General features: G+C 35.3%; 2 protein-coding genes across 4 annotated transcripts; one reads left to right on the top strand and one right to left on the bottom strand.

The window, feature by feature from the left end:
- Nucleotides 1-5,223: 5,223 nt before the first annotated feature.
- LOC114194222 lies at nt 5,224-11,676 on the bottom strand. Of its 2 annotated transcripts, XM_028084335.1 has the most exons (6): nt 11,477-11,676; nt 8,875-11,304; nt 8,602-8,689; nt 6,965-8,352; nt 6,405-6,627; nt 5,224-6,318 (listed from the first exon to the last, which is right to left on the bottom strand). In XM_028084335.1, the coding sequence occupies exons 2-6, from the start codon at nt 11,218-11,220 to the stop codon at nt 5,864-5,866; spliced, it is 4,500 nt and encodes a 1,499-aa protein (XP_027940136.1). In that variant the 5' UTR covers nt 11,221-11,304; nt 11,477-11,676; the 3' UTR covers nt 5,224-5,863. The 2 variants fall into 2 exon arrangements, with proteins under 2 accessions (XP_027940136.1, XP_027940135.1); XM_028084334.1 differs by having other exon boundaries at nt 6,965-8,689.
- Nucleotides 11,677-20,094: 8,418 nt separating this feature from the next.
- LOC114194467 lies at nt 20,095-61,004 on the top strand. Of its 2 annotated transcripts, XM_028084708.1 has the most exons (23): nt 20,108-22,321; nt 24,888-25,086; nt 25,184-25,243; nt 28,825-28,929; nt 29,991-30,131; nt 30,930-30,992; nt 40,528-40,758; nt 40,861-40,944; nt 42,474-42,631; nt 43,423-43,942; nt 44,922-45,092; nt 45,243-45,302; nt 45,891-46,013; nt 46,644-46,916; nt 48,302-48,367; nt 48,543-48,674; nt 48,760-49,581; nt 49,660-49,940; nt 50,114-50,373; nt 55,145-55,392; nt 55,531-55,722; nt 59,943-60,215; nt 60,524-61,004. In XM_028084708.1, exons 1-23 carry the CDS (start codon nt 20,379-20,381, stop codon nt 60,668-60,670), a joined length of 6,552 nt encoding a protein of 2,183 aa, XP_027940509.1. In that variant the 5' UTR covers nt 20,108-20,378; the 3' UTR covers nt 60,671-61,004. The 2 variants fall into 2 exon arrangements, with proteins under 2 accessions (XP_027940510.1, XP_027940509.1); XM_028084709.1 differs by lacking the exons at nt 55,145-55,392; nt 55,531-55,722; nt 59,943-60,215; nt 60,524-61,004 and having other exon boundaries at nt 20,095-22,321; nt 49,660-49,917; nt 50,114-50,178.
- The last annotated feature ends 11,085 nt before the right edge of the window (nt 61,005-72,089 follow it).

Genomic DNA, 72,089 nt, shown 5'->3' with positions numbered 1-72,089 from the left:
CTTAATAAGCTTTTCAAGACCTGATATTGCTTATGTAGTAGGTAGACTGAGTAGATACACTCAATGTCTTAATCAAGAACATTGGGATGCACTCGCGAGACTTATGAGATACTTAAGAGATTCAATGGATTATGCCATTGAATATAGTGGATTTCCCACTGTACTATAAGGGTACAATCATGCTAACTGGATCTCTGATTCAGATGAGACAAATTCCACTAGTGGTTATGTATTCACACTTGGGGGTGGTGCGATTACATGGAGATCAATCCGGCAAACAATTATTTCAAGATTAACAATGGAATCTGAGTTTGTTGCTCTCGAAATGGTTGGTAGTAAGGTTGAGTGGTTGAAAAACTTCTTAGGAAACATTCCTTTAGGAATAAAACCAACCTCGTATGTATCTATACATTGTGATTTCCAATCGGCAATAGCTATAGCGAAACAAAATCTATAATGGAAAGAATAGACATATACAATTGAGACATAATCTGATTAAGTAGATGCTAAAGAGTGGAACTATTTCCATTGATTATGTGAGTCAGAACGGAATGTATCCTTTGACCAAACCCTTGGGAAGAAATATGATTTTAGCGACATCGAGTGGAATGAGACTTAAGCCACTTGCAAACAAACAAGTGATGGCAACCCAACCTTTGTGATTGGAGATCCCATGAATAAGGTTCATAGGGTAAAAAATGTCACTTGTTAGTTCTGATAGAACTAAATTAATTTTAAATCAATTATGTTCATTCCTATGGTGCATGAAAGTGCTAGACGCTGCATTATTGAGAGGTTTAACTTTGTAAATTAAAATTTTATATGGTGTAAGAATTTTAGTTTAAACAAAGTTTTAATGATTTTCATATCCCTTAGGGGTGGTGTATGATTTGCAGCATACACTTGATGAAATCACCTAAATGAGTGTAAAGTGGAGCCGCTTGTATGAGATATTGGAATGATCTCTAGAGCACTCATGAATATCGGCCACGCGCATGGCCTAGTAAGCGCAACACAGCGTTAACAGCAAGAATTGTGCAGGGGGTGTTGTGATTGATAAACCACTAACATACATCAAGTGTCTTTGGTTCATATAGCTTGTTATACCAAGTACACAGTGTGTTAAGTTTCTCAGTCTAGGACTAGTTCATATAGCTAGCTATACCAGCTCTGACGCATTACATCTTATATGAGACCCAGGATTTTCTTCTTTCAATTTTTCTTATCTTTTACAATATGTGAGGGATTGTTATAGAACAAGCATTTATTGCAAAACATTTGAATGTTGCCTCCAACCTTTATTTCTCCGCTGTAGTTTTTATTTTGATGCAATGATGGCATCCGTTTGGATTTCACTTTAAATGCAAGATTTTTGAACGTTGGTGGACTATTGATTTCAGCCCATTCCTTCACACCTATAAATAGGTGGCTTTGGTGCTTTCCTAAACATACAACACTTCTCATTCTTTTCTCTTCTTTCAAGCTCTCTTCTCTCTCAAAATTTTTCTTCTATCTGGATTATTGGGTTACTTACTCTTTCAATAGTGTTTTTTTGCTAGTTCTGATATCCTCGAAAAATCTGGGAAGTTCCTATTGTATCCTAGGGGGCTTACGCAACATATTGTAGATAAGTCCTTAAGGACAGTGAATATAGACGCCTTAGGAAGTGCTCCATTGTTCGTGTTTTGTCAACTTCTACAACATTTTTTTCATAGTAGGAAAATATGCCTCCTTTATTACGAAAATAGGCAGACTTTAAAAAAATTACGAAAATAGGCAAATCGTATAGCCCCACATGTTTTCTTAATGAAGAAATCATCCACTCCAATGACATTCCTTGATTTCAGATGGTCAAACGGTCAAATGAAGAAATCATGTGGGAGCACACGTTTTTGGACCTGAAGTCGTGTGGGAGGAAGACTTTTTTCTTGTGTAATCGTTTACGATGTGTTGTAATCGATTGCTAACGTTTTTCGCAGCTATTGTCCAAGTATCTATATTATTGTCTTAGTGGCAAGTTTTTACCCAATTGCCTCATGGTTTTTTGAACAATGAAACAGTGATCCTCCAAATTCCAAGTTTCAGGGTTGCATCAGGTTTGGTGACATCAAAGCCAAGTGGAATGAGTTTGAGTCAAACGAATTTAGTTTCTCGTTCAACCAATCAGTCTAGGCCTAGTTTTAAAACACAAGATAGAACAGTACTTTCATCGAGTTTACATTTGTGACAAGATTAACAATAAAAGCCTCTAAATATGATGGTCCGCCTTCAATTTTTTCATACCAAGACAAAAAATTGTATGCTTTTTTTTATCAAACTTCATATATGGATAAGAAAGAGCAGGGCTGAATTAGGCAACTACCAAGAGCCAATATAAAACCTTTTTGAATCTTTTATATATGGAACAAACAAAAAATCAATTACAATTGTAGAATAACATCTAAAACCATACGAAAATAATATTTAATAGAAGATGTTGTTCAATATAAATTTATTGAAAAATTGATAGTTCATAAAATCCATTCATGACTAAAACATGTAACAAACTTACCTAGTACTAGTAAGATACGATTTAATGTTGTCGGACAGAGAAGCACACATCACTATAATCATATGAATAACAATACACTTGTTTAACAAGTCACTCACTTGTTTTGATTGATTACTAAATAGGTGTAATCGATTACAAAAACTCGGAATTACAAAATACACATTAGTAATCGATTACAACACATTGTAATTGATTACACAAGCAAAAACGTCTTTCCTTCACACGACTTCAAGATCAAAAACGTGTGCCCCCACATGATTTCTTCATTTGACCCTTTGACCATCTGAAATCAAAGAAAACGTCATAGGATGGACGATTTCTTCATAAAAAGTGTTAGAACTACACGATTTGCCTACTTTCATATTTTTTTTAAATCTGTTTATTTTCGTAATAAAAAAGACAGATTTACTTACTATGAAAAAAAAAACACAAAGACTAAGTTATTTTTACTTCGAATAATTAAAAAAGAAGTGAAATGAAAAGTTCCATCATAAAATAATTTTATTTCTAATAATAAATGTTTCTATAATGCTTAAAATATGTCAATTATTTAAAAATCTTAAGGAAATATAATATTTTTTTTAAAATTATATTGAGTAGTATAATTGTTACCCAACATAGATATTTGTTTAGATATTTGTTGACTAGTCTTATGGATTCTACTAAATATATATATATATATATATATATATATATATATATATATATATATATCAATCACTCGTATTTATTATTTTTCAATTCTCCATGAAATTGAGAACACTGTTCTTTATTGTTACTTCACACAATGAATTTAATTATTTGAAACTTTGGTCAAACAAATATGTTGTTAACTAAACAAAATTCGAATACTGAAGGTTGTATTTCCTCCATCGGTCTTCAAGTGTAAATATAGATACAATACAAGTATATTTGAACAAAATATATTTGATTGGATTTGTTTATATTTTTCAAAATCATGTATTTTCTTGTTAGGAAGATAACTCATTGAATGTCACCCCACCCCACCCCACCCCCACCCCCCCAAAAAAAAAAAAAACATTGAGATTAATACAACTTCTTAAGGAACAATTGTAGAAGTTGTTGATAAAGGTTGGTTTTTTCTTTTACTAGAATTAGATTATAACTTGCTTATTCAAGATTTTACGTATTCAAACTTGGTTCATTGGTACCTTCAAAATCGTTGGTTGAACTATATTCATTCTACAATTTCTTTCAATTTTAGACTTACTCACATTTATTGTGAAGGTAATTCCTACACAAGCTACCATTTTTTTTTTTGTGTGTACATAATCATCATTAAATTAGATTAATATGCTCATTTAAATCATGGTCAAGAAAGGGGACCAATCAATAAACAATCATTAAAAAAAAGGAAAGAACAAACAGGTATTATACACAAAAATCTAAGTTCAATTATATAATATCTCTAATATGAAATATATCATGTGCACTCACAATCTTAAGGACCATTTAAAATCTAACTTAACATAGTATGAGAAGGGTGAGAGAGGAAAAAGAAACAACATAATTATTATATGTGAGGAATTAAGAAGATAATAAGAGAATTGTCAATCTAATGAAACATGAAGATGTGTTCTGGGTTTGGTATCATCTCATTATGTTTAATCAATTAATTATATTCTTTATATTGTATTTAAACATTATAATTTTCTTATATGTTTATAATTTACTTTTAGTATATTATTTTATACTAATTATAATATTTCAAAAGATATCACAAAATTATTCTATCTTTAAAATGATTGATATATATATATATATATATATATATATATATATATATATATGAGAATATTTTCAGATAAAAATAATAATCAGTACTCACTTTTTTCTCAACATCAACTGACATCATGATTCCTCATGTAGCTCCCCATCTAATATCATCTTTTGTTCCAAACTTCAAATCACTGCAAAACATTCTTAGTTGGTCATGTCTTCAAATCCATGCTTTGGACATTTTCTAAGCAAAAATTTGAATCACTATGAGAGACTTCACAAAATGGTTCATATAGTCTTTGCCTAAACGTGGGTGGAGATATAACATTTTGCACTAATATATGTAGATGGAGGAAAGAAATTGTTAAAGAAATTTTTTTTCTTAAACAATGCTTCAGTTAATAAATCTCTGATATAGGTGAGATTGTAACTAGACTTCGACTTTCCCAGTGAGAAAAAATGGAAAAGGCCTAATATATACAACTTCACCAAGTGGAATTCCCATTGTACACATAGCCCATTGAATGTTGACAAATATATGTAAGGGTATTCATTACCTTTTCTAACAGATTGATGAGCACTAATTATGCTAAGAAAAGCATGTTTCATCTTCATTGTCTTAGTAATGGGAGGAGCAACAATGTTGGAGAAGTTTTGGATTGTTGTGTGGCATAATCTCCCAAGGTCTATCTGGTTGGATTTTTCTTTTTGCATTGTTATTTTCTTTAAGTGTAAGTTTGATGCAACTCTAGTTTTTTTTCCTTTCCTGTCTTTGCACGTTTTTCCTAGTTGTCTTTTCTATTTCCAGGTTACAAAGTAAAACTCAGTTTGTTTTGCTTTCCCATATAATGTTCTACAGTTGTAAGATTAGAAGTAATAACAAGAATTTTCAAATTTGACAATTCATAAACAAGTATACAAAGTGGCATTGTAGTTGCCGATAATGACACTAGAAAACTTGACGAGATTGTGGTATAAATAATCCTTTTGCTTAACTAGTGTACCAAGATCTTATAGTTTTCAAAACATTAAGTAGAATATAGTATATACAAGGAATTACTAATCAATTTCTATAATGGTAAACTTCTAATTGAATAATGTGTTTTCCAGTATTTATAATCACAGATTTGAGCAGTGGCAGTGGTAAAAACTGAATGGAAGGATCAATTGAGGAACACACACTACTCCACTATTATCTCAAACCTATGAAAGAAACAGTACTATTCGCAATTCAAACTGGTGTTGTATTATTGGCCGATTTCTATTTTTATCTTGAATGTTTGAAACTGAGACGAGGGAGGGAATCTGTACAAATATAGGTAGACAGTCAAAAATTCATAGACCTGTTCACCATGCAGATCAGTGCTACAGTTATTCTCTGAACTGAGCTCATCTCAAGCTGGACAAAAGTTTCTAGTAGACAGAGGGAGTTGCAGCATGCAACAACAACAGAATCTCCCCCTCACTGAACCCGATTCTCGTGAATTTGAGTTCTCTATTGAACACCCGAATAATGGAAAGAAGGCCAGAACTCTTGACCAAGTAAAACCAAAGGCCAAATGATTTGCTAGATTAGTACTCCGAAGCTTCTTTCATTTCACTAAGTGAGTCCAAAGAAGCATTCATTGCTTCTGCAATCATTAGAGCTGTAATGGCCTTGTGAATTGCTACATCTGCTTTATACAGCAATCTTTTAGCCCTATCTCTCTTCAACTTAGCCACGTGCCGTTTAAAACGAGCCTCAGCCACGGCATCTCGTAGCCTTAACTCCTCAAGGACAGAAGCATCCAACTGTTCAATCCCTTGCCTCTTAGGGCCAGCAAGCAGGTGATGCCTGTTATGAGGCGCATCATATCTAGACTGGTGAAATTTTGGGACATGATTTCTGTATTTCAAGCTGCCAGCATCACGTGGTACGAACATCCTTGGTGAGGTCAGAGGCAATGGTGATTCATCAAAAGAATCGTAATAATGGCCTTGGTATAGGAACTTTTCATCGCCAAAAGGTAAGGCATTATGTCTTCTTCCTGAGATCACAACAATTAGATGTTAAGCTGAATGTTAATATTTTGTTTAAAAAATGTAGAAACAAGCTTGTAAATCAAATACTCACGGAAGCCATCCTGATACAGATTACTGTTTGCGTGCCCAGATACTGAAATCTTCTTTTGGGATCGATGCTTCAATCCCTTGTTCACTGATTCCAGACCCCTAGGCTTCAAACAAAAAGCAAACATGGCCGGCTTCTCCAAACACGCATTGGAAGGGGTATTGTTCTTAGTCATGGCTACCTCCCACTCTCTCACTTGTTTTTGATACCTTTCCCATAGAGGGGGCTGAAAAGTACATAAAAATTCAGTGATGAAATTTCAGAAATGTTGTAAAAGTTCATTCCCTCCTAACATGTTTCATTATGTGGCAGCATTAATACAGCATAAGTGATGTTTATATTTTCTGTTAAGTTAGTACTTGTCAGAATCAAAAAACTTACCCAATATATTTTAAGTGTAAAAAAGTAATAGATCAATCCATTACAATATATATTACTCCTCTCCAACTATTATATCAGCAAAACCATCATGTCTTTCATATAAATTTATCAAACATACGGAGACATATTCCCAAAATCAAAAATAATTACAATAAACCCAAGAAACGTGATTTGAACATTACCTGAAATTGCCGTATTAAAGCCATTCCACTCTTCTTCCTTCTCTCCTGCCAACGATCATATATGATTTTGACAATACTCAAAGGCCCAACATCAACCGTGAGTTCCTCTATCTCATTACAAGTAAACTGGTCACGCTTCTTAGTATATGCCACCTTTTCAAACATGTCCATTGTCTTCTCAAACATCTCCTCTGAAATCCAACTCAAGTCACTGTTGTCTTTTACAGAGTTTTGAGCATTTGCAATCCACTGCTCATCTTCGCTATCCATGTCATACAAAACACGGGATGGATCCAGAGCCATCTCAACATCTGTTTCAACCTGTTCGAAGTACATAAAGCTCCGAACAAAGGTTGCCTCACATCCATTATCATCATTTTCTTCTATCAAACGAACACCAGGAATAGGTATATTTTTAACTGAAGCAGCACGGATGTTACGGTTGTAGCATTCCTCATGCATCTCCTTGAAAATAGCCCACTGACTCCTATCAGGAAATTCCAAGATCCAATCTTTCCCTCCTTTCCACATCATTGCATGTGTGTACCGATTTGTTGATCCAGGCTGCAGAAACTGATGTGCTTTGTATGAATACCGAGTAATTCCTAAAAGTTTCACAGAAAGTCTCCACTCATTGTGGTCAAAAAGCTCTAGTACAATATGGGCCCCAGATTCTCTCCAACCCTTATCACCAAGAGTAATCAAGACATTTGCACCACAAGATAAGCATTCAAAATTCTTCTCAGTGACCCTAGCAACATCTGATGACTTCTTCTCACTGGCCTTTCTAATTCGTTTGTGAGGAAGCCCTTTCTGATGATGGTTTCTCTGCCTTGAACTGAATTCATAACCAGCAGAAGGCACCGAGTACGATACTTGTGTGCGTGGTCTCTTAGGTCCACTGCTAAAATCATTGTAAAGTGAATCAGCCTTTCCATCAGACCACACATGAGACTGAAATCCCAATGATGAGGAACTATTCTGGTTCCGATACCAAGAACTTCTACGAGCAGCTGGATTAGAGCTTGGCATGATGCCTCCATTCCAAGAGATATCAGGAGAGTGTTCAGCATCACGTAAATCACCATCACAACCAGGATTCTCAAATTGATCAACTGCAGGAATTTGGATACTAAGATCACCAATAAAAGAATGAGAACCATCATCGTCCTTATCTTGACGAGTTAAAGAACTCAAAGGTAAAGAGCCTAACTCTTGCTCCATATGGTGTGATTGCCATTCGGGTAAGTGAGTTGTGCCAAGCCTCTCAGAATGATGGGAAATAGAAGTACCAGAACTGTTAGGACCAATGTTCTGGTACTTTTGAGAGAGAATTTGATAACTGAAGGTAGAATGATGACCTGAGTGATTACAAGACCCTCCATCACCTGCAGCACCATTTGACAAAATATCATTATCTTTCCTCGGGATAATTTCAGAATTCCTGTTTGAGCAACCATCGGTGCTGGTACATCCATTGGTTCCCAAACTAGGGTCTTCCTGATCAAATTCCGGTGCGTGATCACAAAAGCTAATATGAGTTGCAGACTGCTCCATCAGTGACTTGAGATGGAAACAAAGAAAAAATGTAGGTGCTGCAGCAAAAGAAAGAGTAAATGGAGGAAGCTTCCTCTCACCAACATCAGAATATTGATGAATATCAGCTTGAGTAGACACTTTGGAAATACCCATGATGTTAATACCTGGCCTACCCCTTCGCATGACCTGTTCATGCAGAAGTTGCATGATTGATTCACAACAAACCCAACATAAGCTAATTTGCAGTGACTTTTGGAAGATTTGACATACAATACTGAATTACAGTAACAAGCATTAAACATGACAAATAGATCTTAAAATAAGGGTTAAAGATACCCATCAAGATATATAGGAAAAAGCGGAGCAAGTACCTTGGCTGAGGAGGACCCACTGACAGAAGTTATGGACAACTCACTTGATCCATTTTGAAGTGCCTGGATGTTATCATATGTGCATTCAGAAAGAAGGAGCTTCTTACTCAGAAGGCAATGCCTCTTAAGCTTTGAATCTAAGACCGTCCACTTAGAATTCTTCACTCCAGAGAAATTATAGAACTCAAAAACAAGCGGCTTCTTATTCACATGAAGACCAGAAAACTTGAATCCAATAGATGTACATGGAAATTGCAAGTCAACATACTTCCCTCGGCAGGCAGGTTGATGAAATACCCTAAGGACAAAAAAGACAAAGGCTACAGCCATGTTCAAGCAGCCTTCAAATAATAAAAATCTCAACCCAACCACATTATCAACAAAAAGCATCTCCAAACAAACTCTAGGCCACTTGGTCATAACTGTACCATACCGGAGCAAAAAAAGCGGATAAAGCAACCACAAATTTTCAGATTCAAAATGATTATTCAACATGAAACACATTGGAAAATTTAACCCAAATCTGAACAATACTGATTCCATGTCCCAAAAAACTTTTGATACTCCTGCCTTGTAAGTGAAGCACAATGGGCCCTCAACTTCATCCATGTCATCACTTGAATTCTTCATATTCTCAACCCCAAACATATGGTCAAGGGAAACAGAATCAGATGCACTTCTAGTAGCATGCTTTTCTTCACAGATATGAGGGGGTATTAGAGCAGGCTTTCGAATCCGCCTTCTGAAATAGACAATAGGCTGTTTTACATCTTTATTGCAAGTGGCACTTTGCAATGACGACTTCATCCTAAAATCATCACTTAATTTATCCTGTGATGATAAATTATTTTCAACACCCTTCAGAAAACTCTTCGATAAGTGTCCCTTTGTTGTGACAGGTTTATCATATAAGAATGATGACATTGTACTTGGAAGTGTAACAGAAGTTTTCTGTTTCTTAATGCCTTGAAAAGAAGATACAAACCGATGAGAAGATCGAGCCAACCATGTAATTATAGGTTCTGAGTCCATACTGCTCCCACCACGGTGATCATTCTCAGTATTGCCTTCTGTTCTTTGCCTTTCTTTTCTGGATTTGCTACCCTTCTGTTCATCAGAACTTCTACGTTTTGCAAAAGCTCTTTCACCTTTTGCATTTCCTGGAACTTCACTACGAAGTAACAAGAGTTTGAATCTCTCAGTATGTAGATTAACCCATTCTACATCCCGATCATCATATTTGATATGGTAAAGCTTGTTTCCTTCATCGTAGTCATCCACAAGGCCATAATACCATCTCTGGTCTAAAGGCCAAAAAATTTTAATTCTCCGGTTCAGTACCCAGTATACATCTACATCACCTAAAAGAATTTCATAAAAATGGCGCCTCTTCCTCGAATTACCTTTGCTTTTATATTGTTTCCTAGGCCTCAAAACTCTGCCATCAGCATCAGCTGATGCAGATTCTGAACCTGATTGAAACTTCAAATCACGGTTAACAATACTTTGACTAGAAGATTGAAAAAATGACAAACCATTTGAACCTTTGGTCGAAAATCCAGTACAGCTTGGATCAAATCTTGAAGATAGCATCCTAGCTGCATTCTCCTCAAGATTTTCCTCTTCATCTTCTTGCAAATCATCAGATATTTTACAACTCAAAACCAAAGGTTCAACCTCCTTCGAAACCTTAGCTGTATCTAAAGCTGAAGTCTTCCGTTTCCTATTCTTCCTTCGTGATTTTGTCAAAGAAGAATCTCCACCATCAATATTTACAACAGAATGAGATGCACAATCCCCATTCTCCTTAAAATTTTGAACTGAATTTGAATCACTATTCCTATTTTCCTTATTAAATTCATCAAATTCTTTCTTATGCTTAGTCTTCAAAGATTCAACCCCAGTAGCCAAATCATCACTACCTAACTTTGGCACAGGATGGACATAACCACTACTACAATCGGGATGCTCCACCAAATTTGATGCTTGACCAGGCTCTGATTTTTTCTTCCGCATAAAACTCCTCTTCCTCTTGGGAATGTGAAAATCATCACCACAAACTCCAAATGAAACTGTATTTGACACACTACTATTCAATCTCTGACTGACCCCTAACTTCAACTCACTGCTACCATCACCATTTTCTAAGCTACTTAAAGAGACTTCTCTTTTAGCCTTCTTTCTAACCCTCTTCTCATCACCATCCCCACTACTACTGTTAATCCTTTTTATATTCTTCTTTGAAGTTTTTAGTGACAAATTTGATTTATATAGACTTTTAAGATCCAGAGATTTTGATTTCTTGGGAACTGTAGTGCCATTGGATTTCTCTGTTCTGCTTTCCATGGCAAATCAACATAACAAACGCCCAAACCAAAATTCCCCTAATTGTCACATGTCATCATACATATCCGGCCCTTTTCCTTGGATCTGAAACGCCAAAACCACAAAAATATCACAAAAAATCACACAACCAACACAAACCTAAATTCAATATACCAAACTCCCCCATGCATTGCGTTATTGTTTAAAAAGAAACACCCAGAAAAATCATGGAAAGTTTTGACACCGAAAAAATACAATTATCAAAAAATTTACTAACCTGACCCCGAATGCCACGAAACAATCGATTCTTCCCACAGACATAGAAGATCACCAGAGCGAATTGGCAGATTAGGGTTTGAGAATGACTTATGGATTCGAAACCCTAATAGAATCCCCGAAATTGAAATTCCCAATAATTTCGATTTTTATTTTTCTGTTTATTTTTTTCTTTTGTTTTTTAACCGCTAGGGGACTAGGGTTTCATTAGGAGGTAAAGGTTTAAATTGAAAATTCCTCCAACTTCAAATAAAAAATAAAAGTGCAAAACAATTTCAAATCGACACGTGTAACGTCATCCCACGTGTGATCGAAATCTTTTTAACTTACTACCGTTGTAGCGATCATCTGCGGCCGAGTGTATAGTAAGCAGGTGCTTATCAAATCTTTGGCTTCTGATTCATGTTTTTGGAGAAAACAAATTTAGAAACAACGGAACATTTTGAAATGTGTGGTTTGGATTTTGACCATAGTTTTTCCTAAAAATTCCGAAATGCCACAGATTTTTTGTTTTCTTTTGGACTCTACTATACAGTGTTTGCATTGTGTAACTTCTATTTCTATTGTTTCTGATCTTCAACAATTACTAACTATACTTTTATTTATAATAAATAAATATTTCTTTAACAATTAAATTTTTATAATTTGACGTGACATTATTTAAATAGTTTTAAAATACAAAAAATATTAAAATAAAAAAAATTGAAATGTGACATCTTTTAAATCATTTTAAAATATAAAAAAAATGAAAAATCATTTAAAAAATAACATTTTAAATTATAAAAAAAAATTATCAAATTTCATTATTAAAATATCGTTATACTTTATGATAAGAGAAAAAACATAAATATAGTAAGGTCCATTTATTCTGCTCCCTTATTTTAAGGGTTGTCCTAAAAAAGTTGGGTCTAAAGGCTGGTCCATAGGATAAAAGCCATTTGTGTTGCCCTAATTCACACTTCTACTCTTTTTTCAGAAACCTAGATCTGTGTCGTCTCCCTCTGTTGCCATAAAGAGCTCTACTAGTGTTACACTTTCCCGATCGAACAAAGCTCAAACCCGTTCCCATATTCTACGTAAGTATCCCTCCAACTGTGCTCATTGTTCTGCTACTGTTACGCTGGGCAACTCATCCCATGTTTCTCATTTCTTTCCAGCACCTTGAATCGCTTTTTGAGTTGACGTTCCCTGTTGTTTAGGGTCGAGATCTCGTGCTTGCCATTTTTCCAGGTAGGGAAGCTAAGACCTTGCTCATATGTCCTATTTTCCTCGTGCTTTGGCTGTCATTTCGAGTTTGTATAGTTGGTGTGATGCTATACTGGGAAACATGTATATAATGGAGTATTATGTAGGCGTGGCATGATTCATGGACCGTAGATGATGGGTTGGGTGTGAAATTGGCATGTGAACTAAATGAGTTAGTTATTGTTAAAGTGGCATGATAACGAGATGAGTTGAGATCCCATGAGCATGGATGAGTTATGATGAGCAGGAATGTGTTGGACTTGGAAACATGAAAGTTGTGGGCCTTAAAGGGTGACATAATGAATATATTCTTGCATGGCGAATACTTTTTGACTGTGTGATCATGTTTTGTCTGTGTCAGTGCATAATTCATTGGGGTCTCTAGGTGAGACTTTCAAGGTTGCGCTTCAGTGGTCGGAACGTAATTTCATGGCCCTTGTTAGTGGGTGTCCATGGTGGTGCCTCATCTGTATAACTAGGTAAGGATTCAAGGTAAGGTTGCATCCTGACACTCTAAGGAGTCAGTTAGTCTCACCTAGAGCAGACTGACTCATGTGGTGAGAGTAGTAAGAGGCCTGAAATTCTCTAATGACTAACCTTGTGGTGAGGGAAATTGATTTACTGTAACACTGTAACACATAGCTCGGGGGTGAGCAGAGGTATCTACCACAAGTGCAAGCATTCGCTGAATACGACCAAGTTATATGTATCCGGATGAGTCGAGTTGTGTCGTAGTGTATTGTCTGAGAAGTCATAACATGCTTGGTTGATATGAATGTATGATTGTGCAAATATAACTAAACTTATGGATGAAATCTTTTGTGCTCTAGCTTACCCTACTTTTATTGTTGTGTGTTATGCTGTGTGGTACTCTCTTTTGCGATGATCATCAACTTGTTGGTGTGAGCAGATGCGAGGAACACCCATGGACAATAGGGAGGTGGTGATTCCGCTGCATAGTCTGTGTGAACTGGTTCATAATTTCCTTTATGAGTTTCTTTAGGGCTATGACCCATGTATTTTGTTCGTCCTTAGATTTACATACTTTTGGTTGAACTCTTTATCGAGTTTTCTTTTGGGCATTATGGTGTGCCTTAGGTTGTAAGGAGTGAGTTTAAAACTCCCGGACTGCGCTATTACGTTATCTTTTGTGTGACGTTTCTTTTAATTTCGCTTAATAATTAAATGGGACGTTATAAATATTATTTACTTTAGCACATTATCATTGATCTCGTTGTTATTACCATTATTATCACAACCATTGTTGTAGAATATGAGACAGTATATTATGAAATATCCATTCCAAAATAGTGTTCATGCGTTTCGAAAATTTTGTTACAAAAATCACATTTCAAAAATCTCATTTCATAAATTCTACTAGGGAAATTAAGTTTTGTAAATCTTGTTTCGAAATTTCTGAAAAAAGAGAATTTCCAAAATGTATAATTCAAAAATCACTTTGCTAAAGGCTAAAATGGTCATTTTAAAAATTGAAAGAAGCACACGAAGAAATTGTATCAGAGTGCGGAAAGTAAAAGCCGGGTTTTATTATACTCACTCCGTGCCTTATTAACTTCAATTCCATAATCATAAAAGAAAAAGGTGTTTTTAAAGCATATCAAATATATCAAAACGTTTTTTAAAGAATATTTTAATAACAAAAAATATTATTCTAATACAAAATAAATATAAATTGAATAAAAATATTTTTTATAATTTTAAATCATTTATATTTATAAATGTCATATTAAAATAATATTTGATTAATAGGTATACGTAAAAGAAAGATATGATGTGTGGTAACTACCAAAAAAAATGGTATATTTTCAAAAACTTGTAAGAATTTAGACGAAGTTTATATTTAGAGTTTAATTTAATATACTTTAGTCATTTTTGTTTTGTTTTTATTAATTATAAATTTCTTGATACAAATTTATAGAAAAAAAGTAATATTTTTTTATTATAAAATGAAAAATTGTAAGGACATATTCAACTATTTAAAAGTAAAAGTAGTATAGTGATATGAAATATGAATATTTATTATTTAAGTACAAAACTTATAAATAGAAAAAACTAATTATTCAAACATCATTTCAGAAAAATCATCATCTATCAAACAAATTTGTATTTACCCCTTATATGTTTTCTTTCTATTCATCCTTTCATAAATTAAAGCTTGTCTTAGTGATTTTAATAGATACTAGAACAATATGCCTTTTCAAATTTTGTTTTAGAGGAAGATTCTTTTTGTACATTTTTTCCAGGTTAGTTTATGTTAAGAAATATATTTTAAGTCAAACTCAACTTTGCAAAGCTAACTTGTAAGTATAAAGTTTCCAACACACCTTCCTCACATCGAAGTATATACATTTCATGTATGGAATTAGACAATAAAGGTGGTCTGATAACGATCCAATAACAGGTGAAACAATAAATCCACCAAATAACAAACTTTGATAGGATAGATTCCAACTATAACTTTGATACCATGTTAAAAAGTAAACTTTAAACCCAACTCAACCTTACAAAATTGGTTTGTAAGGTGAGGTTTGCACCTACTCATATATTATAAATTGGCATTATTTATAGTCGATGTGAGACTTCTAAGCATCATTTCAAAAAAACCAACATTTATTTAACACTCTTTCTATTTACCTTATATATTTTCTCCCTAGACTTTTGTTCATCCTTTCATAGATCAAAACTTGTCTTAGTGATTATGATAAAAATAGAGCAAATGTGTCTGATAAAAATTTGTTTTAAAGGAAGTTTCTCTTTATACATTTTCTTAGGTTGGTTTTGGATGTTTTGCATGCATGTGGGGCCTACGGGTCTTATATGCAGTCCTTTTATAGTAAAGATAAATATTTGTTAGTTCATGATCATAAGGTTATATATAAATCATTGATTAAAATTTTCTATGTTCAAGTTTAGCTTTCATGTGTTATAAGAGAAGTTTGAAGTTTGAATTTAAACAAACAAGTTTTAACAATGGAAGTTATTTATGTTTTTCATGAAACCTTATGATAGATGATTTGAACGTGAAGTGCACTTGGTCAAAGATTTTGGTTTCTATGTTGGTGATTGTGTTTTGTTTGGAAAATTGTTTGAATATATGAAATTGAGTGTTTTTTGAATTTTAGTTAATAGATGAATATTTCATAAAGTTTTGAATTGGATATTATAGTTGATAAATTGATATAGTGGATAGATTATTCATCTTAAGATATAAAGTTTCTCAAATTGAGTGTCATTCAACAAAAAATTTGTTTCATTATTTTCCTTTTCACACAACAAAGACTAAGAAAATTTTTTTGAATCCAATTATATAACTTGTCAAAATGTTTTTCCATTGACACTTCTTTGGATTATGCTTTCACTTTACACTATTTTTTTATAATAAAATATTGGGTTAAGTATGTTTTTAGTCCCTAAACTTATATGTGAAATTGGAATGTTTCCCTTTAGAAAAGTTCATATAAAATTAATCCTTATACTTTAGTAATGCATGGAATACTCCTCTAGAACTAGAATAAAAAAAGGTAAAAGAAAAGAAAAATAAATAAGAAAAAAAGACCTTTTTTAAAAAAAATTACATGTGTCAATCACGTGGCATAGTCATATCTTCAAACTTTTTAATCCAGTCAGCATGCTCGTTAGACACATCACCTAAAAGTTAACATCGTTGGTTCTGGGGGACGTAGTTCATACATTACTAAAATATAAGAATGAATTTTATGAACTTTGAGAGAGAAGATTTCTAATATCATATGCACTACAAAAATTCTTGAAATTACCAATAGAATTTTACATATGGAAATAAATTCGTTGGTAAATTTGAATTACAAACAAATCTTACCGATGAATTTTAAAAGTTATATTACTAGTGGATTTTATTTATAGATTTATTTATGTCAATAAATTCATTAGTAATATAGATTTCAATTATCGATAGATTTTTTTGTCTAAAAATCCGCTGGTAATACAAATTTTAATTATCGATAGATTTTTTCGTTGATAAAATTTGTCAATAATTACATACTTTAAAATTCATTGCTAAAAAAGTGGCAAATTTTTCGCCCATATTTAACATCTTCACCTTCAACTTTTCATAATTATTTTGTTCCTTTAATTTTTGTTTTCTCACAGACAGTGTTTTCCCAAAAAATATATCTTCTACAAGAATCATAACAAAACACAAGTGAGTTTCCAAATTACTAGAGCATGTTAGTTTAGGGTCTTCGATGTGAGAGCATGGCAATGGAGGAGGACAAGATGTGGTAGTGATACCGAGAGGAGAAACGATTGGGCTAAGGTGACAGCGACACGCGATGACCCACTCCGACGAGGGTAGCGAACGTCAACGACAACAAGAGCAGTCATAACAAACTGTGGTGAGTTTAGAGGCGCTCCTGGTGGCGGATACAACGAATAGGGTTCACAATAAGGAAGACCCAACCAAGTGAGGGTCTAGCGGCAACACGGGAGAGTATTGGCGGAACTTCAGACAAAATTTAACGGGTGCCAAGATAAAGGCTTAAGTATGTTTTTATCCATAAACCTTAACGCGATATTGGAATTTGTCACTATCTGAAACTTTGATATATTTTGGTTCTTAAACTTTACAAATGAATTAATATAGTCTTTTCAATCCAATTACATTATTTTTTTATGTGTCGAACATGTTTCAAGCTAGCATTTGATTTGTTTATCTGATACGTTCCTGCTTGATGTGTTTAATGAGTTTCCTAACATATATTGAAACAGAAACGTGTCAGACAATGTAAATAACTCAAATGCTAGCATGAGACACCTGTAGAAAACTAACGTAATTAAGTTAAAAGGACTATATCCATTCATTTTTAAATTTTAAAGTATAAAATGTATTAAAGTTTCAGACACGGATGAAATGTTCAAAGACTAGAATCATACTTAAAAACGTCAAAAGTCAAAAATTAATAAAACCATTACCTTCCAAATTCAATCAAGTGTGTTCGTCCTATAACCAAGTCCAACTTTCCAGTCTTCAGCCTTCGCAACCCTCAGAAAATGCAAGAGACTAACAAAAAAAAAAAACTAAACTCCATAGGTGTGGACATATCAGGAAGAGATCCATTAGATGCAAACTCAAAAGTAAGAATACGGGAGCTTCCAATGAAGCAATATCCAAGCAACTGAACATAATTTTCATGCTTCAACATTGCATCACATGTACAAACCCAAAAAGGCTTAAATTCATGAAATATGTTCGTATGAAATAGGATAGAAAAAAAATACCTTGTCGCCACTGGATCTAGAAATGCCCCGAATGAAGATTTCAACTTCATATACATGACAACAATGATAATAGTTAATAAAATAATAAGGATTGACTTATAACTTCAAACCTCGAAAAAAAAATGTGGTGGGATTTGGATTCAATTGGCTTGGAATGAGTAAACAGTACCTTGCGACTAAGATACCCATCAAGCCAATATGTGATTGATGCAGGTCAAATATTAGTACCCAAGTCAAGAAAATATGAACCTCAAAGATTAGTACACAACCTGACCAAAATATCAAACTTTGGGATAGTTGTCAACAATTTAGAAAATCAATTACGAAAATCAATTTTGTAAGCAACCATCCAAAGCACACTTGCAACTATTTTACAAACCCATAAGTCTATCATCAATTGTTACACAAGGAAATTCAAACTTTCCATGGCAAAACAATTCCATTCACACTTCCATTAATCGATAACCATTCACAAACAAATTCAAATCACATGAACTAAATTTCTGAAAAATCACGCCTTTTAAGTATATAGAGAAAACGTAGTTGTAAATACTTGAGAACACAAGACACTTCCATATAACAATTAAAAGTAACAAATCAATATTTTAAAAGATGTGAGTATAAATTATATACCAACTAAAATTGATGATAAAAATTAAAAGCATAAAAGAAACTAAGAAAATAAAACTTCAAATGCTAAGAACATACCTTTTCACTAACACCATACCAATGTATTATTATTTGATGAATAAAAGTCCTGCACTAAAAAAAAAACTGACGAAAAGAAGCAATAATAGATTAAAACCCTAAAAAATATACTGACAAATCCTTGAATATTAATAACAACATTAACAAAAGAAAAATAAAAATGAAGGAAAATTAAAAAGAGGAAAACCCTAAAATCAAATAAAGTTAATAACTTTGGATTGGAAAGATAGAATGAAAGAGGATTTCGTAAATAAAGAATAACATTAACTATTAGAAATAAAATATTAAAAAAAATTAATTATAACAATTTAATAAATAATTTTATATAAAAAAATTCAAAAAATAAATTTTAAATAAAATACTTAATTTTTTAAGTTTGTTTAGGTCTTCCCAAATTCTTAGGTCGTCTTTTTAAAAAGGGTTAAATATGTTTTTGGTCTCTCAAATTTGAGCGAAATTTGGGTTTAGTCTCTCATCAAAACTTTTGACCAATTTAGTCTTTCATCTTCCAAAATGCGTGAATTTAGTCCTTTTAACCAAATTTTGTTAAGTTTATTTGACATTTCAAGCGCATTTCATGATAGTATTTAAATTATTTATACTGTTTGACACATTTTTGCTTCAATGTTAACTTAAATACTATCATGAAATGCGCTCGAAACGTCAGATAAACTTAACAAAATTTGGTTAAAAGGACTAAATTCACGTATTTTGAACGATGAAGGACTAAATTGGTCAAAAGTTTTGATGAGGGACTAATTCCAAATTTTGCTGAAACTTGAGGGACCAAAAACATATTTAACCCTTTTAAAAATGTATTTCAGTAACTAATAAATAACATGAACATCTAATACAATGAATAATTTTATTAAATTATTAAATATTGATTCTCAATCATATACATCCCTTGTCAATAATATGATTCATGTAAAAATAGTGGTACACATCTCACTAGGGGGGACGTGAATTTATGATTGAAAATCACCGCATATTTATTGTCTGCAATGTGAAAAAATAAGAGAAATTTTCAAAACCTACAACTATTTTCGTCTAACAAGTTTACTGTAGCAATTCAAAATGAACAAGTTTTAGTTTTCCGAAGATAAAAATCAAATAAAATACTATTTTGAATAGGAAGGTAAAATACTTACATTTTAGAGAAAACAAGGGTAAAACTCATTACAATAAAAACATAATCTAATAGGGTTTGCTACATAGTTTTGCATTAAACTAAGCTACATATTAAATTTGACACATTTTAAGAAAAAACATAAAATTTTTTGTTTAGGGGAGTTTTGAAGAGACTGAAATTGTGTTTTACTTTAAAATCTGTGAGGATCTTCACATAATTGTAGGAATTATAGCCATGTAAACTCACTTTCTTTCTTGTTCATAACAACCCGTTTGTGGGCTAAAAGTGAAACCCAATTTTCACCTTTCTACCTCCAAACAGAGCCAAACAATTTCAACCCTTCTCCCAATCGAAACCATCTAGAGAGAGTACCGTAGCCATTACCAAAACGCAACACAACACAAACCAAGATTCTCAGACTCCATACTCGCTTCGTTTTTCACACTTCCACAACGTGCCCCTCAAAATTAAACGCGCTGGTGATGAAGGGAGTCGAAATTTGTGTCCATCTTCAACGATTCTTCTGAGATGAGACCCCATAATGAGTCTGAAAAACCACACCTTGTTTCTGGGAACAAGTCTTCATGGCTCTTTGGAAAGTGGCACCAGCAAGAGGAACCCTTTTCGTTTGGAGAGAAGGAAGTTGCCGCAGAAGGGTCTTTGCAATTGCACGTGCTGCGTGTCCCCGAAACGGTGCCGTTTGGTAAGCCAAGCGTTACGGCTTTCAGCTTTTTCTGGGCAAAACGCGGGGTTATTGGGAAAAGACTTGATTTTGAGAAGTGGGTCGAGGTTAGAATGTGCCAGGGAACCTTATTTTAGGAGTGAGGCTTTGGGTAGTTATTTGACACCGTTGTGGAAGGAGGGTCTTCTTTTGATAAGGGCTTCTGTTTGCACTGCTGTTGTATCTGGAGTGTGCATGCTGGTGTGGTATGGCCAGAATAAAGCAAAGGGTTTCATTGAGGCCAATTTGTTGCCTTCTGTTTGTTCAGTAATCAGTGAGCAAATTCAGCGTGACCTTGTGTTTGGTAAGGTTCGGCGAATTTCGCCGTTGAGCATTACTTTGGAATCTTGCTCATTTGGGCCTCACAAGGAGGAGTTTTCGTGTGGCGAGGCTCCCACGGTGAAACTTCGCCTCCGCCCCTTTGTGAGTTTGAGGAGGGGAAAGTTGGTGATTGATGCGGTTTTGTCGCATCCAAGTCTCTTGGTAGCACAGAAGAAGGACTTTACTTGGTTTGGAATACCCTTCAATGAAGGAAGCAGGGACAGAAGTTTCTCGGCTGAAGAAGGCATAGATTATCGTACAAGAACAAGGAGGCTTGCACGAGAGGAAGCCTTGGCTCATTGGGAAAGAGAAAGAGATGATGCGGCTAAGGAAGCTGCTGAGGTGGGGTACTTTGTTTCTGAGAGGAGTTGTGGTGTGTCCCAAGGTGATGATGGTTTAAAGGAGATGGAAACTCGTTTCATGGAGTCAACTGCATCTGCGCCCTTTTTTTGCATGAATGATGGTAAGCACGATCATAGGTTGATGGACAAAGGTGTTAATTATGATACGAAGCATGCAGCTCTGGAAAAATCATTTGGGGTGAGACTTCCTGCATCGGGACTTCGATTTTGGTCTAGAGTAATATCCGGGCCTCGGAAGTACAAGTTTAAGAGGAAGGCTAATGGGGGTAGCATCTTTGCATCTGATGTTGCTATCAAAAAGAGAATGTTTGAACGTAGTGCAGCAGCTGCTCATGCATACTTTTGTAATCAATCACAATGGAAATTTGGGGAGCCTTTGTCGCCTTCTGAATGTTATCATTTTATGAGTCATGATATGCATTTGGTGAAAAGTGAGGTTGACAGAAATGCCAAACCTGTTGTTGGTGATGAAAAAAGAAGTGATGATAACCAAAGTGTAACACAATTAAAAGATCTGGCATTGCCTCCCTCAGTAAATGAAAATATTGGCATTCAATCGGATTACTTAAAGTTAGTTTGTGATCCAACTTTACACACAAGAGAGGGTGAATTTGAAAATTTGCAATCTAGTGATGATGTTGCAGAACCGGCAAATCCAAATGGTATAACAGAGAAAAATGAGGAGTTTGTACCATATGTTGCTGCCAATCATATGGACGATAATGACAGCTCTTCAGAGGGCCAACGAGGTTTGACATCTGAAAATTTGGGTTTTGTGAAGCCTAACTCTCAATTGGAAACCTATTTTCAAAATCCATTTGAGCTCTTGCTTGTGAAATTTGACTTAACATCAATTGTAAGAAATATGGAAGAGTTGACATCTTGGTTTCTTTCTGGTCCCGTTGCAAAGTTGAAGTCTGTTGTGGGTCTGACTGTTGAAGATATTGTTTCCGAACATGTTGATGGGATAGATTTTGTGCAGTCCGAAGCTGTTACGAAGGTTCTGCCTATTACATTGGATTCAGTTCATTTCAAAGGTGCAACACTGATGCTGCTTGCATATGGTGACAAGGAAGTTAGGTGAGAGTTGATCTTATCATTATCTCTTAATTTAAAATCAGTCTACAGCTGAAGTAATGAACACACCAGTTCATGAGTCCATGGTTTTAATATTGTGTACATCATTAGAAATGTTATGTTGGGCGTTCTTCCAGAACTGTATCATCTTGATAGTTAACTTGCTTATACTAAATAATACTTCAGTTTTTTAAGTAGTATGACAATGACAATCATAGTAGCAACATTTTTTAAGTAGCTGGACAGTATATCGAACCAGGGAAGGCATGGTTTCAAGGTTCAAAGGTTCTACTAAAGTCGAACAGGTCTCCATAAAATACTATTATTTTAATTTTTATAATATATAAATATAATATAAGAGGCAAAATTGACAAAAATAAATTAGTACACATAAATTTATAAAATTATAATTATAATTTCGCTTAAAATGGTCATAAGTCATACATATAATAAAAGTAATTCATATATGAAGGTAAACAAATCTAATACATCATATTCAAGTTCAGATCTCTTAAAAAACCAACTAAAAACTCTTAAAAGAACTAACTACAACAAAAAAGCACATACCCTTTTTAGCCAATTGGTTGAACCCTTCAACCTACCAGTTTTCCTGGGTCATGGCCAGTTTGATTGAAATCCAGTTTTTGGAAGATTTGGACCACTTCTCTGTTCTACCGGTTGAACTGGCCGGTCCTGCCCAATTTTGACAAGTATTAGTAGTGGGATCTCTATTTGGCATATTTAATTAGCCATCTTTGTTTTCAGAAATCTAGAAGAATGAAGAATTAGTGTTTTGTATTGGACAGAACATCCTTTAAGTGCTAATCATTGGATGTTCAAAGTCTCTAATACAAGTTGTTGTAGGTCTCTATTCCAGTTACTTCTGTGTTTCTTTCATGCATTTATTAATTATATAATTTTAGTTTCCTTTTACCTTCTTCTGTGTGTCAATCAAACAAGTGCATATTTCTATATTCTGAGCTATGAAGCTTGGATATGCCTCATAAATGGTGTGTCCCGTGTCCGTATCAGACACCGACACTTGTATGATACTCATACGACATACTATGTCCAATTTGAAAGACATTTTTTGTCTTTGACATGATCTTGACATGACTCCAACACTATGTTAATAACCACAAATCTAATGATTTCCTAAAAGAACAAAAGACTTGTAGACTTATTACATAAGTTTCTATTATGATGATTAAAATAAGGAACAAATCTTAAACGATCACTACTTTTTGTTTTTTGGATATTAAATAGATAGATTAGATTAATTTTTTGTGTTAGTTGACAATGTGTTAGTTGATAGTTTCAAACTAATATGTATATACACTCTGTGTCCCGTGTCCTATACTTTTTTAATTTAGCCATATCTTCCTGTTCATGTCGTATCGGTGTTCGTATCTGGGCAACATAGATTCTAAGGATGCTGAAGAATATAATATAATTTTGCTTTTTCCTATCGAGATCTATAAAATAAACATGCTGCCATTAATATGTTATCTAAAGTCTTAATATTTGTTTTTATCAATTAAGTATGGTTGATTATTGTTTTTAGCTTATTCGTTGAAGTCGAGTTTTGCCATTTTAGTTTCTTGAGCTTTGACATAATTGTAATTTGTAAAACCAATTTCTTTCTTTGGTGTATCCTTGAAACTTGAAAATTTTGGATTTAGTTTCTAAAAGAGTAAGTTTATAGTCATTTAAAAGGATTTTATTTATATTTATTTTCTGGATACAACAGAAAGTATATTTTAGATGTCTTTTTTCAATATTGAGGGATTAGATCGAAGTTCGCCTCTGTTGCAGGACCATATTTATAATCCTTATATCATTTGTTGTTTGCTTCTTTTGTAAGGTGTTGTGATTAATGTAAAAAAAATTAAAGCAATAAAAGTCATTTGTTGTTTTACATTAACTGCAATATTGTTTTATTAATTACAAAACTTCACATTTCTCAACATGTGAACATAAGAAAGCAAGATGTTTGAGACAAAATAACAATCACATCACCCAACTAATGATAAAAATTAAACGCAATGAACTTAATTGAAAAGTATAAAAATTGAGTATCCAATAGGCAAAAAAGTTTAATAGGGACTCAATTGAAAAGACATAAATTTATGAGAGATTTAAAACTTAATTAAGTCTTATTTAACATTCTATAAGAGTAATGTTAATCTTGGTTTTTTAGAAAAAAACATGTTTGTTTCGATTTGGATATTTTCAGTAGAATGTTTTAGATTATTTTGCATAAATTTGTTGTGAGATGAGTGCTTGTAACATGAATTAGACTTAAAACAGAGAGAAAAGCACAGGAGATGAGCGGAAACATGCTTGGGAGAGTCTCCCAGCTTTTCATACGTATATATCTGTGATAGAGTTGTACAAGAGTTATAATGAATTAATCAATTGTTCTAACCCAATTTCAGTCTTCAATTCATTAAATCTCAATACAATCTTTTTATAATCTCATCTCTTGTATACAATATAAATGATGCTTTTATATTGTAACCAAATAGTGATGGTCTGTGAATTGAAGATTTTATACTATTGTTTTTAGGGAGATGGAGAATGTCAATGGACATGTAAAGTTCCAAAATCACTATAGTCGCATACATGTGGATCTGAGTGGAAATTGTAATACTTGGAGATCAGATCTTATATCTGAAGATGGAGGCTGGTTGTCTGCCAATGTTTTTGTCGACACTATTGAGCAGAATTGGCATGCTAATTTAAAAATTGATAATCTTTTTGTCCCGGTAACATTTATAATAGTTAATGGTCCAACATTTCTGGATTTTCCATTTAATTTCTACAATTTGCTTATGTAGTTTGTTTGGCTTGAGTTTGATGCAGCTGTTTGAAAGGATACTTGAAATTCCAATTATTTGGTCTAAAGGGAGGGCTAGTGGCGAGGTGTTTTTCTAACTCAAGTTCATTTACCTTTCTATTCTATTTGATACTTGAGGAAGATTTTTCTTTTGAGTTAAACACTAATTTTTCTACATATCATGTTAAATATCAAAGTCAACATCTACATAGATATATTTGTTATGTATAGTACTTGTGACTAGTTTAGTGGTTATATAGACCTAACCTAGATATACATGATTAGAATGACAGCCACAATGGTTTCTCATGGATTTCACAACGTGATGGCTTATTTTTTGAAACCAACAATAGTTGCTATTAACAACATTGTCTAAAATCGTGAGTTTAATGAGGTACATTAGTTTGAATAGGCCACATTCAATTTTAGAAGAAATCTGCCTTAGATTTGCCTTGGAATTGTTATCTTACATGTTTGAATGCAACTAAAGTTCCACTATCCCAAAATTACTCTTCAGTTGTTTAAGTTCCTTTGTCTCGGATTGAACGCATACCATTCGGTAAAATTGATAGCAAATAGTCAAGGTGCAATTATTTTTACATAAGAGTGTAGTAGCCTAAGTACTACAATTCGATTGTAATTTGACCTAAGCTGAGTGTCTATTATTTGGGGACCCTATTGAGTCAGTGTTAGAATACCCAACAATTTGAGTATTTCTCTTATCATCGTAAATGAGGTCTTTTCTAGGAGCTTTTTAATATACTTTAGGATTCGTATGACTGAATCCGAACAATTGTAACAAATAGAGTTTAAAAATTGACTTACTATGCTTATTGCAAGGGTGATCGGTGGACAAGTCACAACAAGGTAATTTAGTTTACTAACTCATTTTTTGTATTATTTAGGATTAGAATATGGTTTTCCTTGGTCAAGTGCAATTTTGACACTGGGATCCATGTGTGTCCACTAGCTTAACATTTATCATCCTTGTTAACGTCAAGAGCATATTTTCTTTGAGATATGACTAAACCATCCTTGAATTGTACCACTTATATACGAAGGAAATACCTTAGATGTATAAAATATTTTTATATGGAACTCTTAATTAAAAGTCAATAGTAGTGTTATCAATATCGGATAACGGAAAATATTTGGGGCCCCAAAAATCCTTTACGAAATTATAACAGAAACCATAACGGGTTATAGTGAAAGCATTGTGGTAAAACAAATACAATATATGCGAGGCAGCTATCGACAACAAAATGGCAGTGAGTGGTGGCGAGTAGTGATATTAGTGCAAGCGGTAGTGGCACTGAAGAAGGAGAGGCATGGGTAGGGTATTAGGCTAAAATATAATGTTTTTATTGGGCTGGTTATGGCCCAATTTTTAACAAAGTTGTCATTTGGACTTTTAACCCAACAAAAAGGCAAAGAAAAGAGACAACAAATATCTTGTGCTCTCCAACTAGGGTTTTTTCCCTATGCTGTGGCCTCTGCTCGCTAGGTTTTTCTTCTCCTTTGCCATTGCCACTACAAACTAGCGTTTTCATCTCCTCCTTTTCTGCCATCTCCATTCTACGTGAGCTAACCGTGAAGCAAAATGGAGCCGCCATGGGAAACTCACATTGCCATCGCCATGTTGTGGTGGTAAGCTTCAAAATCACCACTGATTTCTGCCATGGTGCCACCATAATTGATTTTCGATAACACTAGTCAATAATAGCAGTATGCTCTATTTGCATGCCATACAAGCCCAAGGTCAAAGAACACATTATGGTTTTCAAGTTCCTTCACATTTGTAGATGGTGGAAAATCATGTAAGGCAGCACGAAGCTGCAAAGATTAGCATACATACGACCTTTGAAATGTTACGGGGGCAAGGAGTGTTAAGAGATCTTGTAGATCTTGGTACACACCTTATAGGAGTGTTAAGAGATCTTGGTACACGCCTTACAAGTCAATGGTATAAGTGGCACAAACATCCCACCAAATTGATGCGCACGTCCCTTGGGTACAAAAATTGGTTTAATTGAGGTGTGAATAGTTGATTTATTAACATTACAAAGCTGTGGCAAGCAATACAAGCCCAAGATTATAATGAAGTAGTTTTCATTTTCCTTCTTCACATATGTAGGCGGTGGAAGGAGGTCTTTAAAATCGTGTAAGCTAGCAAAATGTTGTAGGGCAAGAAGTGTTAAGAGATCTTGGCACATGCACACACATTGTGCATTATTGGTATATAGGGTACATACTTCTCACCAAATATAATGAATGCGTCTCTTGGTAACGAAAAATAGGTTTAAGTGAGGTGTGAATAGTGGATTTAATTACACGACAAAGTTGAACATTAATCTTTGTCCATTGTTCTTGATTTATGTAGGAAGGAATTGAACACTGGTAGGTAGATGGGATTTGTAGCCCAACTCACTTAACCATAACTTGATTTTCAAAGCCCAAGTGGAATAGTTAGACCTGTCTATGTTGTAAATACTAACCATATGGTCAGAAAAGATGGGAGAATCTATTCTGGAGGTTGATGTGGTATTGGAAGACTTGTTTTGTGGAAATATTAAAAAGCAAAAACCTAAGGAGAGGGAAAAGTAGATTGGACAACTAAACTCTGATGGAGCAGCTATTACAAGGGTATGAGGACAAGGGAGGCATCCTGGCGAATATTGGTTAGAGAAAAATGAGTTCGCTAGAGGTGGTGCTAGAACAGTGAATGTGAACTTGGGAGAAAGGCTGGCAAAAGAAAACATGGTTTTGAGAAAGGCTCTAGATACCATGTTCAACTCTAGGAAAGAAAAAAACATTTAGTTGAAACCTTGTGTTTCTAAGACAACGTGGGTACTATATTTATGTTGAGAAAATTGAATCAATATAATAAATAGATTAGATTTGATATAATCTAATAACAAAGATGTAATATCGTTATAAAAAAATTCTTTAAACATACATTTATAATCAAGATATTCTTGATTATATGGGATCAGTTTCTTGTTTCTATAATTATAAATAAGACAAATGGTGCATACCCACAACATTTGTTGTAATGTTCATATTTGCTTTTAGTAATTTGAAAGTCTATTTCCATGTATCTTTGACATATATTTCCATTTGTGGATATTACTTTGGATGTCTAAATAGGATCTCCTTTTCTACCTGTTTTATTGATTCAATTGTTTAATTTTAACATAGGCTTAATTATAATTTGTCTTTGAAATTGGCGATAATTCTGATTTTGGTCCCCTAAAATTAAAAAATATATATTTTAGTCTCTCAAAATAAAAAATAATTTTCGCCCCTAGACTCTAAATTTGAGGAGCTCAACTAAATTTTTAAATACTGTTTTAGTCCCTCAAATTTAGGATTAAGGGACTTAAACCGTATTTTTACTAAATTCAAGGTACTGAAACACTTTTTTTTAATCGAGGGACTGATAACTTATTTAACTCAAATTTTAGGGTCTGAAATATAAATAAACCTTTATTATTTGATGAACTAGCATTTTATTTCATAGGTACAAACAAGTCCTATAATTTTTGGTTCAGATTCTGCTGTGGAACTTTATTTGTCATGTTATCGCAAGTTCTTCACCCTTATAATTATCTATGTATGATGCTATGTTCTCTTATAGATATATATTTTTTTGTTACCTTATGTTTAGGTTCACTTGTGCATGTCCAAGGGGGAGACATTTCCAAATTTTCATGGACAACTTGATGTGATAGGGTTGGATTTCCAGCCATTGGATGCACCATCATCTTTTTCTGTACAACTTTCTATACCCTTCTCTTAGGACACTTGAAGTTTTTTCTTTTCTATATTTGGTATTCCTTATTCAATGTGATTGGGCACTGTGTTATTAGAAAGTACCACAAGTGTTGCATTTTATATTGTTGACTCAGCATATGCTTTGATGTCATATGAAAATTTTAAAATGTGCTATTTATTGGTTAAGTGCCATTAGAATACTAAGATTAGAAGAATGATATGATGGACCACATATCTATCGTGGACCATTATTTACAGCCTATAGATTAATGTAAGCTGGATAATGTTGTTAAATATATAATTAAATGGCCTATAAATAGGAAAATATGTATAGCTATTAGTAGATACACTATAGTTAACATATATAGTTTTCAAATGTGTTGTATAACTTCTTATTTTCTTTGTACAAAGGTAGATTTACCTGTAAACTATGTTACTACTGTGTCCAACTATCAGTTCTTATGACTGCTAGTAGTAAGCTACATCTATATAATGTTATACTGTGTCATCAACTGCTAGCGTATCCTTTTTTTACTTCTAGTTTTCTTTTTCTACCTAAGGTATATCTTTTCTTCTCAATTTACGTGGTTAACACTTCCTTGGTACTCATGATAATTTTTGTTTTGCTTAATATAATTTAGTAAATGATCATACTGAGTGCTTCTTTTTTATCTGGTTTTTTACAGGTTTGCAATCTTATTATTTTTTCTTCTCTTTTTTAAGAGTTATACTTTGAAATATCTTTTTGAAGGAGATTCCCTTACAGATATCATAATTCAGAAGGGGCTGGGGCTGAGTAGCTTTGCTCAGTAGTGATATTTACTTATATTTGTATTCTCACTTTTGAGAAGTGTCTTTTATCCTTTGTATTTATCTTAATGAAATAATTCTTTTACCATTATGGATTGCATTGGTATAACTTTTGATGACTTCTGTACCTTTTATAACACATGTGAAGTATTTAGGCATATTGATATGTAAACGGGCTGAGTATTTTTCATGCCATGAACTGAAATTTGTTTTCGCCCCTTTTGTTCTATTTTTTGTATGTCATTGAAGAACATATCAGGGAGTTTATGTTTTCGTGGTCAAAGAATATTTTTACACAATGCAAGTGGCTGGTTTGGCAGTGTTCCTTTAGAAGCATCAGGAGACTTTGGCATTCATCCTGAAGAAGGAGAGTTTCATCTTATGTGTCAGGTACTTTCGTCTCATGCATGCTCACAAACACAAATTGTAGCTTAGTCAAATATAATTTTTGTTTTGTATAAGAGTTCATTTGGATAAGTTGATCTTTTATTTTCTACATGTTATCCTTTGAAATAGCCAAGCATTTTTCATCGGTGATTGTACAATTCTATAATCTGCACTCATACTAGTATTATTTCCAATTGAGTTTATTTTGCCAATAATTAACTTTTTAGTTATTCTTTGATATGCACCTAACACCAAAGCTAACACAAAAGTCCTTTGGGCTTGAATTGTGGATTGAGCATAGACCCACCTCATTTTGTGCTAAAGGAATTTTGTTTTGTGTAATTATAAAAGTGGTACCCTTGACCACCTTCAGATGCTTCTATAGCATGCCACTGCCATGGAACCAACTATAGTTAAAATTTATGCATTCTCAAATTTAGTTTAGAAATTTGAAAGTATGTATTTCCAGTCCAATTCGGTAAGTCCTTCATATTCCACTCCGTTGTGGTAGTACTCACAGCATACCTAATTAGTCTTGCTGCTACTCTAGCCATAGTCCATTAAGCCCAGTGGTATCCAAAGTGTACAACTCTTGGGGAATAAGAAAATTTTGTTTGTAAATGGGAGAATTTCCAGAGTGCTCTCTGTACAGTTACACACACATACATAATGAGATATGATGAACACAATGATTCTGTATAGTGAGTTTATTTGTCATATTTATACCTTATTTAATTTGATGATAGATAGTTGTGCTTCTTTTCATCTGTTCATTAATGTTTTGTCTGGTAATATATACAGGTTCCTGGTGTTGAAGTGAATGCTTTAATGAGAACCTTTAAGATGAAACCTCTTCTCTTCCCGGTACATTTCTTTAGTTCGGTGCACTAATTTTAGTACTTTAAAGTTTTAATATGCTGGAATTGATAGAGTAAAATAAAAAATATTATTTTGGAATAATCTGCATTTGTATTCAACATTATGGCAACAAGCACTATCTACAAATTCAACAATTTATCTTGTGAAAATAGTGAAAAGTAGGTATAGGATTAACTGCCGTGTTGAAAACACACATAGGGTAATTTATTTATAATGAAGAATAGTATAGGAAAATATGGCTAACCCAATTATGATATTGTAACTAACATAAGATATTGTAACTAACAGTATCTAGTAATATCTTAACAATATCTAACATACCCCAGTAGGTGAGGTTGGCTACATGCATCATCGATGTTATTGGGCTGAATCTAAATGTTATCTGCTCTGCTTGCCAGTGGTATGCTTTCATATGTTCAAATCTTCTTGACCTAAACTTTTGTTAATCTCTTCTCAATGTCACACCAATACGTCTTTGTAAATTTATATAGATCATTATTGTCAGAAAATTTGTTTCTAGTATTATTCATAGAGGAGCTATTACCTGTTATTTGTTTCTAGTGTTATTAGAGTAAGTCTACATAATTTATTTCTTCTAACATACACCTTTAATACTCTATCATTACTCCCCCCGGCTTAACAACCTTGTCCTCTAGGTTGAAGTCAGGAAACTACGGTTGGATTGTTGTGACATCTTCCCAAGTAGCTGCTTCTACCCCTTTATCCTTCCATTGAATCAGGACCGAGGTCTTGTATCTTTTGTCCCTGGTAGAGGTCCCAATCTGCTATCCAATATCTTCTCTGGGGAACCAATTAGAGATCCTGCCCTACAATTCCTCTGGAAGGTCTTTCTCAACTTGATGGGTGCCCACTGCCTTCTTCAATTGGGAAACATGAAACACTGGGTGGATCCTGACTGTGTCTGGAAGTTGTAGTCCAAAGGCAACTGGTCCTACCTGTCTTAGCACCACAAAAGGGACTGTAATATCTAGCAGATAGCTTTGGGTGCAGCCTGGTTGGCATTGAGACCTGTCTATGGGGCGAATTTTCAGAAAAACCCAGTCCCCTACTTGGATGGAGGACTGTTTCCTGTGCTTATTCACATATTTAGACATATGCTCTTGGGCTCTTGTGAGGTGGAACTTGAGAAAGCTTCATCTCTAGTCATCAGCGAAGACAAAATTCCCCCTCACAGGATTTGTCAGGATTGCTGTTTACACTCTATAAAAGTCAAAAGATCAGCCCTTTACAACACTGCCCCCCTTTTATTTATACTCTTCCTAAAACAAGACTTTCATCCCCAACTACCCACTAACAACCTGACCTCTCTAACTGACTAATGGTCAGTCTTTTTATTTCTTCTAACATACACCTTTAATACTGTTAAGATATCTTTAATATCTTATTTTTTGTTTTTATTGTTATTATTCTTCATATGTATTTTGGGCTTAGCCCATATATTCTTTATTATAAATACAGCCCCTACGTGTATTTTCTACACAAGGGAGATTAATCTCAATCCCTACTTTCTCTATATTCAATATGGTATCTAGAGCTTAAGGATTTTTTTCCTACCTCGGTCTTTGGTCACTGCTAGCACTGTCCACTGTCGCCGGCAGCCGCCCACCGCCAGCAACTGTTGCCGGCCACCGTCACCGTCGCTGTCGCCGGAAGTTCAGTTTTGACCGGCGATCGCACGTTTGATCTCGCCTCGACCTCGACATTCCAGATCTAGGCTTCGTGTTTCCATTGGGGCACTTTTAGTTTTTCGGTTTTATTTCTCTCCTCCATGGCGTCTTCCGCTGCTGCTCCGTCCACTTCCGTCGCCTCCATGTCTGATTCGTCCATTTTTCTCCCAAATGTTAATATGCACTTGCCCATTGATAAGTTAAATGGCAAGAATTGTTCGACATGGGCGGCCGACGTTAAACTTTGGCTTGAGAGTCAGTGGTATTTTGATCATCTTACCCTTAAAGTGACTGATGTTGATACCACTGAGTTTCCTCGTTGGAAGAGAATTGATGGTCACTTATGCATGGTTCTCAAGAATACAATTCATGCTTCTTTGAAACCACTGTTTCGTGCCTACGACACCTCTTATGAAGTCTGGTAACAGGCCAAATTACTGTACACCAATGACACTCAACGTTTATATGGTGTCTGTCAAGATCTGCTTAATGTGGTTGCTTCTCGTACTCAAGACCCTGTTGCAGATTATGTTGGTAAGGTGACTGAACTTTTTCATGAATTTAATGAAGTTTTACCTCCTGCCTCTACTCCTGCTCAGGAAATCGAGCTACGATCACGCTTCTTCATGGTTGTGATGTTACACGGGCTTGTTGATAAATATTCCCATATCCCGTGATCAGATTTTCGGTTCTACTATTATACCCAATTTTACCTCTACTTGTTCCACCCTTTTGCGTGTGCCTTGTCAACCTTCCGCTGATCCACCTGTCCGTGCCAATGATTCCTTTGCTTTGGTATCTCACTGTGATGATCGTCAGCGCTCACGCAAGCCGGAGAAAGGGCGTCATAAGTGTGATCATTGTGGCAAATTCGGCCACAGAATGGATCGGTGTTATGCCTTACATGGTCGTCCTCCTCGATCTGCTGCTGTTGCACACACTGATCCTTCGTCACAACCATCTTCTGCAGATCCTCATTCATCTGTTTCTGCCACCGACCAATCTGCTCTCTTCAATGAATTTCTCAAATGGAGTGAGGATCGTAAGCTTTCTAGTTCCACAACTTCTGTTGCCCACACAGGTACATCTTTTGCTGGTCTGACTCAATCTTCGTCTGTTGGTCCTTGGGTGTTCGGCTCAGGTGCCACCGATCACATTACTGGTAACAAATCTTTGTTTTCCTCTTTGTCCTCTCCAGATAATTTACCCTCTGTTACAATGGCTAATGGGTCTCGTGTTTCAGCTCATGGTGTTGGGACTGTCGATCTTTTTCCCTTTTTATCCATTGATAATGTTCTTTATGTTTCTGGGTCTCCTTTTAACTTATTATCCATTAGTCGTCTAACTCGATCTCTTGATTGTGTTATTTCCTTTACCCAATCGTCTGTTTGTTTACAAGACCCGAGTTTAAGACAGGTGATTGGCACCGGATGTGAGTCCCATGGTCTTTATCATCTCCGCCCTTCTTCTCATGTTGGCGCAGTTATGGAGTCTCCACCTCTTCTTCATGCTCAGTTAGGCCATCCTAGTCTTGCCAAGTTGTAACACCTTGTTCCTGGCTTCTCTAAGTTGTCCAAGTTGGTGTGTGAGTCATGTCAGTTAGGCAAGCATAGTCGTAGTTCTTTTCCTCATAGTGTCGCACACAGTGCTTCGTCCCCTTTTGCCTTAGTTCACTCTGACATTTGGGGACCTAGTCGTGTTGCATCTAGTTTAGGTTTTCAATACTTTGTTACTTTTATTGATGATTATTCCCGTTGTACTTGGTTATTTTTAATGAAGAGTCGTTCTTAATTATTTCATATCTTTCAATCTTTTTTCCATGAAATTCAACTTCAATTTGGTGTTCCTATTAAAATTTTGAGAAGTGATAATGGTAGTGAATATCTTTCCAATTCTTTTAAACAATTTATGGTTTCGCGTGGCATTCTGCATCAAACTTCTTGTGCATATACACCTCAACAAAATGGGGTGGCTGAACGGAAAAATAGACACCTTATTTAAACCGCTCGCACTCTTTTAATTCATGATGAGGTTCCTCATTCTTTTTGGGGTGATGCTGTTCTTACTGCTTGTTATCTTATTAATTGCATGCCTTCTTCGGTTTTAAATAATAAAATACCTCATTCCATTTTATTTCCTCATGAACCTCTTCATCCCTTACCTCTCAAGGTTTTTGGGTCTACATGTTTTGTGCACAATTTTAGTCCTGAGCTTGATAAATTATCTCCTCGATCACACAAATGTGTTTTTTTAGGGTTTATGCGATCCCAAAAAGGATACAAGTGTTTTTTTCCTTCTCTTAACCGCTATTTTGTTTGTGTAGATGTCACCTTCAATGAGTCTTCCTTTTATTATAAAAGTTCTTCTCCTTCCATTGAGTCTCCATCTAATACCGTTGATTTTCCTAGTCCTGTCAATATTCCTATGATCTGTGATCTTCCAGGTGTGTCGTGTACGCCGTCCGTTTCTGTTCGACCACCTCTTCAGGTTTATAGTCGTCGTCCTCGTCCTCCAGAACCAACGAGTGACTCACCTCAAGTGCCAACTACTGTGTCTCCTCCGGCTCCGACAACTGAGTCTCCCTTTCCACAGAGTTACCTTCCCATCGCCATCAGAAAAGGTATCCGTTCTACACATAATCTTTCTCATTATATTGCTTTATGTTGAGAATAAAGAAAATAGGGATTGAGATTAATCTCCCTTGTGTATAAACCACACATAGGGTAATTTATTTATAATAGAGAGGTACAAGTAAAAAGACTAACTGAAAATAAGAAGATTAAATAGAAGATATTGTTTGATATTGTGGTTATCAATATCTAACAATATCTTAATAATATCAAACAATATCTAACAGTCCCCCTCAAGCTGGAGCATATAAATCGTATGTGCCAAGCTTGTTACAAATATAATCAATTCTAGGCCCTCATAAAGACTTAGTAAAAATATCTGCTAACTGATCACTTGAGTTAACAAACTCAGTTTTGATGTCTCTAGACATAACCTTTTCCCGAACGAAATGACAATTAATCTCAATGTGTTTGGTCCTCTCATAAAAGACAGGATTAGAGCTAATATGAAGAGCAACCTGATTGTTACACACAAGTGTCATTTGAGTAACATCTCCAAATTGTAACTCTTGAAGCAATTGCTTGAGCCAAACAAGTTCACAGGAAGCTAAGGCCATAGCTCTATATTCTGCTTCTGCACTGGATCTTGCTACAACACTCTGTTTCTTACTTTTCCACGAGATCAAGTTACCACCAATGGAGAGACAATACCCAGATGTAGATCTTCTATCAGAAGGAGATCCTGCTCAATCAGCATCTGAATAGCAAACAACTCTTGTATGGTTATTAGAACCATATAACAATCCTTTTCCAGGAGATTTTTTAATATACTTCAAGATGCGAATGACTGCATTCCAATGATCTTCACATGGAGAATTAAGAAATTGGCTTACCACACTGACTGCAAAGGAAATGTCAGGACGAGTTACGGTAAGATAATTCAATTTTCCAACCAATCGTCTATACTGCTCAGGATCAGATATAGGCTTCTCCTGATTTGGTAGAAGTTTAGTATTGGGATCCCTGGGTGTATCAACAGACTTTGAACTCATCAACCCAGTTTCCTCCAGAATATCCATGGCATACTTTCTCTGAGATATAACAATACCATCATTAGACTGTGCCACCTCAATACCCAAGAAATATCTGAGTTTGCCAAGATCTTTGGTCTGAAAATGGTGACAAATATGTTGTTTCAACTGAGAGATGCCATGGTTGTTACTCCCTGTAAGAACGATGTCATCAACATATACTATCAAGTAAACACATCCAACACTCGAGTGTTGATAAAAGACAGAATGATCTGCTTCACACCGAGTCATACCAAATTGCTGAACAACATTGTTAAACTTTCCAAACCAAGCCCTAGGAGATTGTTTTAGGCCATATAGGGATTTGCGAAGACGACATATCATCCCAAAAGACTCCTCCTAAGCAACAAATCCAGGAGGTCCATAACCCACAGGTCCCAAGATCGGAACCTGGCTCTGATACCATGTTAGAAGTGGGTTTAAGCCTAACTCAACCCCACAAAACCGGCTTGTAAGGTGAGGTTTGCACCTCACTTATATATTGTGAATTGGCCTTATCTCTAGTCGATGTGGGACTTCCAACACACCTCTTCATGCCGAGGTATATTCATCTCGTGCATGGGACAAGAAATTAGTGGGTGGTCCGTTAGCGGCCCGATATCGGGTAGAACAAAATGTTCAAGAAAGTTCATTAGGAGAGGCTCTAATTTGGCTCTGATACCATGTTGAGAATAAAGAAAGTAGGGATTGAGATTAATCTCCCTTGTGTATAAACCACACATAGGGTAATCTATTTATAATAGAGAGAGGTACAAGTAAAAAGACTAATTGAAAATAAGAAGATTAAATAGAAGATATTGTTTGATATTGTGATTATTAATATCTAACAATATCTTAATAATATCAAACAATATCTAACACTTTAAGTTACCATAGATTGTCTTCACCTTTTTATGTCTGTCTTTCGTCTATTTCTTCTGTGACCATCCCAAAATCTGTTCGTGATGCCTTAGCCCATCTTGGTTGGCGTCAGGCCATGCTCGATGAACTAAGTGCTCTTCATAATAGTGGAACTTGGGAGCTTGTCCCATTACTGTCTGGGAAATCTGTTTTTGGTTGCAGGTGGGTGTTTGCTATTAAAGTTGGACCTTATGGTACTATTGATTGTCTCAAAGCACGTCTTGTGGCCAAAAGTTACACCCAAATCTTTGGGTTGGATTATGGTGATACTTTTTCTCCAGTGACGAAGATGGCTTCTGTTCGTTTATTTATTGCCATGGCGGCTCTTCAAAAGTGGCCTCTTTATCAATTGGACGTTAAAAATGCTTTCCTCAATGGCGATTTGCAAGAAGAGATTTATATGGAGCAACCTCCTGGGTTTGTTGCTCAGGGGGAGTCTTCTGGGTTGGTATGTCGTCTTCGCAAATCTTTATATGTTCTAAAACAGTCTCCAAGGGCCTGGTTTGGAAAATTTAGCAATGTTGTTCAACAATTTGGTATGACTCGGTGTGAGGCAGATCATTCAGGTTTTGATCGTCACTCAAGTGCTGGATGTGTCTACTTGATAGTGTATGTTGATGATATTGTTCTTACTGGTAGTGATAACCATGGCACCTCTCAGATGAAACAACATCTTTGTGATCATTTTTTGATCAAAGATCTTGGAAAACTCAGATATTTCTTGGGTGTTGAGGTGGCGCAGTTCGACAAAGACGATATTGTTATTTCTCAACGAAAGTATGCACTGGATATTTTGGAAGAAACTGGGTTGATGAATTCAAAATCTGTTGACACACCTATGGATCCCAATACTAAACTCTCTCAAATCAGGGGAAGCCTATGTCAGATCCCGAACAATATAGAAGATTAGTTGGGAAATTGAATTATCTTACAGTGACTCATCCTGACATTTCTTTTGCAGTCACTATGGTAAGCCAATTTCTTAATTCTCCGTGCGAAGATCATTGGAATGCAGTCATTCGTATACTGAAGTATATTAAAGGATCTCCTGGTAAAGGATTGTTATATGGTTCTAATAACCATACAAGAGTTGTTTGTTATTCAGATGCTGATTGGACATGATCTCCTTCTAATAAAAGGTCTACATCCAGATATTGTGTCTCTATTGGAGGTAACTTGATATCTTGGAAAAGCAAGAAGCAAAGTGTTGTAGCAAGATCTAGTGCAGAAGTAGAATATAGAGCCATGACTTCAGTCACTTGTGAGCTTGTTTGGCTTAAGCAGTTGCTCAAAGAGTTAGAGTTTGGAGACGTTAATCAAATGACACTTATATGTGATAATCAAGCTGCTCTTCATATCAGTTCTAATCCTGTCTTTCATGAGAGGACTAAACATATTGAGATTGATTGTCATTTCATTCGAGAAAAGATTATGTCCGGAGACATCAAGACTGAATTTGTTAACTCAAGTGATCAGTTAGCAGATATTTTCACTAAGTCTTTACGGGGACCAAGAATTAGTTATATTTGGAACAAGCTTGGTACATACGATTTGTATGCACCAACTTGAGGGGAGTGTTAAGATATCTTTAATATCTTATTTTTTGTTTTTATTGTTATTATTCTTCATATGTATTTTAGGCTTAGCCCATATATTCTTTATTTTAAATATAACCCCATAACAAGCTTGGTACATACGATTTGTATGCACCAACTTGAGGGGGAGTGTTAAGATATCTTTAATATCTTATTTTTTGTTTTTATTGTTATTATTCTTCATATGTATTTTAGGCTTAGCCCATATATTCTTTATTTTAAATATAACCCCAACGTGTATTTTCTATACAAGGGAGATTAATCTCAATCCCTACTTTCTCTATATTCAATAAATACTCTATCATTACTCCCCCCGGCATAACAACCTAGTCCTCAAGGTTGAAGTCAAGAAATTGCTGTTGGATTGTTGTGACATCTTCCCAAGTAGCTGCTTCTACCCCTTTATCCTTCACTTGAGATTAAAGAGAATTTAGAGTGAATTTGAGAGAGAGTGAGTTCTCTCCTCTTAGGATTTCTTATTTATAGTAGTTTGAGATACATCAGATACAATGGATGAGAGGAAAGAAGAGAACTCTAGAAGATGCTCCAAGGAACTATGTGTAAAGCATGTTCCTAGGTACTAGGTCCAACACACAGTACAATGAGTCATATTCAAGACTGTTTATTCTAACACCTTCCACTGAAAGAAACCTAACATATCTTGTTCCTTATTGTGTGTCCACACACCCATCTTGACATTTTCACTTATACTCTGGCTTACATAGTATAGGCCTGGAAGGCAAATTGTGTCACTAGTAGTGAGGGAAGAGAAAAGATAACGATTACTAGATACATGATCAATTGCAACCTCAAGGGTGGTGATTTAATCTTAAAAGTTATATCAATTAGAGAAATGACTTAAATATGTAGCTATTGAAGCTTAGATAATCCTAACTTTACGAATTGGTTTTGGGAGTTGAAGTTACACCTTAGACCAAGCTCAGAGGGTGAACCACCTTGAAGGACTTCTATATCAATATTAATATTGCCAATGCGAAATTTAATCAGACACTCCTCAACTAGCTTCTTTACCCACATCTATCCAGAAAATTGAGAACCTTTTGCCATTTAACACTGCATTCAAGCACCAATGCAGTGACTCTAGCCCATTGAACACTACTGTACTTAACGACCTACGTCAGCATTATAAATATCATTGGTTAGGAGTTGGAACCAGCTGTGGGAACATAGTTTGAGCTGTATTATAACCAATAATTACATTAATTATGAACACAGCCAATGTGGGACTGATGAAGTTATGCTAAAAGTGGTGATACCAATGAAGGGTACTAACAATAGTTCCAGACCAGATTGCACAGGGAATTTTTCAGCCAACTGTAAAACGTGTTTGTGTGTGTTTGAGGTGGGGCGGGGAGTGGATGATGTGGGGAGATGTTATTATGTGCATGTTCTTGCAATTTTTAATTATAAATATGAAGAACCAATTTTATGCACATAACTTTTACACATTTGAAGATCCTTTATATTGTTACTATTGCATTTTCGTAAATTCAGTTCCATGTAAATGATTGGTATAACTATAAATTCACAAAGTTATTCCAGACTTATTTAAGTAGAAATGTAGATTTTAAAAATTGTAAGTCATCAGAGAAAACCCTAAGATCAATTTTAACTTTTTCCTCTTCTCGTCTCAAAGTCTTATTTTTTAATTACAGCTAGCAGGATCAGTAACTGCTCTGTTTAACTGTCAAGGCCCACTGGATACTCCTGTATTTGTTGGCACTGGAATGGTTTCTAGGACGTTCTCTTATTTGCAAACTGATACCACTGCATCTGTAGCATCTGAAGCACTTGCTACAAGTAAGGAAGCTGGAGCGCTGGCAGCATTTGATCGTGTACCATTTTCATATGTATCTGCTAATTTCACTTTCAACACTGATAACTGTGTAAGTTGTCAGGGATAATAATTTAGCATGGGTGTACTTAGATTAGTGCTTTATTATTAGAGTTTTGCTATACTATGGTAGCACTTACTCTGCATTTTGTAGGTTGCTGATTTATATGGAATTAGGGCATGCCTTGTAGATGGTGGTGAAATTCGAGGGGCTGGGAATGCATGGATTTGCCCAGAGGTACACAAAGAGACCTGTTAGATAGCCTTTCTCTTTTTGTATTTTTTTATTGTCATTTTTTAATTTTTTTTTAAATATGCTGTATTTTAAACAACTTGGAAGCATAGCATCACTTATATACACGCACTTTTTGACAATTTTAGTTTATTTTTCTAGGGTGGTGGGGTGTGTTAGATCAAGAGAGAGAGAAAGAAGAGACATGTTTAACTGAACAGATTTTATTTAATTGAACTCTCTTACAAAGTTTCTGTACATATATATATATATATATATTTATATTAGAAGATGCAGAGTACAACTGTACAATATGGTCAACTATTGACTATAGTTGACCATTGACCATAGCATAGTTGACCCCTAACTATTAGATGTAACCAACAACTATTAACTGTACACTAACAACCCCTCTCAAACTTAAGGTGAAGATTTATCAAAAGAGAAATTCTTCACATTGAGTTTGGCAAGTAGTAAAGTAAACCAAGTGGAGAAAGGGGTTTGGTCAAAACATCTGCCCACTGATCAAGGGCAAGAATATGACAAATAAGCAGTTGCTTGGCCAGGACTTTACCTCTAACAAAATGAAAATAAACACAGAAAGTAATAGAAGATTTGGTTTATTCAATACAGATGAATGTACAAAAATAGGAGTCGTATTAAGAGACTTTGTGAAATAAGTTATGCTACCCAAATATAACGATTGAAATAAACAACCGTGACAAACATAACCACCTTATAACTGTAAAATAATTGTAAAATAACTGAAATGAAATTGCAACTAAATCTGAAAATGTACATAATATTCATGGGACAAGACTAATAGGAATTAGATTATAGAGCTATGGTCTTATCTACTTTTGATCTTATTTGTCTTAAACAATTATTTAAAGAATTGCAATTTGGAGATGGCTTTCAAACGACATTTATATGTGCAACCAAGCTTTTCTTCGTATTAGCTCAAATCCCGTCTCTCATGAAAGGACCAAATATATATATGGAAATTGATTGTTATTTTATTCGAGAAAAGATTGTATCTTAAGAAATCAAGATTAAGTTTGTGAATTCTAGTGATCAACTAACATACGTGTTTATTAATTCATTCCGAGGACATAGAAATGAATATGTAGCAGTTTGAGGGAAGTGTTAAATGTAACATGCTTAGGCCCATCTCTTTGTATTTTTCTAGTTTTAAATGCATAACCCTATGTGCTCTATGCATGTTGGGGATTCAGCCTGTGTCGTTCTTTCTTTTATTTCAACCGTTATAATGTTAGATTTTCCTAATTTTTTTAAAATCTTGTACACCACATGTACATATTGGTGAAATATTCCAAAGTATCAAATATAGGATAAGTGACGCAAATGAAAGTATTGTTATTTCATCATACTAATATGGAAATTAGGTTTTTTTATTTTGTTTAAAGCTAGTGTGTAGATATCTGTGCTATATTTTACTTTCCCATAGGTAAATATATTTGGTCTCTAGAATTTCTATCAACTACTTCTACTAATATGTAATCTTTGGTTCTCAGGGTGAGGAGGATGAGACAGCAATAGACGTCAATTTTTCTGGAAGTTTGGCCTTTGATAACATCGTGCTTCGTTATATACCAAGTTATTATCATCAGATGCCCCTTAAATTAGGAGTATTAAATGGAGAAACAAAACTTTCAGGATCCCTTTTACGACCGTAAGATGAACCATTCCAGTGTTCTAATAATTTCTCCAGATTTTTTGTAATTCGTTTCATCAGCTAAAATTTGGCATTGTTGTTGCTTGTGATAATAACTGATATCATCTACTTGGGAGGTTGCACGTTGCAAGTTGGGAAATCTTAGCATGAAAACAAACCTCTAAAGCCTTAGGTATAGTAATGATAGGACCAAAATGTATGCAATACCTGAGGGAAGTGATTTCTGTCTCTGTGGGGAGCATCTGTAGTATTTGTGATGGTAGAGGATGGTCTGTCTTCAAGGAAGGTGGCATTTCTGATGTTATAGAACTGATCTAGTTTCTCGAAGGTATTGAGGCATGGTTTCTGCATTTTGTCGGGTTTTTTTTCTCTCACCACACATTATTATACATAATGGTAACTAAGGAGGAGGACTAAGAAATAAGACTTTACGAACTAGGAGGCATAGTCAATTAGATTGTCATTATCTTGATTTGTAGGAAATTTTACTTGATAGTATATTCCTATTTGGTGATTTGTGATCGTATCATTAATTATTTTATTTTGTCTGTCTGTTTGCATTGTTTTCTCTCTGATGCAGTTGCACGAGTTTGTTATACTTGATAATTTTTATATGCTATATAATGTTTCAATTATGCTTGTTATTTAGTTTTGCTATTCTCACCTATTTTGATAACAGATTTTCTGCTTTCCTCAATGGGCTAGCATTCACCATTAATAACACTTGGTGCCAATTCTGTTATTCTTACACGATTTCTCTTAAATTTAAAAAAAAAAAAATAATGCAGAAGGTTTGATATAAAGTGGACTGCACCTACAGCTGAAGGGTCTTTCAGTGATGCTCGAGGAGACATAATAATCTCACATGATTTTATTACTGTGAATTCTGCTTCAGCTGCATTTGATCTGTATACACGAGTTCAAACATCTTATCCTGATGATTTTCATCATAAAAAAGAGTTCAATATTCCAAGAGCCATCCCATTTACCATTGATGGAGTTGAATTGGATTTACGTATGCGTGGGTTTGAATTCTTCAGCTTGGTTTCTGCATACACTATGGATTCCCCAAGGCCTTTGCATTTGAAAGCGGCTGGAAGAATTAAGTTTCAGGGAAAGGTTTTAAAACCAAATGGCAATATTACAGAACAAAATTCAGAGATGACAAGGCAGAATGTGCAAATGTTAGATAAAGGAATTGTAGATAGTCTTGTTGGTGATGTTTCAATCTCTGGTCTCAAATTGAATCAACTTATGCTTGCCCCTCAGTTGTCTGGGTTGTTAAGAGTTTCTCCCAAGCGTATTAAGGTGATGCTTAAAATTTTCTCTTACAGAAAAACTTTTAATTGTGAGCTATTGTGGATTTATTGAAGTTTATCCTCACTGCTCAGCCATATCGCATCACATTGTTATCATTGTTCATGGACATGATTTCTAGTGAAGATATTTGAAAATCACGAAAAAAAGAATTATTAGTAAAACATTCCTTGTTCAATGATAATTAATCACTCAATTGGTGGTTGTTTTCAAAGAATTGATTTTGAACAATCACTTATTTACATAATTGACCTCCTGAACAGGTCTATTTGTTTATTTCATGAAATCCTTTTCATAATTTCCTCTATACTATTATAATGTGACATCTTTTAACGTTGGTCATGTTTCTGTCAAGCACCTGATAGCTGGCATTTCTTTGTAGCCAGGGTCAAACTGTTAAAATTCATTGTGTTAGACTAGTTTATATTATCTTCTGAGCAAAAGCTGTTTTGTGTTGTATCTATCTGTAACCTAGAATTGTAGAGGTAAACTCTATTATGTTTATCTTTCTCTTTCCTTAAGCCACTGTTCCTTATATATACCGATGTATGTAAATATATATCTATTTCTACACAAACACACATATAGATAGATAAATATAGATACGAATATGGATATAGATATAAATATATGAATCTGAATCAATTAAGAGATCAAAGTTAAGATCTCTCTTTGTGGGCCGTTCATCCCATTATGACATTGCTTGAGTATTGAGTTGATTCATCCACTTGTGGATCTTGTTATATGATCATCACTCCTTTGTACAATGTATATAGTTCAATCCAAAACAAGTAGAACCGATCCCCTCTCCCAGCAGATAATATAACTAGCTATTCATTTCAGTTTTTTTACACGAGACAGGCTTCTTTATGTTGTCAGTCTTTTTGCTGTGCTTCTATCTGATGGTCCAGATTATCTATCTCAATATAATATATAGTGGTTGTAACTGTCAATTATTTGTGAAATACAGTTGGATGCATCTGGTAGACCTGATGAAAGTCTTGCCGTGGAGTTTGTTGGGCCGCTGCAGCCCAGTAGTGAAGATGGTCTGCAAAGTGGGAAATTGTTGTCCATTTCCCTTCAGAAAGGGCAATTGAGGGCTAACATTTGTTTTCAACCATTTCATTCTGCCAACTTGGAGGTAACTAAATTTAAATTTGAGGACCATTATTTGATTCTAGATCTGTTTGTATGTCTGCTTGAAAGATTTAGGTCAATTAATAATTAGACCAAAAGTTGGTATTGAAACTTTATCTTGAATATTTTCAAATTAGTTGGAGCTGACTTGTAGGTACGGCATTTTCCACTTGATGAATTGGAGCTTGCTTCTCTTAGGGGAACCATACAGAGGGTAAGTCATCATACCTGCATGTTTTGAATTGTTTTTCAGCATCTTCCTTGCTCTTTGTTGTACTTCTATTTGACATATCTGGATCCTTACAAAGTTGATCCAATTATACCGGGGAGAATATCTGCGTGAACAATCCATCCTGACATTTGAACCCTTATTCCAATTTTTGAGAAACAAATTCTGTTGATGAAAAAAATGGCGTATGATTACTGATTTTAGTTGTTGTTTGGTTAATCATTTACCATACCTGAACAAGGGTTGTCCATGATTTCCAACTTTGGTTAATTTTTCATAAATTGGGACTACATTTGTGAAGATTTCCTAAATTGTTACTTCTATGCTTTTGTTTGTGTCTCATATTCTTAGAATTTGGATTTGAGACCTAACTTGATTCTACATAGTATAGTAGTTGATAGGAACTTGGGTATTATGAGATACCTAAGTCTGAAATCAAGTAGTATGAGGTATTATTCCTTCATTTATTGTCCCAATTTTTTCCAGGTCTACTTGAACGCTAACTTGCTTGAGGTATTATTTAATGGTCATGCCACAGAAACAAGTGTGAATTGTCTGCTTCTTTGATATCAGGCAGAAATCCAGCTTAATCTTCAAAAAAGAAGAGGACATGGGGTCCTGTCTGTACTTCGGCCAAAATTCAGTGGTGTGCTTGGTGAAGCCCTAGATGTGGCAGCTAGGTGGAGTGGAGACGTTGTGAGTGTGTTAAACCATCTTCATATATGTTTGCACATAAATTTCTGTTACATGCTAGTTTACTTATTGCTATCCGGGTAAAATAAAATCATCTGATATCTGGTGTGGAGTTAATTTTAAGTATGCGGGGTAATGCTCATTACTTTAGTTCTGTAAGTTCATGGGCATTTTTTTTTTTAATTTAAAATATGACTTAGACAAAGTTAAATCTAAAGTAGTTTCTCTTTATGCTTTCCCTTGGTGATTCAGTAATAGATCAATATCCTTTTAACATATAAAAAATACAGGTTTTCAGTTGATTATCTGATTAAAATGTGTATAGGCAATTTGTTGAGTGAGGGCTATTTTTATGAGAGCGTGATGAACAAATCTCAACCATATATTCACCATCCATCAATGAGGATTAAAAAGTTACTTAACACCACCATCATATCATGTTGCTACAAACAAATTACCGATCACATTTAGATTAAGGATAGTTATCCTATCCTATTCTGTCATATCTTGTCCAGCCATTGGAGTCTAAGGATTCTGTTTTGTTACCTTGGAATTCATAGAGCATCATCTATTGAATCCAATGCTTATTCTTTTTTGTAATACTAATACCCCAATTGGTGCATTATTATTCAGATCACTATTGAAAAAACTGTTTTGCAACAAAACTACAGTTATTATGAACTTCAAGGTGAATATGTGTTGCCTGGCACCCGAGATCGTACTTCTGTTGACAGAGAAGGTGGCCTTATAAAAAGGCTAATGTCTGGTCATATTGGCAATGCTATATCCTCTATGGGCAGGTGGAGAATGAAACTTGAAGTTCCTAGAGCAGAGGTTGCCGAGATGCTTCCCCTTGCAAGGCTTCTTTCTCGAAGTTTGGATCCTGCTGTTCGTTCAAGATCTAAGGTTGTATCACTATCACTGTTTATGCATTTGAAGTTATATTCATTATCAACCATCTAAATATAGCATATTAATATGCTTTGCTAATGCCGTAATTTTGGTAACTTCTGGAAATGTATATCATATATCTAGATTCTGTGTGTCTAGGCTTTTTTAGTTGTGTAAATATACTAATTTTTAATTTATTGTGTTCACTATATATATATATATATATTATGATGTTCATTGTGCATGTATTTTACCACACGTGCTTGTTTATTTTCTCTCTGCCTATTGGCCTGCGCATAAAGAGAGGAAAATCAAAACCAGGCATGGCTGATGGACCCATTGTTGACTTTTATTGCCAACTGGTTTGTTGACCTGTATGCTGTATCAGTTTCCAGTGGATAATTTTAGAAATTAGTATTGAAAAAAATGATTTCACAGATTTATGCTAAGAATACATCAGTCATATACACAATGCTGGAAAGCTAATTTAGGAAATAACAACACTAATTTAATCAAATCCCTATGATTCAGGATATTTTCCTTTTTCATTTTAATTGTGATTTGCTAAATAAGGAAATAATAATTGCAGTTGCTTGCAGAAAACTCCCTCTGCCCACTGTCAAAACCTTTGTTTGCTTGGTCATTCACTAGAGACCCAGCCGCTGTGCCACAACAAGCTCTTGAGATACCCAAGTTTTTGTATCTCCTCCACTGTATCACTGTTACTGTTGCACATTGTAGTGGATCTGGCTGCTAGCGTTACTACTCTCACCTTTATATCCCCTCTTCAGATGTGGCCTCACCTCCATTTGTTTTGTGCCTTGAGTTTTTCAATGCATTTGCTCAGAGCCATTGCAGTTACCTTGAGGGATTAACTTTTTGGATTTTTTGAGCTGAAACATGGCTTTTTGAGATCCAGATATCTCCAGTTGGCTAGGAGTATTGCCAGAATAAGAATACTTCTTATGAGACTTGTGCCCTCTTATGAGTTAGGTCTGGTCCATTTCATTGGCCAAAATAAAAGTTTTTTACATTGGCCATAGCTCTCCCAGCCCAAGCCTAATTTCAGCGTACTGTTTACACACCCTTCTGGCGTATATTCTCTCTCCATACTTACAAACCTTGCCTCTCCCCAATGCTCTGCTGTAGGTTGGCAGGTAGCTATCTCTCTCCTAAAACTGGTCTGGTGCAGCACACCTTTTACCTCTCCTTACATACACTCAATTAATCTTGGGCCTAGGGCTACATCATTCTGACCTCAAATCATGTTGAGAGTGTTTTTAGCAAGTATAATCTGGTTCCTTTACTGTCTCGTTCTCCAAAGTTTACTATTCATCTGTGTATTCTGTTTCTTCTCTAAAGGAAAACTGATTATGTATGTTTGTACATTGTGTATGCAGGATTTCTTCATTCAAAATTTGCAGTCAGTGGGATTATACACTGAAAGCCTTCAACAACTGCTTGAGGTATTATCAAAAGATTTCCATGTTATTTTCCTTTCTAGAGATGCAATATTTGATTCCTGAATTTGTCATCTAGAGTCTTTTGAATAATTATTTATTGATACTATAATTAGCCGAATAAAATATATTGAACAAATTAATTTTTGTGGCTATTTTCAATGATATACACAACGTGCAGACAGTGAGGGGGCTTCATGCTCCATCAAATGATGTTGTTCTTGAAGATTTAAGTCTGCCTGGTTTATCTGAACTCAAAGGTCACTGGCATGGATCTCTTGATGCTAGCGGTGGGGGAAATGGAGACACCCTGGTAAAATGTTCAGTTTTTTTGTATTCTTGTTAGTTGTATGAATAGTGTATTTTTTAATATTAACATTCTTATTATGTTATTTCAGGCAGAATTTGATTTTCATGGAGAGGACTGGGAGTGGGGAGACTACAAAACTCAGCGTGTGTTGGCAGTGGGTGCTTACAGTAATGATGACGGTATGCACCTGGAGAAAATTCTTATCCAGAAGGATAATGCCACCATCCATGCAGATGGAACATTGCTAGGGCCTAAAACCAACCTCCATTTTGCAGTCTTGAATTTTCCTGTTAGTCTTGTTCCAACTGTAGTTCAGATCATTGAATCTACAGCAATGGATGTTGTTCATTCTCTGCGACAGTTATTGGCACCCATTAAGGGTATATTGCACATGGAAGGAGATCTTAGAGGAAGTTTAGCAAAACCAGAATGTGATGTACAAGTAAGGCTACTTGATGGTTCTGTTGGTGGTATTGATCTTGGAAGAGCTGAAGTTGTTGCCTCTCTAACCTCAACCAGTCGTTTTCTTTTCAATGCAAAATTTGAACCTATAACCCAAAATGGGCATGTACTTGTTCAGGGTAGCATTCCTGTTGCGTTTGTACAAAATAACACATTACAGGAAGATGTAGAATTAGATAAGAGTCAGATTACTTGGGTTCCTGATTGGGTGAAGGAGAAGAGTAGAGGGAACGCTGATGATGCTGGTGACAAAAAGGTTAGTAGAGATAGAAATGAAGAAAGTTGGAATACCCAACTTGCAGAAAGCCTTAAAGGTCTAAATTGGCAAATTTTGGATGTTGGAGAGGTCAGGATTGATGCTGATATAAAAGACGGGGGAATGACATTAGTTACTGCTTTATCTCCTCATGCCAATTGGCTTCATGGAAATGCGGAGTTGAAGCTTGAGGTTGGTAAATGAATATAATTTTTCCCAAATATTTGATATTTAGTTCTCTGAATCTTGTCATATGGCTTGACTTAATAGGTCAGAGGTACAGTTGATCAGCCAGTACTTAATGGACACGCATCATTCCACAGGGCATCTATTTCTTCACCAGTGCTACGAAAACCACTTACTAACTTTGGTGGAAATGTTCACGTGAAATCAAACAGGTTATGCATCGCCTCACTGGAGAGTAGGGTAAGCAGAAAAGGAAAGCTTCTTGTAAAAGGGAATCTGCCACTCAGAGCAAGTGAAGCAGCCCCAGATGACAAGATTGAATTGAAGTGTGAAGTTTTAGAAGTACGGGCACAAAAAATATTAAGGTTACTTTCATAGCTTCTTTGAATTTCTTAAGTTTACTTCTAGGCTTGATAATGGATGCAGAGGGGCTCAAGTGACAACTAAACCATAAATATTATTGATTTTTTGAATTGCATCCTCCACCTCCGGCCTTGTTATATAGTCTCTTTTTAACCTGGTGCTATACTTTTGACAGTGGTCAGGTTGATTCTCAGTTGCAAATAACTGGTTCAATATTGCAACCAAACATATCTGGGAACATAAAAATAAGTCAGGGAGAAGCATATTTGCCACACGATAAAGGTGGTACTCCTGCTTCTAATAGATTTCCATCCAATCAGTCTGGGCTTCCTACTGCTGGTGTCAGTCGCGTGTTTGCTTCAAGATATGTATCACGATTTCTCAACTCAGAATCTGCTTCTTCAAGGACGACAGTGTCTCAATCCTCTGGCTCTGGTATTATTATACATGCCCATCAGTTTAGCCTGAGTTTTTTCTAATAATATGGTGGTGAATGTTCTGAAATCAGAATGGATTCTCTTATTATTAATTCAAACCGAGAGGCTCTTGCTTCCATTTCTACAGAATGATGCTATATTATATGCATTATTTTCCTACCAAGAATTTTTTTTTAAAATAAATTGCAATTATTATGCAAAGGCAACTTGCATGATCATAGCATACGATGCAATGCATAGCAATTAACATACTAGTTTAAATTTGATATAAATTTTGTATAACCTATGTATCTTCAAGTAGTCATATTTTACATATACAACCTCATTGCATACATGAGTTCTGTCCTTTCTGAAGTTCTTTTGATAGACGGAGCTCAATTTATGATTGACCTAAAGTTAGGAAAGAATCAGATGGTCAATTATGAAGTGAACCATTGAATATAAATTAAATCTCTGTTAACTCCCTTTCATATATACTTTGATAAAATATTTGATGAAGACATGAAAGAAATACGGTTCTCATAGACTAACCCTTTTCAGGTGACCCATTAATTTCTCTCAGAATTCAAACCAAAGCAACTTAATGACTATCACAAGGAGAACTAAGAAATTGACATACAACACTTACCACAAAGAAAATATCTGCTCTTGTGGGTATTAGAGTACTGTATACTCTTGAGACTAGTATGGTTGTGGTATTAGAGTTTGTTAGTTTATTATGAATTCAGCTAAGGTCTTAGTTTGTAGCAGTACTTGGTATAGCTAGTTACGATTTTGTTGAGGATACCTGTGGCTTCCAACTGCAATTGATCCAAAGATGGTTCTGAGCTCTTAACAGATGCTACTCTGTATTGATCCATTGTTGGACCACTTCAATATGCTACAGTCTCTTACCTAAGATCAGTTTCTCAGTTAATAAAGCCTATCGGTTCGTGTCTAATCCCCTAGACACTCACCGGTCTGTAGTTAAATGCCTTTTACAATATTTTATAGGAACTACCTTCTACGGGCTTCGTTTTAATCAAGTATTTCCAACTTGTGTTACTGATTGTTACATTTTGAGGAGAGAAGTGAACATAAACATATGAAAATTAATGGAACATCTGGTTTATTCAACACTTGTGAATTGTACAGAAACGTGAGTCTTGTTAAGAGACTTTGGAAAAAATGAATTCCACTAGACTCTCACAACCCAAATACAAAGCCAAATATAAAGATTGAAATAAAGACAAGTGACAAACATAACCACCTAATATCTGTAAAATATCTCAATCTGAAATTGTACAGAATGTTCAACACTTAGACAAGGCTAATACCCCTCAAACGCAAGGTGAGGGTTGTGAAATAACAAAATCCTGAACTTTGAGTTTGGACCGAAGAAGCTGAAAGTGTGTAGGAGAGTGAGGCTTGGTAAGAGTATAAGCCCGTTGGTCCAAACTGAGAATGTGGTGAACTTCAAGTTGGTGAGACAAGACTTGATCCCGAACGCAAAAAACATAAATTTCCGTATGTTTCATTCTGAAGTGAAAGACACGATTGTGAAAATAGGTTTAGGATTAATCTCCCTTGTGTTTAAAATACACATAGGGTACTCTATTTATAATAGAGGAAGTATGGGCTAAGCCCAAAATACACGTAAAGAATAATGACAAATAAATTGAAGATAGAGATAAAGATAAGATATCTAATGATATATCTAACAGTGAGCAATGGCAACAACACTTAGATTGTCACACAACATAACCAGAGTGAAGAAGAAAATAAGCAGTTCTTTCAAAAGAGCTTGAATCCATAATATTTCAGCAAAAGCTTGCGCTAACCCCAATATTCAACTTCAATGCTAGAACGAGCAATGACATGCTGTTTACGAGACCACCATGAAATAAGATTGGGACCTCGAAAAATAGTCGAGTTGGAGATGGATTTTTTATCATCAACATTAGAAACCCGGTCCACATCACACATAACTCTTAGAGAAAAGGGCATAGAGGCATTGGCAGGATGTACATGAAGGCAAAAGGAAATAGTACGTCTAAGATACCGTAAAATTCGTTTAACAACAATCCAATGTGAATATAACGGATTAGCCATAAACTGATAAACCTTATTTACAGCATAGTTGATATCAGGGCGAGTGAAAGTATCATACTATTATTCTACAACAACTAATCAATAAAGAGTTGGAGCAGAAAAATATGTGATCCAGTTTTAGACAGTTTGCATAAGGAAACCATAGGAGAAGGAACAAAATGAGCTTCATCCAATTTGGTTTTCTTTAAAATATCCCGAATGTACTTGAACTAAGTCAAAACCAAAGACTTACCAAATTGATAATTGATTTCAATGCCCAAAAAATAGTCAAGTTTGCCTAGTTGCTTGAGAGAGAAGTGAGAATGCAAACTGTGAGTTATTTGACGGAGGAGAGGAATAAATGAACCTATAATGATAATGTCATCAACATAACCTAAGATGTAAACAATGTGAGAATCATGACCATAGAAAAATAGAGACAAATCAGCTTTGTCGGGACAAAATTCGAGCTTAAAGAGGTTAGTTTGAAGCTTATCAAAGCACTACCTTGGAGCATGTTTAAGACCATAGATGGCTTCATTGAGTCAACAAACCAGAGTTTTATCTACAGATTCAAATCAGCGAAGCTATACCATCCAAACAGTTTCATCAAGACTCCCATTCAAAAGGGCATTGTTAACATCAAAATGAAACAAATCCCAGTTACTAGTTAAGGGAACTGTGAGGATGATTCTAATAGTAATAGGTTTGAAAACTGGGAGAAAGTTTCATGAAAATCAAGCCCTAGAATCTGATTGAAGCCTTTGGCAACCAACTGAGCTTTATATTTATTAACAGAACCATCAACGTTCAATACCTAATAAATATCTGAGTTTGCTAGGATCTTTGGTCTAAAAATGGTGACAGAGATGTTGTTTCAACTGAGACATGTTATGGTTGTTACTTCTTGTAAGAACGATGTTATCAACATATACTATCAAGTAAACACATCCAGCACTCGAGTGTTGATAAAAGATAGGATGATCTGGTTTACACCGAATCATACCAAATTGTTGAACAACATTGCTAAACTTTACAAACCAGGCCCTAGGAAACTGTTTTAGGCCATATAGGGATTTGCGAAGACGACATACCATCCCAGAAGACTCCACTTGAGCAACAAATCCAGGAGGTTGCTCCATATAGATTTCTTCTTGCAAATCACAATTGAGGAAAACATTTTTAACATCCAGTTGATAAAGAGGCCATTGTTGAAGAGTAGCTATGGCGATAAATAAACGAACACAAGTCATCTTTTTCTTGAGAGAAAAGGTATCTCCATAATCCAACCCAAAAGTTTGAGTATAACCTTTTGCCACAAGATGAGCTTTGATGCGATCAATAGTACCATCAGGTCCAACTTTGATTGCAAACACCCACCTACAACCAACAACAAGGTTCCCAGATGGTAACGGGACCAGTTCCCAAGTTCTACTGTTATTGTTGGAAGTCCCACATCGACTAGAGATAAGGCCATTTCATAGTATATAAGTGAGGTTCAAACCTCACCTTACAAGCCGGTTTTGTAGGGTTGAGTTAGACTTAAAGCCCACTTCTAACATGGTATCAGAGCCAAGTTAGAGCCTATCCTAGCGAGCTTTCTTGGACATTCTATTCCGCCCGATATCGGGCCGCTAACGGACCACCCACTAATTTCTTGTCCCACGCATGAGATGAATATACCTCAGTGTGAGGGGCTGTGTTGGAAGTCCCACATCGACTAGAGATAAGGCCATTTCATAGTATATAAGTGAGGTGCAAACCTCACCTTACAAGCCGGTTTTGTAGGGTTGAGTTAGGCTTAAAGCCCACTTCTAACAGTTATGAAGAGCACTTAGTTCATTTGTCATGGCCTGACGCCAACCAGGATAGGCTAAAGCTTCACAGACAGTTTTTGGAATGGTCACAGAAGAAAGAGAGGAAAGACATGTATAAAAAGGTAATGACAATCGATGATAACTCAAAGCAATATAATGGGGAGAGGGATTACGGGTAGAACACATACCTTTTCGAAGGGCAATGGGAAGGTCAGACTCAGGTGTCAGAGCCGGAGGAGACAAAGTAGTTAGCACTTGAGTGGAGTCACATGCTGGTGGTTTGGTTTCGGTGATTAAAGCCATTGTTTAAAAAGCCAATCCTAGTGAGATTTCTTGGACATTTTGTTCCATCCGCTATCGGGCCGCTAATAGACCACCCATTAATTTCTAGTTCCACACACGAGATGTATATATCTCGGCGTGACGGGGTGTGTTGGAAGTTCCATATAGACTAGAGATAAGGCAATTTCATAATATATAATTGGGGTGTAAACCTCACCTTACAAGCCAATTTTGTAGGGTTGAGTTAGGCTTTAAGTTCACTTTTCTAAGAAAAACAATAAGAATCAAATGTAAAACTGCCTAAAATATCAATCAGCACAAAATCATTATTGATGCAACAAATCAAATGTGCTAATCATATGTATTGCTGAGTGAGCCGAACCATGACAATGGTTAAATAATTTACAAATGGCATTTTACACATTTTACCATCTCACATTTCATAATTTGTATTAGGAGATACCTCGATCAATAATTTGATTCCTTGATCTTCTACTTTTGTTTATGATATTCATAGTTTAGTTTCGTTTATTATGTTATATTATTCACAATGGCGGTTAGTACATGTATTGATACCTTCCTTTCCTTCAAAAACAACAGTGACGGCTAACAAGTCAGCTCAGGTCGAAAAGCAAATGGAGCAAGTGCAGATTAAACCAAATGTAGAAATCTGTCTCAATGATTTGAAGCTTGTTCTTGGACCAGAGTTGAAGATAGTTTATCCTTTGATTCTTAATTTCGGTGTAAGTGGAGAGCTTGAGTTAAATGGCCGGGCCCATCCCAAATGGATAAAACCTAGAGGCATACTAACATTTGAGAACGGTGAAGTCGATCTTGTTGCAACACAGGTATATGTAACATTTTCTTTTTGCAACTCTTGCAAATTGTGCATTGGGTGTGGTTTCTTTGAGGAGAGTTTTCTTTTGGTTTGTCTTGGGTATTTATTTACACATTCTTCATGTTCATATTATCCTTTTGAAATGCAGGTGAGATTAAATCGAGAACACTTAAACATTGCAAAATTTGAGCCTGAGTATGGACTAGATCCAATGCTTGATTTAGCTTTGGTGGGATCTGAGTGGCAATTTAGAATTCAAGGTAGAGCTAGCAATTGGCAGGACAAACTTGTGGTGACCTCAACGCGTTCTGTGGAACAGGATTCACTCTCACCCACTGAGGTAAACATGCTGTTGTAAATAGCAAACTATTAGGGTAAAAATATCCCCAAGATCTCCATTGTCGTTAGGAGAAAATATTTTAGAATCTTCCAATTCATTCAACATTCTTTTATTTCCTTATTCTAAAGAGTTTGATTGTGACAGATTGGTGTGTTGAGAATGTTATTGGTTGTGATTTTTCTCTATAAAATAATTATTTGTTTCCTTGTATAGTTCAAGTTGGTATCAGAGCCTTCAATCTTTCGAAGGCTCGCGGTTTGCCATCGTTGTTATCACTGTTTGCCATCACCCTTGAGGTAAGAGGTGTGCTAGAAAGGTGCAGCCCACATTGGCAATTGCAACGCCAATAGTTGCGTTATCACACTAAGTCCCACACCACCAATAGTGTTGGTGTGTGCAGCCCATGTGCCTTGCTTTGATGAAGCCCACTTGCTGCCCCCACAACAAATAGTGTTGTTCTTGAGCCATTTCAAGGAGTAGTAGCATCTCATTTGACTTCGATTTGAGTATATTTTAGTTTTTTGGTGCTTTTGGAAATCAAATTCTCTGTTACATCTTTGGTTCGTGTCTATTTTTCCATGTTTGGTATGAAATTCTCTGTTAGGTTTAATGAAGATGAATTTCCTTACACTTGTCTTTTCGCCAATACTCCCAATATTGTTAAAAATCTGGATCAATGTTCTGATTTGCATCCCAATCTAAACTCACTCTTTACCCTTCTGTTCTGTCACTTCCTCCAGTGTCTGTTAGCTCATCAAAAAATTCATCTTCTATAGAATCTCTCTCTTTTACTGCACCCATACAGCTAATAATACTGAAGCCTATCAAAATGTTGACATTCATTCCATGCAGACTTGATCTAAGTCTAGTATTGTATAATGCGGAATTTGTCCTCTATTACTTTCTCATTTTGAACCAAGAACTATGAAACACACTAATAAAAGTGTTCACTCGTCTGCTGCAATGCAGCAAGAATATGATGCTCTTATCAAGCAACATACTTGGGATTTAGTTCCTTTACCATTTACCAGACAACCTATTGGGTGTAAGTGGGTGTTTCGAGTCAAGAAAAAGTTTGGTGGCTCCATTAATAAATACCAAGCTAGACTTGTAGCCTAGGGTTTTCATCAAATACATGGTTTTGACTTTCATGGGCCATTCTCTATGGTAGTGAAACCAGTCACCATCAGAGTTGTTATTACTCTTGTTGTTACCTATGGCTAGAAATTGTTTTAGGGGGATGTTAATAATGCCTTTCTAAATGTTTTTCTTGAAGAGACGATTTATACAGTTCAGCCACCTGGTTTTGAAGTGGAGGACAAAACAATTGTTTGTAAACTAAATAAAACTCTATATGGTCTTAAACAAGCCCCTTGTCACTAGTTTCACAGATTATAGCACATGCTTCATCAACTTGGGTTTGTTAGCAGTACCTGTGACCAAGGTTGTCAAACTCGACTCGTAAATTCTTTACGAGTTTATTTCAAATGAAAAAAAGAATTATATAAATTATTTATTCCTGGAGCATTTTTACTTCTACTTTTAATAGATGAAGATGCACTTGGATTGCTCTCAATTAAATTTGAACCATTTCTAGACATCCTGTTTTAATTCCAGTTCACTACAAAATTCCAAAATAAAAAATTATCTGGCACGGACACTTATTTGTCATAAGGGAAGAAAAGGGCTTATAAGATTTTAGTCACAGCTGATAAAATTTAAATCAGGAGTGGGTATAAAATTTGAACGTGCAGACGTGAGGTGCAGAGGTTGCAAAACGAAAAAAAAAAAAACAAAGCGAGGGGCTGCAAAACACAAATCGTAGCAGACGCGACCCACGGACCTTGGGCAATGACAACCACAATTATGACAGTGGCTGACAATGATCGTGAGCGAGCGACACAAAATCAAGAGACAGAGCACAAGAGCGAGAACTAGAATTGCGACAGACCAAGGAAAAAGATGGACTTAAGTCTGAAAGAAGAAGATTACAAAACCCTAATCTGGTGAGTCAGCCCTAAAAACAACTTCATTTTACGTAAAAAAAAAAAAAACTCGTCGAACTCGCCAAATCGGAAGTACACTTGCGAGTTCGACCGAGCCTACTGATTGTACCTTCGATTTTGCGATTCTACTACAAAATCGAGTTTGCTTCTGAGGTAACTTGGAAGCTAGGAGTGAACACGTAAACTCGTCTGAATTAATAAGTTAACTCGCGAGTTTGATAACCATGCATGTGACTCTTTATTTATTTACAGAAAACAATTACAGGTGGTGTATTTTCTGATTTATGTGGATAATATCATCATCACTAGTACATCTGCTAATCTTATTCTGTCTATTACAATGAAACTTCATGCTGCTTTTTCCTTAAAAGAACCGGGACAACTTGACAAAACAAATGATTGAGGTTCACCCTATTTCTTCTCCAATGATTAGCAATTGCAAGGTCTCTAAACGTGGACCTGCTTTGTTTTCTGATCCAACATTATACAGGTCAGTTGTGGTTGCTCTCCAATATCTCCATGTAACTCGTCCTGAAATTAGTTATATTATGAACAAGGTCTGCCAATTCATGGCCTCCCCTCTTGTGAAGCGTATCTTGCAGTATCTTAAGGATACCATCTTTCATGGCCTACATTTTCAAGTTGCTTCTCCTCACTGCTCCTTTTCTTTAAAAACCTTTTGTGATGCTTGGACTTCTGATGTTAATGATAGAAGATCTACATCTGAGGCAACCATTTTATTTGGTCCAAATCTAATCTCTTGGTGGTCTTAGCAGCAACAAGTTGTAGCACGCTCGAGTAAGGGTGTTGAGTTCAAAAGTTTAGCTCAAACTTCTACTGAGTTGTCCTAGATTTTTTCACTTACATAACTACAGATCTTGTTTTCAACTCCTGATTTGTTGTGTGATAATCAAAGTGCATTCTCCATTGTCATAATCTTGTCTTTCACAACCGTACCAAGTGTATGGAGATTGATGTATTTTTTGTTAGAGACAAAGTCATGGCCAAGTAGATGCACATTTGTCATATTCCGACCCTTGACCAGTGGGCAGATGTTTTGACCAAACCCCTTTCTTCGACTCCGTTTGCTTTACTACGTGCCAAACTCAATGTGAAGAATCTCTCTTCAGACAAATCTTCTCCTTGAGTATGAGGGGGCTGGTTGTGTACAGTTAATAGTTGTTAGTGTACATCTAATAGTTAGTGATCAACTATGCAATGGTCAATGGTCAACCACAGTCAATAGTTGACCATATTGTACAACTGTACTCTCTGCATCTTGCAATATAAATATATTTATGTACAAAACTTGTGTAAGTAAGATTCATTAATTAAAATCAGTTCAGTTAAACATGTCTCTTCTTTCTCTCTCTCTCTCTCTCTTGTGATTCGACACAGATGAAGAGAAAAGAAAAACTGAGATCTACTTTTTAATTGTTGAATACCCATAATTTACAGAGAACCATAGAAGCATACTTATATGGAGTGCTAGAGTTAGTTACATGTAACAAACTTTGTGACAGAGATACAACAACAGTTGCCTGTTAACTAATTACAAACAAAATAACAAACTGTTCTCTATCATACACTAACAATTTAAAAATAATAGCTGAAAATATGAAAACAATTATTTAAATTGAGAACCACAAATGAAATGAAAACATGAAGGACCTACCTCTCAAATGGTTTTATTCACCTATGAAGTTTGTCAGACTCCTTGCTCCTACGCCATCGAATCCTTACTCTTTCTGTTCTAAGTGAATCCTTGCTCATCAGTTCTGAAATAAAAATGTGGTTTCTCTAACATAAATATCAGTAAATCAAATATATTCAACTATAAAAAAACAATTTAATTAATCTCAGCAATTACTAGCAGAATGTAATCATGTAAATGTGTAGGTCATTTTCATGATATTGGAACTAACTTTTGGATATTCAGTCTATTTCACATCTGATCATCTAAGAGAAATACATAATTTGAAATCTTAAAAGTTCATATCCTTATTTGTATTATGTTAGTATTAGATCAGGTCCTTAAGCTGATTAATGTCTCAAAATCTCCTGTTGGAACAGAACACTTGGAACCTAGAACTGTTATGTGGATTGTAATAGATTTGTTAGTGTTAATGTGAATTGTTTCATCTGTGAAAATCAGCATCTTTGTGATTTGATTTTCAAGAAGACTGATTCTATTAATTATTTTTAACTATGCAGGCTGCCAGAAGGTTTGAGAGTCAGCTTGCTGAATCCATTTTGGAAGGCAATGGTCAGCTTGCTTTTGAAAAACTTGCTACTGCAACTCTGGAAAAATTGATGCCACGAATAGAAGGAAAGGGCGAGTTTGGCCAGGCTAGGTGGAGGCTAGTATATGCACCTCAGATACCTAGTTTAGTTTCTGTTGATCCTACAGCAGATCCTCTCAAGTCACTTGCAAGTAATATATCGTTTGGTACAGAAGTTGAAGTTCAGCTTGGTAAACGTCTTCAGGTAATCATAAGAAAACAAGTGGTTAGTTACTCATTAATCACTCTCAACATTGTTAATGCTAAGTGGTTTCTGCAATCACATTGTTGTTTCTAAACTAAATACCTTTCTGTGACATTTATTTTACAATCTAAATACACATTCTAAAGTAGAAGCATATCATTCAAGTTAGGAAGATGTATTTGGTAGTTTCTACATCATATATAAGCATCTATTATTTGTTCTATAGTGAAATTTTAAATACTTTAATTTTCACTGAGAACCTGTGCCAATGTTAAAGCTGAAGGTTCCTGCTATCGTTTTTCTTTCAGGCCACCATTGTTAGGCAAATGAAGGAGTCTGAGATGGCAATGCAATGGACACTGAGCTATCTTCTTACAAGTCGTTTGCGAGTGCTCCTCCAATCTGCTCCATCTAAACGCCTTCTCTTTGAATACTCTGCTACATCCCAAGATTGAGTTGCATCCAAGTAATATTTGCAACTACATCCCCAACCCAACCACACAACTGCATCACTGTTAAAAGTAGAAAACAGGAAATGTGTTCTTAAACTCTTGTTAAAAAAAGCAGCTCAAGCACACTTCAAATTTTTTCCCTTGCATATTATGTTGTGAGGAAAGGGGGTCTTTGGGATGCTTTTTGAATGTGAAAAAAGTAGTATAGATGCATATTTTTTTGCTCAAATTGAGCCTGTTAATATGTAGATGCTTAATTCATGAATATTTCAGCCAGTAGTTTTGTACATAAATTCAACTTTAATGAAAGCATTTATAGCATCATTATTGTTTGACACATGATCCTAAGAAGCATGCTTGTGTTTATTTTCTGTATCAGAATCATCAAACTACCTTGCATCCTTAATTGTCCAATTTAATCTCTCGATTCCAGTAGCTGCTAGATTTGGTTATTTCACAATCTCTCGAGTGTGTGTAAGCAGTGCCAATCTATGCAAGTATTATCGCTATTAGCTTCAATGGTAGGCATGGTAAATGTCCTGTTACTATTGGAGAGTAACATTTAAAGATTTAGTACTATTATTTTGACATCTAACAAATTTTTACATACTTTACATTCACTATTTTACTTTTCAATCTCTCTTTATAAATACAAAAGTTAACTTTTTTAATGATCAAAATACTTCTAAAAGTGAGTTATCAAGCGGTATAGAGATGAAAAAATAGATCATTTTCTTTAAGGATTCTATTAAACAATCCCTAAATATCGGTATTGAACGTAAGGCTTTCCACATCAACAATTGAAGAGATTATGTCTAAAATTTAATCTGTTACTTTCATTATAGCATCTTTTATGGAAAGTTAATGCGTCAGAAATAGTTTTGCAATATGTCGTTTTCTACCAGGTAGAGAAAATAAATTGATTTTATGGAAGTGAGGTATGAAAAGTAGAATTGAAAAAAAAAAAAAAAGAATAAAAGGGAAATTGGTAACTTAGAAGAGAGAGATGAAAAGGACAAATGTGCCAAATGTAAGATTTAAACTAAAAAGTTTGAAAATACATTTTAATATATTTAAATTATTCTTCACTTATAAGGGAAAAAAACTCAATGTTTCGTTTCTGTTCACTCTTTACTTTTAATTAAAAATATCTTTTATCAAACAAAAACTTCATTTTCCCTTAATTTACCCTTTTCTATTGAATATTACAAAAAAGAGAAAAGAAAAATTATAAATGCGATGAAAAATAAAGAGAAAAGAAAATTAAATTTATAAGTTATATTCAAAAGATTTAAAATAGCGGTTACATTAAAATGTCAGTTAACAACAATTATATTATAAAAGATAAACTTAGAATATGAAGTGTGTACAAAAAAAAAGGAGAATATCTATATGTAGGTATATCTATTGGAAGTAACAATAGTGAGAGTACATGAATATTAGTGTAGAATAAAGAATTATATTATAAAGAATAAATTTGAAATATGAAATGTATATGCAAAAGAATTAAATCTTCTTTATACATAGATATAGATAATGTTTTGTTAGTAGATTATAAGAAGGACGGTTTACTGGACGTAAATTATTTGTGCTATTTGATAAAATATTTCGTTTAACAAAGAACATGTAATAAAAAATGGTCAAACTACTATATTTTATACCAAAATGACAATTTATATTGTACAATTTAAATTTGTGAGTGAAAACATAAGGTCTTTTGCTTAATATCTTTTGAAGAAAATGGTTGAGTTTGACATGGAAAGTGTGATTATGCAAGCTTGAGCTTTATGAGAAACTCAAGTGTAGAGTCGGAAGTTTTAAATTAGATAGACGAGTGAAACGAGTAATATATAAAGAAAAAATCTGAAAATTCAATTTTTTAGGTTAGAAGTGTCGTCTCTTATAAAGGTTGACTCATGATGAAGGATTGACCCCAACCAAGGATGGAGGCACATGCTTAAGAAGACTAAGCATGTTTAGAAAGGAAGTTCACTAATCCTTCATCCCTTTCATTTGTGTTTGTTATTTTTGATTCCCTAAGTTGACTTAGTTGAATCAACTTTAGTTAACTTGTTGACTATAGTTGACTTGACTTAAGCTAACATGCTAATTTATGTTTATTTGCTTTGTAGGTTAATTAGGAGTAAGAAATCAATGCTAGGTGGCACATGGTGATTGGGAAGCATAAATGATGTGGAGGAGAGAGTAAAGCAAAGACATAAAGCATAAAGAAAAAGGCATAAAGCAAGTGTACCTATGTATCTTTGGTCTCCTTTGTTTTTAGCACACTATGGCCAATTTTGGAGACATATGAGACACATTCTTTGTCTCCTTTTGTGCTAGAACGAAATTAGCCTTGCACACACCATAGTTAGCTCTTTTGTCTCTCATTTTTGTAACCTTATTTGACCTAGTTTCTAGAAGCTAGGGTTAGGTTTTTGTAGAGACATCCTTAGGTATCTTTTATTTGCTTCGAGGCCCCTAAACTCTTCTATATAAGGGGTGCTCCTAGACATGTAAAAGGGTTGAACATTTTGAAGTAAAAACACTCTTGTGTCTCAACCATTTGTGAGAGTTTTCTCCCTTGGGAGTGAATACTTTTAAGCCTTATCTTGCATAGCAAGTGGCGGCACACATCCACTCATCTTCAAGGTTGCCATGGCTTCTAGCCTAGCCTTGTAGTGGCGTGCTTCTCACATTTTTACCATTTCTTTCCTTACCATTTTATGTTTTCTTCTTCCTTTAATTGTTTTTGGCTTTCTATGGTTTATGTGTTTTCCATTTCCTTTTTTTTTTCGAATCAATCCATCATCTTCTTCTCTTGAGCTTTGTGAAAGGAACCTTCACATCTAGATAGCTTGCTATCTTAATGTACAGTGGGGATTTCGCTTAGCTTTCTTAATCAACTCACACCATATTCAATAATCTTAAAAAGGAACAAGTTAATCCTTCATCAACTCATAACGTATTGAATTCAAATATCTTGAGTTATATATTGATTCTTTTTTATATGTCTATTCAAAAGAATCAACAATAGAGGTCATTGTGGGGATAAGAAAAAAATAGGTTTAATTACTCGGATGATACCTACTTTGGGTGAAGTGTGTCAATTTGGTATCCCGTCTTAAAAAAGTGTCAATTTGGTCTCCAAATAAGTTTAAGTGCATCAATCAAGTCTATTTTCATTGACGCCATTAAAATCATTAACATTGACTTATTAAGGTTGTTCCCTAATGCATTTTTTCGACATGTGCTATTTAATTAATTTCTGACGTGGAATTGCAAAGCAAAAATTGAAAATAATGAAATAAGTATTATTTTCGAAAGGAAATGTTTTGCAATTAGAAGAGTATTAGTCGAGGAAAAGGAGAAAGTGAAGTGAGAAGATGACAGAGGCGATTTGGGATTTTTCTTCAATTCAAAGCTGAAATTGATATTTGATGGTGTGATTGACATCGAGGAGCACTGGATTTTGGATCAAAGGTGCGCATTTGTTCAAGCTTAGTCACGTTTTTGATTGATTGTGTTCTTGTGATGGTTTTAGGGTTTTGGTTTTGTATGCGTTTTTGTTGATTGCTTTGATGGTATTGTTTAGGGTTCTGGTTTTTTATGCGTTTAGAGTTTCAATGTGCCACTTTTTTGTAATGTGGTTCGATCAATATTTGTTTAATGAATTTGTTGTTAGTAGTGGTCCACCGTTTGTGTGAAAGTTGTAACATCTCGTTAGGATATTACGAATTTTTAATAAAATAAAGAAAATTACAATAACAAATCGCCTTTAATAATACCTCATTTCCCAAAAATGCGAGAAATTTAGACTTTATTAAAATTAAATAAAAAGTACTCAATCCATAATTCTCAAAACCAGAAATTATCAAACAAACAACCGCATGGGTTTACATCTCATTTCAAAACCAATAAAAACAAAATAAAAGATTCCCGAGCTATCCCCTCTCCGCAGCTAAGCTCCACCAGAACCACCTGCATCAACATCATCTGTTCACATGTACTGGGTACACGATCATCGCCAATCACAAGCAGATAGGGTGATCTTAACAGATAAAGCATATAAATAGCATACACATATATAACGCACATATATATATATATATATATATATATATACATATATATATATATATATACATATATATATATATACATATATATATATATATATATCTATATATATATATAGATATATATATATATATATATAAACAACCCAATCATCCAAATGAATTCCATCCCTCTTTAATCCATACTACCTGACCGCCACTAGGATGTTCGTGTTCTACCTCTTCTAGTGATTACTTCAAGATGACTTGCTGCCATACCTATCGGCCACAACCGATAGAGCACGTGCGAGAACCATTGCTACAGATCATACACCGTAACGCCAGGTGGAGTTCCCAAATACGAGTATAACTCGTAACGTTCCAAGACTACCAAACTCGTCAGTCAACGATTGAGGAGGGCAATCTATATGGACCCATCCGTACTGGCTACAACCAGCACACTCACACCGGCAACACTTTCCAACCCGAGCCACAACTCAAGGGTTCCTCGTGTTCATCCACCATCCCGAGTCACAACTCAAGAGATGCTATTCTGAGCCATAACTCAAGGAATACCACGTGGTTAACCCCAATCCCGAGCCACAACTCAAGGGATACGTTCTGAGCCACAACTCAAGGAACACCAGCAATCCCACCTTTAAAGCATCACTAAAAGCCTTGTAGATCACGCCTACGGAATCAACAACCCAAAGCTGCAACTGCAAAATCGCCTGGCGGGGGACACGTACTGCCAAGCCCTACCAGCTCCCAGACCGCCTGGCAGTTGACGTGTACCGCCAGGCTCTCAGCGCCTCAAAGTTGACCTACGCTTCAGGTCCCGCTTGGCGGGTGTACTCTCACCGCCAAGCGCAAGTGTTCCAGAGCCCACTGTCCTGACAGTTTTCGCCTAGCGCACCACTCTTCGCCGCCAAGCGCCCTGCACTTCAGATGTCCCTATTTTTATCGCTATCGCCTGGCGATATCGACTCTACTGCCAGGCATTATACCAGTATCCCCATTTGTACTGGTTTTTAACTTGCGTGATAGGTTCCAGCCTTCAGTCATTGTTCCTGTTCTGACATAGGTCGTGCATCATATCATCCGTAGTCTACACTCCAGACTTTACTATTAAATCCTTAGTAGCACTACTCAATCAATACAATGCCACTTTCTTGGTCACCCACATCTCTTTAAATCCCCTGGAGTATACCCATAGTGCTCAACCTTTGACTAAAACACAACCTAGTCCCAGCATACTACAACACCCAAATCTCTTACTCATGTCATTAAGTTATGGAAACCCAAGTACCTTTCCCCCCTCTGCTCACCCTATTTTACCTTTCTCTTTAACCACATACACTACGAGTGGACACTATCAATTGGCCAATGCTCATGAAGTTAACATACACTTAGATAATTATTCGTATATAATTCCATACCACTACGGTAGCCTTCTTTAATCTAGTTCTAATATCTGCATAACTAATCCTCCCAACATTAACAATCTAATCCACTTTCCCTATAATTACTAATGCATCCAAAAATCCTGATTCGGGTTTCAATCATTTTCCTAGCACAACTTGTACTAATTTCACCTCCAAGCGTACCATCTCTCCTCTGTACCTTCCAGCCACACAAATTGATTAACCTGCACTAGCCTCACCCCCATCTTTCATTATAGTTATTATGTTGTGACAGCTTTCTCTCTTCCTATGAGGATAGATCAACTCACACGTCCTCCCTTTTATAAAACGTCATCAAAGCTTTTCATCAATTATTAACCCTACTGCATAACTTTGTAAGGACCTAACCCATTCCAAAATCCCACAACCACAAAAAATTACCGCAAGCACGCAACCGGATTGTTCCTGCGATAGTGCCTGGCCGTCAGTCCTGTGCCGCTAGGCTGCCTATGAATTCTGGGCAGTCCAGAACTTCACCAACCTGAGTTCTTCCCAGTCTCCCAATCTGATCCTCTCCTTGCCATGTCCATCCAATCCTCACGTTAATTCCCCTTCCTTTGAACTAATGCACGACCCACACTCAATCCTTACCAATTCTCACCTGAAATTGGCCATCAATTTGTCTCGCAACGTCCAACCCCTAAACTTTCCAACCCTAACCCATTTTTGTACTGTTCCATCGAATTTTACCCTCAATCCCTGGAAACTCGATGAAGTTTTAATATCCACATCATCACCTGACAATGGACTAACTCCCCATTCCATCAAAATCACCCTAGACCCCACAAAATATCATAATTCAGCCCAAACAGACCCGTACCGCCTGGCAAAAATTCATCCCCGCCAGGCAGTTCATCATAGAAACCCAGAAATGGACAAGTTTGCGTCGCTTGGCGATACAGGGCTTCACCGCCAGGCGGTTCCTTGTGGGAACCTAGAAACACCCAAATTTGGCATGAGTCGCCTGGCGGCTATGTGTAGCCCTCCAGGCGGTTTCTGGAAAATTTTCAGAAATAAAAAAACGCAGAATTAAGCAGAAAGCATGCATTCAATTATCATACTACTCATGTAAATATTATTACGAATAAGAAAAATCAGAGTCCAGCTCCCCTAACCTGGTTTCCTAAGCTTAGCTTTGACTGTTGCAAGCTCTCCCTTGATCACCAATGGCTTCCTTTGTCTTTCTCTCCCCACTCACTCTTTGCTGCACTCAATTCTCATAATACACACTCAAACTCGTTCTTTGTGCTCTAACCACAATGACAGCCTTTCAAAACCTTTCTTCTAACCTAAACTTGGCCTTTTAAGGGTGCCTAAATGCTAGTTTAATTAACCAAAACGAAAATGAGACATAATGTAATGTTAATGACCATTCATTGTCTCTTTATGGTCTGTTTTACAGCCACTCTCGGTTGCTACTTCAGCTAGGGTTTTCTTTAACCCTTGAAATTCAAGCCAAAGCAAAAAAAAAAAATAGCTAAAAAGGTGTTTAATTTGGGTTCTCCAAGGTTTGAACCTATAACTATGCAAATGTCAAATCAATGTCAAACCATCAAGCCAATTCATGTTTCATGCTAACAAATATAATCCAAATATCATATTATTCCACAACATGATTAACATATATGTAAAAGAATAACAATTAATAACCAAAATTGGCATACATAGGACTTGAACCCAAGTTCTCTCACACAATCAAAGTACTCTCAACCACTTGAGCTAGTACTATTCCATGTCATACCAATCAGAATTTAATGTCATAAATACTCTTCCCACCCGCATTTATTAATTAATTATTTATTTAATTAATTAAATTCTACGGATCTTACAAAAGTGACAGTGTTTTAGTTATGGTATGTGGTGTTGAATGTAAATTTGGTATTATTGTTTGGGCATTTTCATACTTCACAAGGATTTATAGAGAGATGGAAGATCCATATTTTGAAGTTGTCTTCCACCATGGGGGGAAGTTTATCAATGATGGATCACTGAAATACATGGGTAAGACCAATACTTTGTCATGTGACCCAGACATGTAAAGCTACTTCGAAATATTATCAATTTTGAAGGAGATAGGATATGTTAATGTCAAGGAGATGTGGTATTCAGTGGGTGGAGGTTCTGTGTTGGAAGGAAGGTTGGAATTGCTCAATGATGACAAAGGTGCATGTCATATGGTGAATATTGGCATACTGAATTGGCCAAGTGCATATTTATGTTGTACACATGATGTCTGAACCTCAAATAGTTCATTTGTTGGAATATTGTAGTAATGAGGTTGCAGCTGATGCAGAAGTTAGTGTGAAAGGTGGTAGGATTGCAGCTGTTATAGAGTTTGGGATGGATGTTGGAATTCCAGCTGATTTAGAGGTTGATGTGGAGGTTAGGATTGGAGTTGATGCACAAGTTTGTTTGGAAGATTGTGGGATTGCATCTAATGCAGAGATTGGGGGTAAATGGTGAGATTGCATTTGCTGAAGAGGTTGGGGTGGAGGGTGGAATTGCAGCTGATCCAGAGGTTGGTGTGGAGGTTGGGATTGGAGGTGATGTAGATGTTGGTGTGTTGAGTCAGGGTGTTGTAGAGGTCACTGTGGAAGAGGATGTTGGGGATGAAGTTGGTTTATAGGGTGGAAGTGAGGATGAGGCATAGGTAAATAGTGATAGTGATGATGAGTTTGATATAAATAGTTGGAACAAATCTGAAGAGGAATTTTCTACTGATAATGAAGGATATGAAGTGGAAGATGATCTTTATGATGTACTTGTTGGAGGCGATGATATAGTGGATGATGAACTATATGAAGTTAGAATTAAAGAAGATGATGTTGCTGGAGGGAGAGGTTCTTTTGGCCAAAATCCCAAGCTTAAACATGTAGATCAAAGAGGGTTATCTAATATTGAATGAGAGTCTAAAAATTAGACAGTGATACAAGTGAGGAAAACAGAGACATATATGGTGACTTCAGTATATTTTCTCAGCCCAAAAATATGGAGGACTATAATTGGGAGGTTGGGACTTACTTTACAAAAAAGAAACACTTCAGTGAGGCAATAAGAACTTATAGGGTGCATTTTGTATGAAGCTGAAAGTATTTAGAAATGACAAAAGAAGAATTTGTGTTAAATGTTTGGGTGCAAAAGGTAAATGTAAGTGGTATGCCTATTGTGGTTATAAGGCTACCCAAAGTACTTGGCAATTGAGGAAAATTATCAACAAGCACACTTGTAGTAGGGAATTCAATGTTCGGCTAATGACTTTAAAATGGTTAAGTGGGAGGTTGGAGAAGACATTAAGAGAGAATCCAAATGTTAAATTGACTAACTTGAAAAACAAGATAGGTAGGAAATGGAACATTGGTGTTTCTAGGTCTATGATCTTTAGGACAAGGACAATGGAATATACAAACATTGATGGATCATTTAAAGAACAATATAAACGAATTTATGATTATGCACATGAATTTTTAAGGTCTAATCCGGGTTCAACTGTTAAAGTTCATGTTGAGGAGAATGAGGGAAACCCAATATTCAAACGACTTTATGTTTGTCTCAAGGCTTGCAAAGATAGCTTTGTGTCTTGTAGGCCTATCATTGGTGTAGATGGTTGTTTTCTAAAGGGCAAATACTGTGGTGAATTGTTAACAACTGTGGGAAGGGATGGAAATGACCAAATGCTTCCTTTGGCATACGTAGTAGTCAAAGTTGAGAATAAGGAAACATGGAGTTGGTTTCTGGATTTAATGATTGGAGACCTTGGTGAGCCTGAACTGTGTTCCACTTATACATTTATTTCAGACCAACAAAAAGTAAGTTTTCTGGATTTCTTTTTCCCATGTTTTGAATTCATCTTCCATTGTTGTGCTGATAGTAATGAATTTGTTTACACTCATTTCACACGGACTGCTCCCAGTATTGCAAGAATTCTTACCAGGTGTGGACCAAAGGTTCTGTGTGAGACACATCTATTAAAATTTTAGGAAGAAATTTCCTGGGAAAAATCTAAAGTTGTTGTTATAGAAAGTAGCATACTGCACATATCCTCAAGCATGAGAGGTAGTAATGAGGGAAATCAAACAACTGAATGTGGACGCTTTCAAACACTTGATTATTATCCCCCAAGACATGTATTACTAATTGCTTTATTTTTTCTGTACATTATGATTTGTTTTTAAAGCTAAATTTGTTTTGCAAAGTAGATTTTGGTCAAGGTCAAGATTCACAGCCAAACCTGCATGTGTTATATAGATATATATATATATATGGAAAATGGCGAACCGTGTAATAACCATTCCTATTTTTTTACCCCCTTTTTTTCCTAAGATACCGGAATTGTTTGTAAAAAGAATCTGAAAAAAAAAATTGGACGCAATTCTCAGATAGTAGAAATCAAATTGATTTCTACTATCTGGATTACGCTGATTGTACGATCATTTTTTTAAATCATTCATAAAAATGAAGAAATCATATTTCAGTGAAATTAGTCACTTTTACTTACCGTTTTTACATAAATTATAAGTAAAAAAGCAGTAGGAACTAGAATAAACAGTGCAGTAGCAATAAATGCGAGAATATTTACTTCCATAATCTTTATTATGTTCTATTTCTCTTAAATTTCTAAAAAAAAATTCGGGATTTAATCCCATTCATCGAAATAGAAATTTTAAGAAAAATTTGATTGGAATAGGAATCCATTTCTTCTTCTTTTTGATTCCCTTGTTTTTCTCAAAATAGGAATATGGGAATAATGAAAATATTTGTTTGATTGAAAGAGTATTTTCAATTCCTATAAGATACATAGAATACATTACACTACTAAAATATAATAGAATCAAGATAGATTTTCTATTTGAACTCAATTAATTAGTATTAGTTTAAATGAAATATTTTCATTCAATAGTTTCGAAATTCAAAAATTCAGGTAGAAATCAACAAGGTTACTTGGATCCCTTAACTCAATTTTTAGTATCCCTATAGCCCACTTCTTCCCCATACTACGAGGGAAAGGGAAAATGAAAAAACTACCATTAAAGCAGCCCAAGCAATACTTACTATATCCATGTAAATTTTGTCTCCTATCTCTATAAATATGAAGGAACTATTTCATTATTTTTTCAAATTTTTTATTCTATTCTTTTTTTTGTATTATTCGCTAAAAATACTATACTATAATAGTGGAATTGCTATTACAAAGTCAAAAAAAGGACACCCTGGTGAATAATATGTCTGAGGGGTTCAATAGTACAATACTTGATGCAAGGAGCAAGCCAATCATAACCATGATGGAAGAAATTCGGATTTACCTTATGAAGAGATGGGCAAGCAATAGAAAGAAGATAAGTACATATTAAGGTTCCATTTGCCCAAGAATTAAGAAAAGAATGGAAAAGGAGGCCGAAAATACTAAACATTGGCTTCCAAGGTAATACTACTGTTATAAATATGGTTTACTTATAAATACAATTATTTTGCTAAGGATATATGTGGGTTACAATATAAATTGACTTTGTGTGCTTTCATTGATAATAGTTGGTCAGGGCAAAGATTGTTTGAGGTCAACCATAGGTCAATGATTGGAGACACATTTGTGGTTGACATAGATAAACAAGAATGCAGCTGCAGAAAGTGGACCATAACAACAATTCTCTGTTGTCACGCATTCACTGCAATCAGATTTTAAAATTTGAATGCTGAAGACTTCCTTCCACATTGGTTTCTTAGCTCAACTTATGAAGAGACATATTTGTCATTGATATACCCTGTCAATGGTCTTCATCTATGGGAAATGACTTTTGCCTGTGATGTTTTGCCTCCTACTAAGAGGGTCTTGCCAGGAAGACCGAAAAAGAAACAAAGACTGAAGTCATGGGAATTGAAGAAGGACGACACTCAACTGAGGCAAGG

Source organism: Vigna unguiculata, chromosome 8 (genome assembly GCF_004118075.2).
Source record: "Vigna unguiculata cultivar IT97K-499-35 chromosome 8, ASM411807v1, whole genome shotgun sequence".
Lineage (NCBI taxonomy): Eukaryota > Viridiplantae > Streptophyta > Magnoliopsida > Fabales > Fabaceae > Vigna > Vigna unguiculata.
Note: the sequence above shows the minus strand (reverse complement) of the source record. Positions and strands in the feature narration are given on the sequence as shown.

What these genes read in the sequence shown, in the direction of transcription:
- LOC114194222 (XM_028084334.1), bottom strand. Translation starts at nt 11,220, where the DNA reads ATGGAAAGCAGAACAGAGAAATCCAATGGCACTACAGTTCCCAAGAAA. An exon ending in GTGGGTCCTCCTCAGCCAAG is followed by an intron (nt 8,690 to 8,874) that starts GTACTTGCTCCG and finishes CTGCATGAACAG; the next exon opens with GTCATGCGAAGGGGTAGGCC. An exon ending in TCTGTATCAGGATGGCTTCC is followed by an intron (nt 6,319 to 6,404) that starts GTGAGTATTTGA and finishes TTGTGATCTCAG; the next exon opens with GAAGAAGACATAATGCCTTA.
- LOC114194467 (XM_028084708.1), top strand. Translation starts at nt 20,379, where the DNA reads ATGAGTCTGAAAAACCACACCTTGTTTCTGGGAACAAGTCTTCATGGC. An exon ending in CTGTTCGTTCAAGATCTAAG is followed by an intron (nt 46,917 to 48,301) that starts GTTGTATCACTA and finishes TTGTGTATGCAG; the next exon opens with GATTTCTTCATTCAAAATTT. An exon ending in TCGATCTTGTTGCAACACAG is followed by an intron (nt 55,393 to 55,530) that starts GTATATGTAACA and finishes TTTGAAATGCAG; the next exon opens with GTGAGATTAAATCGAGAACA.